Genomic DNA, 72,089 nt, shown 5'->3' on the forward strand with positions numbered 1-72,089 from the left:
AAGTAGTAATAGAAATGGCAGTTCCTCTTTTTTTTTAAATACAGAAGAAAAGAAAGAAAGTAGTAATATAAATGGCAGTTCCTCTTTTTGGGAACTACATATAGAAAGAAAATATAAATAGAAATAGCAGTTCCTCTTTTTTGAACTACACAAACAATGAACGTAGTAATATAAATGGCAGTTCCTCTTTTTGGGAACTAGATATAGAATTAAAGTATTAAATAGAAGTGGCAGTTCCTCTTTTTGGGAACTACTAATAGAATTAAAGTATTAAATAGAAGGGGCAGTTCCTCTTTTTGGGAACTACATATAGAATTAAAGTATTAAATAGAAGTGGCAGTTCCTCTTTTTGGGAACTACTAATAGAATTAAAGTATTAAATAGAAGGGGCAGTTCCTCTTTTTGGGAACTATATATACAATAAAAGTATTAATTATAAGAGGCAGTTCCTCTTTTTGGGAACAACTAATAGAATTAAAGTATTAAAAAGAAGGGCAGTTCCTCTTTTTGGGAACTACTAATAGAACTAAAGTATTAAATAGAAGTGGCAGTTCCTCTTTTTGGGAACTACTAATAGAATTAAAGTATTAAATAGAAGGGGCAGTTCCTCTTTTTGGGAACTACATATAGAATTGAAGTATTAAATAGAAGGGGCAGTTCCTCTTTTTAGGAACTACTAATAGAATTAAAGTATTAAATAGAAGTGGCAGTTCCTCTTTTTGGGAACTACTAATAGAATTAAAGTATTAAATAGAAGGGGCAGTTCCTCTTTTTAGGAACTACATATAGAATTAAAGTATTAAATAGAAGTGGCAGTTCCTCTTTTTGGGAACTACTAATAGAATTAAAGTATTAAATAGAAGAGGCAGTTCCTTTTTTTAGGAACTACATATAGAATTAAAGTATTAAATAGAAGTGGCAGTTCCTCTTTTTGGGAACTACTAATAGAATTAAAGTATTAAATAGAAGGGGCAGTTCCTCTTTTTGGGAACTACATATAGAATTGAAGTATTAAATAGAAGGGGCAGTTCCTCATTTTAGGAACTACATATAGAATTAAAGTATTAAATAGAAGTGGCAGTTCCTTTTTTTAGGAACTACTAATAGAATTAAAGTATTAAAAAGAAATGGCAGTTATTCTTTTTAGGAACTACTAATATAATTAAAGTATTAAATAGAAGGGGCAGTTCCTCTTTTTAGGAACTACATATAGAATTAAAGTATTAAATAGAAGTGGCAGTTCCTCTTTTTGGGAGTTACATATAGAATTGAAGTAATAAATAGAAGGGGCAGTTCCTCTTTTTAGGAACTACATATAGAATTAAAGTATTAAATAGAAGTGGCAGTTCCTCTTTTTGGGAACTACTAATAGAATTAAAGTATTAAATAGAAGTGGCAGTTCCTCTTTTTGGGAACTACTAATAGAATTAAAGTATTAAATAGAAGGGGCAGTTCCTCTTTTTGGGAACTATATATACAATAAAAGTATTAAATATAAGTGGCAGTTAATCTTTTTGGGAACAACTAATAGAATTAAAGTATTAAAAAGAAGGGCAGTTCCTCTTTTTGGGAACTACTAATAGAACTAAAGTATTAAATAGAAGTGGCAGTTCCTCTTTTTGGGAACTACTAATAGAATTAAAGTATTAAATAGAAGGGGCAGTTCCTCTTTTTGGGAACTACATATAGAATTGAAGTATTAAATAGAAGGGGCAGTTCCTCTTTTTAGGAACTACATATAGAATTAAAGTATTAAATAGAAGTGGCAGTTCCTCTTTTTAGGAACTACTAATAGAATTAAAGTATTAAATAGAAGTGGCAGTTCCTCTTTTTGGGAACTACTAATAGAATTAAAGTATTAAATAGAAGGGGCAGTTCCTCTTTTTAGGAACTACATATAGAATTAAAGTATTAAATAGAAGTGGCAGTTCCTCTTTTTGGGAACTACTAATAGAATTAAAGTATTAAATAGAAGGGGCAGTTCCTCTTTTTAGGAACTACATATAGAATTAAAGTATTAAATAGAAGTGGCAGTTCCTCTTTTTGGGAACTACTAATAGAATTAAAGTATTAAATAGAAGGGGCAGTTCCTCTTTTTGGGAACTACATATAGAATTGAAGTATTAAATAGAAGGGGCAGTTCCTCGTTTTAGGAACTACATATAGAATTAAAGTATTAAATAGAAGTGGCAGTTCCTTTTTTTAGGAACTACTAATAGAATTAAAGTATTAAAAAGAAATGGCAGTTATTCTTTTTAGGAACTACTAATATAATTAAAGTATTAAATAGAAGGGGCAGTTCCTCTTTTTAGGAACTACATATAGAATTAAAGTATTAAATAGAAGGGGCAGTTCCTCTTTTTGGGAACTACCTATAGAATTGAAGTATTAAATAGAAGTGGCAGTTCCTCTTTTTAGGAACTACTAATAGAATTAAAGTATTAAAAAGAAGTGGCAGTTATTCTTTTTGGGAACTACTAATATAATTAAAGTATTAAATAGAAGGGGCAGTTCCTCTTTTTGGGAACTACATATAGAATTAAAGTATTAAATAGAAGTGGCAGTTCCTCTTTTTGGGAACTACATATAGAATTGAAGTATTAAATAGAAGGGGCAGTTCCTCTTTTTAGGAACTACATATAGAATTAAAGTATTAAATAGAAGTGGCAGTTCCTCTTTTTGGGAACTACTAATAGAATTAAAGTTTTAAATAGAAGTGGCAGTTCCTCTTTTTGGGAACTACTAATAGAATTAAAGTATTAAATAGAAGTGGCAGTTCCTCTTTTATTGAACTACTAATAGAATTAAAGTATTAAATAGAAGTGGCAGTTCCTCTTTTTAGGAACTACTAATAGAATTAAAGTATTAAATAAAAGGGGCAGTTCCTCTTTTTAGGAACTACATAAAGAATTAAAGTATTAAATAGAAGTGGCAGTTCCTCTTTTTTGGAACTACTAATAGAATTAAACTGGCTCTTCTGAGGCAAGATGTCATCCTCATCCTCATCCTCTAAATCCTGGCCCCCTTCAGTGTGTACTTCCTCATCCTCACACATTATCAATTCAACCCCACTGGACTCCACAACCACAGGTCCCTCTGTATTATCTTGAGGGCACTGCTGTGCTTGATTAAGGACTTGAGAATTCATTTTGATGAACATCATTTTTTCAACGTTCTGAGGAAGCAACCTCCTTCGCCGCTCACTGACCAGGTTCCCCGCTGCACTAAAAACTCTTTCAGAATAAACACTGGAGGGGGGACAACTCAGGTAAAATAGAGCCAGTTTGTACAGGGGCTTCCAAACTGCCTTTTTTTCCTGCCAGTAACAATATGGACTGTCTGACATGTCTATTTTGATGGTGTGAGCAAAGTAATCCTCCACCATTTTTTTAATTGTGACAGCATCAAATGCAGCGAGGGTAGACATGTCTGCAATGGTTGGCAGGTCCTTCAATCCGGACCAGATGTTCTCAGCATCCCCGCCAGGGGGTCTTTGAGGAAAACTGAGCTTTTTCCTCGCAGCCACAGGTGTGGAAGAAACTGATGGAGGAGCTGGTGGCATGTCACGGTCCTCTTCAGAGGACAATTTCCTGACCAGCAGGTCTTTGCACCGCTGTAGACTTGTGTCCGCCGGAAACAGAGACACAACATACGCTTTAAACTGAGGATCGAGCACGGTGGCCAGAATGTATTCCTCTGACTAAAAGAGTGACCACCCTCACATCCTGGCAAAGCGTACGAAGGGCTTCATCCACAAGAGCTACATGCTTGGTGGAATCGCAATGGTTTACCAGCTCCTCCCTTACTTTCTCCAGCTGCTTCTGCAACAGCCTGATCAGGGGAATCACCTGACTCAAGCTGGCAGTGTCCGAACTGACTTCTCGTGTGGCAAGTTCAAACGGCTAGAGAACCTTGCACAACACAGAAATCAGTCTCCAGTGCGCTTGACTCAGGCGCATCCCCACTCCTTTTCCTATGTCGTAGGTGGCTGTATAGGCTTGAATGGCCTTTTGCTGCTCCTCCATCCTCTACAGCATATAGAGGGTGGAGTTCCAGCGTGTCACAACCTCTTGTTTGAGGTGATGGCAGGGCAGGTTCAGACATTTTTAATGTATCTCGAGTCTGCGGCAGGCACTGGCAGAATGCCTAAAGTGTCCAGCAATTTTGAGGGCCACCGCAAGCATCTCCTGCACACCCCTGTCACTCTTCAGGTAATGCTGCACCACCAAATTAACGGTGTGGGCAAAACATGAGACGTGCTGGAAATTGCCCATATGTAATGCCCGCACAATGTTACTGGCGTTGTCTGACACCACAAATCCCCAGGAGAGTCTAAGTGGGGTAAGCCACTGTGAGATGATTTCCCTCAGTTTCTTTACCCCTGCTTATTTGAGCTTTACATAAGCTACATATGGCCAGACATTTGTTATCCGGATTGGGGTAAAAATAACTCCAGACAGAACAGGTGCATTTCTTGGTCTTCTGAATAGGCATGACGATGGGCTTTTTCATCCCATGGACATCCACTTTTTCCCCCCCTGGTGCCTCATTTAAAATAACTACATCAGCATCCTCCTCATCAAGTTCCTTCACAACGCCAGCTACATCAATAGCCTCCTTGACACCTTGATTTTCCAAATCTGGAGCGACACTGTGGGTCATCCTTCCAGCATATGCAGAGGGTGTGCTGCAAATGGTGGATGGAGTCACCTCTTCCCGTACAGTGATGGGAAGGTCAGGCTTCGCAACCACCAACACCCTTGGACTTGCCTTGGGGATTTGTGATGTCATCTGTTTAGAAGGCAGAGTTGTTTGCTGTGTTGTTGCTGACAGCATAACTCTTTTAAATTTTTTGGACGGGGGGGAGGAGGAGGGCTTAGATCCTTGGGTGAAGCTGAACCACTAGTGCTGAACACGGGCCAGGGCCTAAGCCGTTCCTTGCCACTCCGTGTCGTAAAGAGCATATTGGCAAGTTTACGTTTCTCCTCAGATGTTTTCAATTTTCTTTTTTTACTCATTGTAGTGAACTTTTGCTTTTTGGATTTTACATGCCCTCTACAAGGAGATTGGGCATCGGCCTTGGCAGACGACGTTGATGGCATTTCATCGTCTATGTCATGACTAGTGGCAGCAGCTTCAGCATTAGGAGGAAGTGGGTCTTGGTCTTTCCCTACTTTATCCCCCAAATTTTGGTACTCCATTATATGCAGCACACGTTGTATTACAGTGCTATTTTTTAAATAATGCAAGAACAGTGAACAATTTTTAATAGATTGCTGTATTAATGTTAATGGACTGCAATATTTTTTTTTAGACTTTTTAGAATATTTTTTTATATTTTTTTAAAATGATTTATGTCGAATTATAATTTTTTTGGAAGATTTTTTAATACTTTGAAAATAAAGATGCACTTAGCAAAACAAAGCACAGGAGAAAAGCACCGCTGGACTCAGCAAGGACAGAGCACTGGACTGATGCACCACTGGACTCAGCAAGGACAGAGTACTGGACTGATGCACCACTGGACTCAGCAAGGACACAGCACTGGACTGATGCACCACTGGACTCAGCAAGGACACAGCACTGGACTGATGCACCACTGGACTCAGCAAGGACTTTTTTGATTTTTTTTTTTTAATATTAATTTAAAAGGATTTTTGTAGAATTTTTCTTTTTTTTTCTTTTTATGGAAGAATTTTTAATACTTTTGAAAGAAATATGCACTTTGCAGAACAAAGCACAGGACAAAATGCACCACTGGACTCACCAGGACAGAGCACTGGACTGATGCACCACTGGACTCAGCAGGACAGAGCACAGCACAGCACGAGAAATAGCAGGACAGAGGACCACCTAACACACCCTCCCTCTTCCCTGATCAATGCCCGAGTGAAGATGGCGGCGGCAAGCGGAGAATTTAAAGGTTCAGAGTATTGCGAGATCCGACAGCGGGATTATGACTCAGAGCCTCGTTTTAAGTTTCGGAATCTGCAGGAATACCCGGACAGTGCTCGGATCTGACTCGGATCCGCAATGTTCGGGGGGGCTCGGATTCCAGGAATCCGAGTGCGCTCATCCTTAATATATATATATAGTGGTTAGAACTTCTGCCTCACAGCACTTGGGTCATGAGTTCTTATGTTCTCCCTGTGTTTCCATGGGTTTCCTCCGGGTGCTCCAGTTTACTCCCACACTCAAAAAAAACATACTAATTGGTTAAATGGCTGCTATCAAATTGACCCTAGTCGCTCTCTCTCTCTGTCTGTCTGTCTGTGTCTGTATGTTAGAGAATTTAGACTGTAAGCTCCAATGGGGCAGGGACTGATGTGAGTGAGTTCTCTGTACAGCGCTGCGGTATTAGTGGTGTTGTATAAATAGCTGCTGCTGCTGAAGATATATATATATACACACACACACACACACACACACACACATAGTAGTGGAAGTGGGGGGTATACGGGGTATGTCATACCGCCATATCTCCTACTCCCTTCATTGTATCACTATCACATCCCGGTCACTTACATTTTTATTACCTTTTCCATACCGTCACTTCTAAATTTCCACTTCTGTCACTGCATCATACCATAGATAATATATATAGCAGTTTTCTTGGAGGATTACACTCTGATCATTGTTAAAACGAAAATTAAAAACATTGCTGAGATGTCCATTATATCTAGGTGTCTACAGGAGCTGAGGAACCTTTACATATGTTTCATACAACCCATGTGTGTAAACCCTGTGATGTTAGGTGCATATTACCCGACAACAAGTGGCAGCTAATCAGGTTTATTTAGTTATAAAGAGGAATATTTTAAAAATGCCAAACTTACAAGATGGAAAACTTGTAATTACATTTATAAAGTACAGCTAAAGAAGAGCAAAAGTTTTAAACACTCTCAGTGCATTATGGGAGATATTTATGAAAACTGATGCAGTAAGAAAAGGTTGTATAACCCCTAATAATCAGATATCTGCCAGCGTGTATGCGTATTTGTTCTGCTTTCCCAGCAATGTTGGCTGCCGACATTACAGGGAATTCTGGGACATGAAACCCGGTGATCTATCTTCTGGTTGATCGAAATTCATCAATCTAAAGGAGTTGCTGAAAATTTAAAACATATATATTAATATTGTCATATAATTTACATATCCTATACATATATCTCTTATAGAATACAAAGGTTAAAGTTATACATATTCCTCGTAGGGTAAGACTTCAGGTGATGCACACAGGAACACCTTCTTGCTTTATTACTTTGCTTTTTACTTTGTCAGGATGACAAAGTAATACATACATTTGCACACTATTTTCTTGTGACCCTAATGCTAAAGTAGCAGAGGCCAGATCCCTAGACACCGGCCACTGTCTGGCATCAGTCACCCGGCATAATGACAACAGGCATGTTTAAAAACTTTACACTTCTCCCACAGCCCTAGCTTGATGGACAGATGTCACTCCCACCTTGCCTTTAGGATGAGTTCCCTGCAGATGTTCTGTTCTGATTAGCCTCAGTGCAGGCCCATCCTGTTAACCGGCTGCTAGCTGTGGAAAGCGCTACAAACCATTTCCATTAATGTAATTTACTCTACTATTATTTTGTCACACATATGTCCTCCATCTTCATCTCTTTATCCTAAGTACACTGCTGTTCACATGTGTAACTCTGTTTGCAGCCTTCCTCTGCAGAGTGCCATCTAAATACCTGTCTCCTCGTTTAGAAGCCTGTGGCAAACCAATCCCTATGTCACAGTTTATTACAATATACAAAATAGTAGCTGGTAATGTAAGCAACTCTTATTTGTAATCAGGGGGCGGGATGAGCAGGGGGGCAATGATGCATATGCCCCACCCCCCAGCCAGACTGCAAAAGACCATTTTGGCCAGGGCAGGGGTCATTGAGAGGGGGGGTAGTATATTAATATAATCTGTGAGTGAAGAAAGGGGTAATCTTAAAATAATATGGGCTATTAATGTAATGGTGGAAGTGTAGGTGCGGCTAATTATTTAATCACTGCTATTTTATTTGTGGGATGATGGGGCAATTTAAATTACTAGTGGGATTATTTAATTTAATATTGGGGACTATCAATTTAAGATGGGGTGTTTGGGGAAAATGAGGTCTATTTATTAAATATCGGTATGAATTATTAATGGCTGTGAAGGTTACGGGCAATAGGTATATTTATTAAATGTAAATTCTGTCAATTTATTGCCGGGGTGGGCGGGTCTCTATTGTAATTTGGGTGGGAAGTAGGCTATTAATTTAATGGTGCGCTGTGGGTCAGAGCTAATTATTTAATAGTGGGTGCTATTAATGTATTTGTAGTGATGTTGGGGCTTTTTAAGTTAATAGTGGAATCTATTAATTTAAGGTGAAGGGACCATTAATTTAATGCTGGGATGTTTTGGGACTATTAATTAAATGTGGGTCTGAGTTTGAGGAAGAGTGCTATTTATTAAATGTGAATAGGAATTATTCAATGCCGGGGATGGTTGTGGGAAATGGTTATATTTAGTAAACATAAATGCTATTTAATTTATTGCCGAGGCTGTTTGGAGGCAGGGAAATAGGTTTAGTTATTAAATGGGTATACTATTATTTTAATGGCTAGTTGGAGGGAAATAAGTCTATTTATCAATTGTGAATACTGTGATTTAAAAGTTGGGCTGGAGGTAGGCCTAATTATTTGGGTACTATTGATTTAAAGTCAGGGCTGGATGGGGTTTTCTAAATGTCATGTACCCATTTTTTCCAAATAGAGCATCCAACATTCCAGGATCCAGACAAGCAGCAACTAAAGACACCAACAGCCACAGGTGGTGAAAGTGACAAGTATAGTTAGGAGTCTGCCAACTGTCCTGAATTTGATGGAACAGTCCAGAATTTGGGTGACTGTCTCGTTTAATCAGGATTTGGTCTGACTACAAGGACAGTTGGGAGGTATGTCCTGCCTCACACTGTACTGCACGTGAAGGCAGAGCTGAGTGCACCTAACAGTAGTGCTCACAATAATGCCTCTGTGGATGACTTTATTGACTTTTGCAGCATGTTTGTTTCAAAGACCCAACCAGAACATTGTGGTGTCTATTCTTTTCCACTGGATCAGAAGATATTTGATAGTATTCGGTGGCCAGACTGTATGTAATGGCTTCCTTAGTGTGTTGGGGAGGAACCTGTCTGTGCAGGAATTATTGCCTGAAACAAAGTTTATCAGAGGTAAATGTATCAGGCTGTAATTTAGTTAGCGATTTGAAATCATCGCAAATCACTAAAGATCACTGGTGGTTTTATGTGCAAAGTCACCATATGTATTAACCTGCAATTGTGACATTCCAAAATCCAATCTCAGGTGATTTGTATTGATTTTAAAACACCTATCCCGCCTGTGTTTTAGTGAAACTCACCAGATATTAAACAGAAACTTGTCCGAGATTTAACAGAAAAGAAAGTTAGAGTTAGAGTTGTTAGAGCTTTCTGGCCAATGATAACATAACAGGTGCACAATACAAGTTTTATTTATGAAGGTAATCATGGTTTCTTGTTTAGAGGTAAAGTACATAAGTGTGGTAATACAAGTGGCAGCATGCCCATTAGTACACGTATATGCTGCCACTTGTAGTGCCACAAGTATGTACGTTAAATGGTGTCTCCATCTGGAAATATTAAGTGTTGCACAAATGAAAAACATAATTATTGCCCCACTGGTAATGAAATAGCCACTATAATATAATAATAAAAAAAAAAAAACATACATATAATCATTCAAGAAATTTGGTCCTCCAATTTATTTTTGAGATAATGTGGTCGCCATAAGAAAATGAATAAAAAAAAAATCCCCGCTAAAGAAGAAACCATGATTACGTTAAACTTGTACTGTGCCTCCTGTACTAGTAACATTGTCCAGCAGTGTAACAGAAATCTGAGCTTCATACATTTCGCGACTTGTATCGCTACAGTGGCAAAACATAGGGACTGTGATTTGTAGCGAGTTTGGAAACGGAGATTTTGGAAAAAACACTTTACTGGCAATTTTATATCAACTCGAACTTTAATACCTCGGTGAGTTTAAACTCGGCTGAGAAAATCTCTGAAAATGCCAAATCGCAGTTTGATACATTTAACCCAGATGTCAAGAAAATGCATTTCTGGTAAATTGTTATTACAAAGCAAAATATATTCAAAGCCAGGAGACATAAAGAGAGAGAGACAAAAGAAAATAATTTTGTGTTCAGTAGATCATTTAGAGATCCACTTCAATAGGTGTTACCAAAACAGACACAGGTTTTCAAAAAGTATAATATAAATGACAGTGCACCATTTACCCATTCATTTTTCACTCACTTGTCCCCTGCCTCATGTAATCACCTGACCATTCACTCACTTGTCCCCTGCCTCATGTAATCACCTGATCATTCACTCACTTGTCCCCTGCCTCATGTACTCACCTGATCATTCACTCACTTGTCCCCTGCCTCATGTAATCACCTGATCATTCACTCACTTGTCCCCTGCCTCATGTAATCACCTGATCATTCACTCACTTGTCCCCTGCCTCATGTAATCACCTGATCATTCACTCACTTGTCCCCTGCCTAATGTAATCACCTGATCATTCTCTCACTTGTCCCCTGCCTCATGTAATCACCTGATCATTCACTCACTTGTCCCCTGCATCATGTAATCACCTGATCATTCGCTCACTTGTCCCGTGCCTCATGTAATCATCTGATCATTCTCTCACTTGTCCCCTGCCTCATGTAATCACCTGATCATTCGCTCACTTGTCCCCTGCCTCATGTAATCACCTGATCATTCACTCACTTGTCCCCTGCCTCATGTAATCACCTGATCATTCTCTCAAATGATCCCTACCTCATGTAATCACCTGATCCTTCACTCACTTGTCCCCTGCCTCATATAATCATCTGATCATTCACTTACTTGTCCTCTGCCTCATGTATTCACTTGATCATTCACTCACTTGTCCCCTGCCTCATGTAATCACCTGATCATTCACTCACTTGTGCCCTGCCTCATGTAATCATCTGATCATTCTCTCACTTGTCCCCTGCCTCAAGTAATCACCTGATCATTCACTCACTTGTCCCCTGCCTCATATAATCATCTGATCATTCACTCACTTGTCCTCTGCCTCATGTATTCACTTGATCATTCACTCACTTGTCCCCTGCCTCATGTAATCACCTGATCATTCACTCACTTGTCCCCTGCCTCAAGTAATCACCTGATCATTCACTCACTTGTCCCCTGCCTCAAGTAATCACCTGATCATTCACTCACTTGTCCCCTGCCTCAAGTAATCACCTGATCATTCACTCACTTGTCCCCTGCCTCATATAATCACCTGATCATTCACTCACTTGTCCCCTGCCTCATGTAATCACCTGATCATTCTCTCAAATGATCCCTACCTCATGTAATCACCTGATCCTTCACTCACTTGTCCCCTGCCTCATATAATCATCTGATCATTCACTTACTTGTCCTCTGCCTCATGTATTCACTTGATCATTCACTCACTTGTCCCCTGCCTCATGTAATCACCTGACCATTCACTCACTTGTCCCCTGCCTCATGTAATCATCTGATCATTCACTCACTTGTCCTCTGCCTCATGTAATCACTTGATCATTCACTCACTTGTCCCGTTCCTCATGTAATCACCTGATCATTCACTCACTTGTGCCCTGCCTCATGTAATTACCTGATCATCCACTCACTTTTCCCCTTCCTCGTGTAATCACCTGATCATTCACTCACTTGTCTTGTGCCTCAGGTAATCATCTGATCATTCTCTCACTTGTCCCCTGCCTCATGTAATCACCTGATCATTCGCTCACTTGTCCCCTGCCTCATATAATCATCTGATCATTCACTCACTTATCCTCTGCCTCATGTATTCACTTGATCATTCACTCACTTGTCCCCTGCCTCATATAATCACCTGATCATTCACTCACTTGTCCCCTGCCTCAAGTAATCACCTGATCATTCACTCACTTGTGCCCTGCCTCATGTAATCATCTGATCATTCTCTCACTTGTCCCCTGCCTCAAGTAATCACCTGATCATTCACTCACTTGTCCCCTGCCTCATGTAATCACCTGATCATTCACTCACTTGTGTACTAATGTAATGTATACTAATAAAGTTTAAAGTATTCATGTAATTTTGTGTTCATACCTGGAGTGCTTAGTTGGTCATATCTTTTTCTTATGGATCTGAAACTCACCACTTCAGGCAAGATTATAATATTCCTAAACCACAATGTTAACCTCCATTGGTTACCCCATTACCACCCTTTACACAGTTCACACAAGACAACAACCTTCTGACCCCCTGATCATCATTGCTGTGTGACTGGATCATATAGCAAACTAAGCACTTCTTACATTTGCACTCTGGTTGGACCAATATGGAATATGTAGACTTAACCTCAAGTATCATTCTCCCATTATCCCATCGATTGTAAGCTTGTGAGCAGGGCCCTCTTACCTCTCTGTCTGTATTACTCAGTATTGTGTTATTACTGTGCTTGTTCTAACTGTAAAGTGCTACGGAAATTGCTGGCGCTATAGAAATAAATGATGAAGATGATGACGAGACATGAAATTATAGGCAGAGTGATAACAAATTATTTCCTGGTAAAATAAAACCAGGACTTCTGGGGAGTTCCGGGGATATAGAAAAACATGAAATATTAGAATACATCTGACTCCTCCTGAATGTCCAAATACCAAACTATTTATAACTCACCGTTTGACAAGTAATAGAAAAACTGAACCTTTCACATTCATTTCAATAGGACCATTCATTTCACTGGGGTTAATTGAACAGCTGTGGAAACACCACTGAAATATATGGGCCCATCCACAACAGTTTATTTTTTTAACAGCGTTGATTTGGGTTATTATTTTATGAGATTTGTAAAATGAGAGATTTACAGATATATTTGTTTCGATAGATTCTGTGATTTTGAAATCAACCTGTAAATCACTAAAATACCAATTTTACCTCTATTTCTACATATTGACCTTTTGTAGATCTCCTACTTAATCTCCTTTTTTTATACCCTAATTACTGTTCATTACTGTTTATCTAGTACCCTGTAGACACCAGTACAAATACATAATTTACTCCCTCCTTATTAGAGCAGTAATATGATACACAATACTCAGTGTGTGTTATTTTCCATCATAACTGTGTAATATTAGAATATTGATCATTATACACTTACATGGGATGGGGTCTATGCACTCTGGTTCACACACCCGGACACAACACTTCTTGTTCCCCGGACAGCCACTGTCATCATTACAGATAGGAGGGGCCTGGGGGGTTGGGAGGGGCATACACCTTGTTATAGGGACTGGGCAGGATCCAGGTTTCTCTGCAATAGACAAATGATCTTTGAATCCAGTTTTAGAAATGTATAGAATGTAATTACAGACAGAGATGACCCATCATATCCACCACCTCACATATATTCCCAGTGTAATTATATACAACAACCCAATGTCACACTTATTAGGGTATGATACACAAATAACATTAACATTAATGATGGCTCAGTGGTTAGCACTTCTGCCTCTCAGCACTGGGGTCATAAGTTTGATTCCCGACCATGGCCTTATCTGTTTGGGGCTTGTATGTTCTCCCCGTGCATGCGTGGGTTTCCTTCCACACTCCAAAAACATACTGGTAGGTTAATTGGCTGCTATCAATTTGACCCTAGTCTCTCTCCCTGTCTGTGTGTGTTAAAAAAAATTAGATTGTAAGCTCCACTGGGGCAGGGACTGATGTGAGTGAGTTCTCTGTACAGTACTGTGGAATTAGTGGTGTTATATAAATAGATTATGATGATTGTATGACCTGTATAATGTTTGGCTGACATTAAACAGAAATTAAAGCCATTATTTGTTTTTGGTATATGGGTAGCCTCGGACTGGCCTGGCGGCCAGCCGGGCTAACCACCGGTAGGCCCAGCCGTGATTAAGCTCCGCCCCCTCCATTGTTAGGGCGGGGCTTACAGAACAGGTGACAGATGACTCCAGACCAACACTGCGACGGCGGCGGGGAGACTTTTTTGGTTCGCGCAGTGATTCAGTAAGTATGAAAACACTATTTTGAGGTCTGTCTGATCCCTCGTAAAAACAAGTGGCCGAAACATACGTCGGGTGCAATCACCACCACTGCAATCTGGTCTGTGTTTGGGTCTCCTATTTTCTCCCCACTGTTATCTCTCTAGTCAGTGTCAGACAGTTCAGAGCTTATTGTAGTATTCATCCAGCTATATTCAGCGCTATATCACTAGTCTGTTCTTTGACCTCATTCATGTGCATATGAGATTATCTCCCTGCTGTAACCTCCTCTATCAGTGTCTGACAGTTCAGAGCCAGCTGTATGATTTATCCAGCTACACTTAGCAATATACTATTTTTCTGTACTCTGACCTCATTTATGTTCACCTTAGACAGAGCACTCTGGCACAATTCTAATTGCCTTATACCAATTAAGACATAGCAGAAATGCATCTGCAAGAAAGGAAAATGTATCTTTATGATGCTCTTATTATGGTCCAATCTTTCATGCCCTCTATACCACTAATAAAATACTGTATGAAACTACTTGCAGATATATTCACATACTGTTGCAGCACTGGATTATGCTATATCAATATGCTATTTGATTCATAGGCAACCTTATTGGCATTAGTCTGCATAACATGATAATAGAGTTTGATCATTGATGCCTTAATAAGCCTCTGTGACTCATTTATCTACTTTTACTTACAAGCCCTAGGGGCAATAAGCTGCTATAAATTGGCAAAGCATGCTGGGGCTTGTAGTTTCACAACACCTGGAGTGCCACAGGTTAGCCAAGCCTGGTCTAGTGGGACAATCTCGATTTTTGGTGACTGTTCTGCCCAATCTAAGGGGCAGGTCAAGACTGTGTACTCTTTATACACACTACATTCTTTATATACTACTCTATGGTGCGAGCTGTCCTTCGTGGGCTGACCACTCCCCCTCCAGTGTCTGGTCACGCCTCTATGATGGCTGGCCACACCCCCTCTGGTGGGCCCCTAGCATTGCAGTCACCCGGCGGGCCCTTCATGCCCCAGTCCAACACTGTATATGGGACAAAATAGAAGTGTTTCTATATAACTAAATAGGTATATTATGCTTTCTACCACTTCTCTGCAGCATGTTTTTAGGAGGGAGGGGCTTCACTTATTAAGTAGGCAAAGTGTGAGTGACAGTTTGGCAGATATGCTTAGCATAAATGAACTGTGTGGATTGGTTGGACTGCACAGGACCAGTGATGTCACATCAGCTTACATGACGGCAGGATCAGCTTTTTGAAATGTGTCAGTTCCCATTAGAAAACTGTCCATAGTGTGTGGGAGTGAAATGAGTCACTAACTCAGCTCCCCACAGTGATAGTCACTTCCAGCACAATCCTGTTATAAAGTTACAAGTGACTTTAATAAAGGATATATCAGTGTATTATAGATGTTCTGATCTTTTCTGCTTAGTATGTGACATAGTTCAAGATAAAATCTCACTATTATGCATTTAGTGTGAAATGTGATATAGTTGACAATTTCTTTCCATGTAGAACTGAAGAATACAGAATAAAACCTATTTACCTTTCAAGGAGTCCTCACATTTCTGAACATCTCCAGACAGACAGCATTTCTGCTTCTTGGGACAATCGGAGTCCGAGTTGCACAGAGATTTCTTTAGGGTGATACATGCTAGGTCATCCAGGCTGCTTCGGCAGACCCCAGCATGCTCTGTGAGAAGGGAACATATAGACTTGTGTTATATGTATCTAGCAGCATATATTCTGTATTTATTCTGTATCCCAGACCAGTCCTCCTCTATTCCACAAGAAAAATACTATCCGTATACTGGATATACAAATATAAATACAACTAAGTATATGCAAACCCCACAGAAATATAAACATAATATCCAAGAAGAATAAACATTCTAATAATAAAATGAATATTCAAAATAATTTATTCATATATAAATACCAATTTATAACATGTTAAAAATGTAATAAAAAAGAAAAAAAAGGTCTTATAATGGTGATCTGGGAGTTAATGCTGTATTAAAAGAAAAGGATATAAAGATACGGATACATTCATAAAGATCAAAATATAAAACAATATATGATTATATACAGTAATATATATCAAAGGTATTATATGACCACAAAGCCCAGTTCACCACAATAAGACAAAATATACAATTTACTTTGAATGTATTATAATCTAAAACACAGCTAAAAGCATGGCATAGCAACAATATCAATAAATGTGTGATGTAGGTAATTGCAAAATTACAGCACTGTTTTTGTTGAATTTAGTTTAAATAATGGAACATGCTGTGTCTGTGTCTCCCTTCTGGGGAAACTGTTATTGTATATGGAGAAACGCGTCAAGTTGTTTAAAGATTCAAGTTATTTTGAGTCCGGACTGATTTAAATTTCTTTCATCCACACATCTTATACTCTTAAGCTTTATTGCTCTACAGTATAACAGACAGATCTCCCTTGTGAGCCGACAGCTGCTGATTTTGTCTAAGGAGGAACCTGGTACAGACTGAGGGCACGAGCAGGAGTGTCTTGTGGAGCAGATCGTTATTTTGTACAGAGCTGCTTCAGTCTCCAGCAGATCTGATAACTGATCTATACTGCATGACTCTACAGAGGACCACAGTGTGAGCGAGAGTGATCTCCTTTATAGGATGAGACTGTGCCGAGAGCAGGGTGCCAGACACAGCTGGCAATATATGTCATTCCCACCTGGCATATCTCTCAACAACACTGTATTAGTATCTTACCGTTCTTAAATTTTGCCAGGTGGGTGTCATAGATATGAACATATTCCTATTATTGGCAAAACTTACCAGGTGTACATTACTAGAAACGCAAAAAGTGTCAGTTTAAAGCTAGTGCTCTCTTACCTAACTAGGGAGGGGGTGGTATAAATCAGGAGGGAGTCTGTGTGACTGTGTAGGATACATCATTTAAATATCTCTCAATTGTACAGCTCTTTGTTACACTACAGATTACTGTATTTGTAACACTTACTTTTATATATCACTGTTATATATTTATATATTGAAGCCCAAGTATAGATACTTCATTGTTGCCGGTAGCTAAACATTAATAGATGCACTAATCTCTATATTGAAGCTATGGTCTGCTGAGTGTAAGGTAATGAGGTCGGTCTCTGGCCAAGCCAGGGAAGAAAGGTACTGACCCTGCTCATAAAGACCTTGTCCACTGGCTCAGTCACACCTAGTCCTTGTTGGTGGACTCAGTGTGTCCCCTCCCCCCTCTCCTAGATTGACCACCCTACCAAAATATCCACGAACATTGGTGCAGCTTTCAGGTGTTTCTTTGCTAAATTGAATTTATGGCGGGGTGGAGCCTGGTTTTGGATCTATATAAACAGCACATGTTGCTGCATTGCTCTTTCTTACTTCAGGGAAGAACTGACTAGGGCTTATGGTCCTTGTTCGGGTCTTCTAGGCTTCCATGGACTAAACACGTAGAGGTATCATAAGGTTGCCTTCAGGCTGACCGGCTAGTACTCAGCGGTCAAAAGAATTACCTATAAGCTCGGTATCCTCAAAGCGAATACACATATTACTTTCACAGCAGTAAGCCATTCTGAAGTTTGGATGATAAGATAGTCCATTTTTATGGATTATTTTATGTATTAATTAGTCTAAACCAATACATAAACATGTACTTTAAAAATACTGGTGAAGATTAGATTTACTCCCTTCTCAATTCAATTTCTTATTTTCAAAAATAATCTGTACTCCTGACTTCTGTGTACTGTACATACAATATGAACCAACTTATTGTGCTCGGTTTCACTTTTCATGGGTTCTTTTGTAGAGGTACTTTTTGAGCACTTTTTCTAAGCCTAATTGTTTGTCATTTTGGCTGTGATATCACATGGATGGGATTTATTAACTATGACAGAGGGGTATAATACAGGGGAGATAGTCTGGTACTAAGCTTACTCCAGTACTAATCTCACACTATAACGCAGGTGTAGATTTACATAATCTGTTATTAGGTAATAAAACCATTATGTGTCTGTACATTTCTATTACCTATTTGTGGAGCCACACACTTCTTCCCACAACACTTCTCCTTCCCATCGCAGTCATTGTCCGTCTGACAACGTGGTCGAAGCAGCAGTTCTTCACAAACTTCTGTTACTGGACATTGCCCTGGCTTCACTATAACAATAAGATCAGTATTAAATAACAACATAGGTGGATGCAGTAACATGGACTGTATATATTGTGCCACGTAGTATGCTCAAAGTAATTATTACATACATTTTCCCAAATAATCAGTTACATTTGATTTCCCTACATATGAGGTCATATAATTATTGCAGTATCCCTGTGCCTATTGCCGACTAGGGATGGATGAGTCGGTTCATCAGATTCTATAATTTGCTCCTGAGACACCAAATGTGCTGGATAAATAAACATCCACCGGAGAATCAGCCAATCTAAGTGCATGGAACATAAAGAAGCCAATCAGCAAGCATCACGGTGTCACATGTTAACACATCGACTGGTGCAAAATAGACATGTTGTATGTTCTCATCAGCGATAATATAGAAATACACAGACAGCTCATTGTGGCCCCGGGGTATTTGTTAAATGCTACTTGCTGGGCACATTTGCAGCTGTATCTGACAGGCCAATAAATTCCTTCTCAAACTCTTCAGTCATTTATTCAACCAGAAAGGGTCATAAATATGTGTTTGAGTGGATCTTATTTACAAAGTGCATGGGATGAACAGCACAAAGTGGTTGTAATGTAAACTCTGCACCAAAGGTCCAATCCCCCATCTATCCTCCTCCTATCACCCTCTAATTACCCTTCTATCACCCTCTTATCCCCCCTCCATTCACCCTTCTATCATCGACTATCACCCTTCTGTTATTTTCTATTATTATTATTATTATTATTATTATTATTATTATTATTATTATACTTTATTTATAAGGCATCACAAAGTGTCCGCAGTGCAGTACAGATTACCAACAATAGACTGCACAAGGTATAACAGCACAGAACAATAAATGAGTAACACTAGAACTCCAAAAGCCCCAAGCAGATCTAGTACCAGAGTATCCGGAGTAGAAGTAATAAATAGTGAGACATGAGGGAAAAGGGACCTGCTCGCAAGAGCTTACAATTTAAAGGGAGGGCAAACAGACAGCAGCCACAGAGGGAGTTAAAGAAGGAGATCAGAGCAAGAGGAGCGCTGTGAGGAAGGATGATGTAATCAAGCATAGGGAGATGGTTAGGCAGATGGCTGATAGACTTATAAGAATAAGTGAGTTTTTGCAGAGTCCGTGTGAATCTGCACAGACTAGGGAAGAGTCTGATAGAACGAGGGAGGTCGCTCCAGTGGAGGGGGCAGCCTGGGGAAAATATTGTATTTGGGAGCAGGATATGGTGATCAGAGGGGAGGAGAGGCAACAGTCATTGGCCGAGTGCAGAGGACGGGAGGCAGTGTGTATGGAGTGGAGACTGAAGATGTTTGGAGCGAAGAAGAGGGAGAGGGCCTTGTAGGTGAGGGTAAGGAGTTTGAATAGGATTCTGTAGGGGAAGGGGAGCCAGTTTAAGGCAAGGCAGAGAGGGGAGGCAGAAAACAAGTGACATGAAAGAAAGATAAGTCTAGCAGCCGCGTTAAGTATAGAGCAAAGGGGAGCAAGATAGGAGCGAGCTATGCTAGTGCGGAGAAGGTTACAGTAGTCAAAACAGGAAATTATTAGTTCATGGATAATAGTTTTGATGGCATCCTGGAATATGAAGGGACGGATGTTACGTAGTTGGAAACGGCAGGATTGGCCAAAAGATTGAATGCGGGAGGCAAATGATAGGTAGTCAAGAGTGAAACCCAGGCAGCGGAGTTGGGACACATATGAGATGGTAGTATTATTGACAGTGACAGAAAGATCAGGCGGGATGAAGATCTAGAAGAAGGGAGGACAATGAGTTTGGTTTTGGCTATATTAATATTGAGGAAACGTGAGGACATCCAGGGGGAGGTGACAGAGAGGCAATTGGAAACAAGACAGGATTGGATGGCAAAGATCAGGAGAAGAGAAGTAGTGTTGAATGTCATCAATATATAGGTGATACTGGAGGCCGAGGGAAGTGATGAGTTCACCCAAGGAGGCAGTATAAAGAGAAAAGCAGCTGGCTAAGAACAGTACCCTGTGGGATTCAGGATCGTGGAGGGAGTTGTCCAAGAGGTAACTGGTGAGGTGGTTGCAGACAATACTTTTGAATATTTTAGAGGCAAACAGGAGAAACAAAATGGGGCAGTAGTTAAAGAGTGAGGTGTGGTCAAGATTGTTTTTTTCTCTAGAATTGGAAAGATAAGAGCAGGGGCAGGCAGGACTGAGGGGCAGGGGGGCATCTGCCACCTAGGCTGGTTCCATAGTGTGCTAGCTTGGGCTTGGTCACGGGGCCACCTGCATTTTTTTCCATTTAGAATAGGCTGCTGAGTCAAGTCTTGCCCCTCAGGATAAAATTTTCCAGCCCTCCCCTGGATAAGAGCATATTTAAAGGAGAGGGTTATTCTATCCCCCTCCTGTCACCTTCCTATCCCACTTCTATTACCCTCCTATCCCAATTCTAGAATTTTCATATCCCCTCCTATCACCTCCTATGCCCCTCCTATCACAAACTGTCCCCCTCCGATCACCTTCATTCACCATCCAATCCCCCTACAATTACCCTCATATCACCCCTATCACCCTCAAATTACCTCCTTTCACCCTCCAATCCCCCTCCTACTGCCTTCTATCCCCCTCCAATCCCCCTCCTATCCTTCTGGTCACCCTCCTAACACTCTTCTATCTCCCTCCTACCTCTTTAGAACCACTTTTTAAATCAAATAAACTTTGATATATTTTAACCTATAATACTGCTCTGTTCAGGTTCCTTTATGGTTCAGAATAATATTGAGAGTGTGGGGACATTGTGTCTGTTTATATTACATGTGGGACTGTGAAGCTTTTTTTTACTTTGGTTAATGTGAGCCTAGACATGTGTTTCTCCACCATAGTGTAGGTGTAAGTAACAGAATGTGCCTCATTAGACATATGGGATCCAATCTGCTACAGCTGGTTCAAACATCAACTTTTACAGACTTAAATTGTCTGTGTGCCCCTCCAGACATCAAGAGTACTGATAAAAAATGCAATCTCTGCCCCTTATCTGATTTAATTTATTTAACTCTGTGGGGGCCCCTCTCCCAGAGGCTTCCAGGAACTTTGCCCCCCCAGTGGTCCTAGAATAATGGGCAGGGCCTCTTCATTCCCAACATATTACACAAAAATATTTTAGCATACACAGTTTTCAAAGACATCTAATATTATTATCATCATCATCATCATTTATTTATATAGCGCCACTAATTCCGCAGTGCTGTACAGAGAACTCATTCACATCAGTCCCTGCCCCACAGGAGCTTACAGTCTAAATTCCCTAACATAGACACACACACACAAATAATATAACATTGTACTTTCCAAAACCCTTGTTCACTACTTTATTAAATATAAAATATATCTTTTTTCTTGGTCTATTGTAGTACAAAAGGGAAAAAACATCTGAAAAATCCATCTAAAAACCTGTCCTCATTTAGCCAGATTAAGTTGTAGATAAAATATTGTGTCCATCAATATTGACTATGAAGAGTTTACTTTATTTTATCCCTTTTAGAATACAACATATCAAGAAAAAGATTGTATTTTATATTTAAATAATTAATTTTGGAGTCCTCCATTCAATATGAAAATTGTGCATATGTACATTATACATTTCATAGCTCCTAAAACTATATTTCACTGGAGAGAAATACTGGCATTGTATGACTAACCCTTTGCTGATACTTATGCAGTCCATATAGTGACATTATGGCACTATACCTGTTATATGCCTAATACGTTCCTGCTCCTACAATATAAGGTGTGAGGATACAAGTGATGGCTCTTACCAGTCGGTGTACACTGGTGTCCGCAGTTGAAGCAGCAGCACCTTTCGGTTCCTTGGCACTGTTCATCTCTCTGGCAGTTTGGGGGCAAGGGCCGGGCATAAATGCAGATTGAATGATTGAAGTAAGGGCAGGAATTCATTTTAGCTGCAGAAAGATGCAATTATGAAGGATATAGTTAATTAATATCAATTTATATTTTTTCGTTAATATTACCACTTCCACATTACACCTACTCAGAGAATTCTCAACTGAAAAAATGATCTTGTGATAAAGAAAAATGATTAAATTTCCAGAGTCAGATCTTAGTAAGAAGACTGCAGTTTAATATGTGTAACATTACAAGGTGCCACACAGATCCCCGGTGACGGCAGGTGAGGTCACTGGGAATACACTAGAGATGAGGTGTGGGCCTCATTATAGTTAATGCCGGTGCCATAGAATCTGTGGCACCTTTTAAACATATAAATAATAATAATAATAATAATAATATTAATAATAATAATAATTGGCATGGAGCTGGTATGAATTAAGATTCAGTGAAATCTTTCTTTGTTCCTCATTTGGCCTCAAACATTTTGGACTTTTCACCACTGGAATCTTACCTTACCTGAGCCCAGTCCTATCCCAACTGCACCACAAGCACAGTAAATTAACCATCATCATTCCAGCTCTATTCATAAATTACATTTGGAATGGAAAAGCAAAAGCGGAACTCAAAACTGTCTTCTGTGAGGAATTGGTGGCATTGGCCAATGGACTTGGTCTTACTCTTAATATTTGTATTATGAAATTGCTTTAAATTTAAATTTTAAGGAGGTGGGGGCTTAGGGAGATTTCTATGTTTTATCATTAAAATATATTACTAAATGTGATCTAGAAATCATTTTACAAAATGACCAATGTTTTAATGGCTTGAGCACTTCTGAGGGCTAACGCTTGATAGTTGGAAAATATCACTTCTACTGCAAATGAAAGATGTCCTGAAGATCTGGCTTATATACGGTCAGCATTTTCATGGAACAATTACGCCCAAGATACTTTGTCATATGATGATTGTCAGCTTATGATCACTTACGTTCCAAAGGCAGCAGACAACGCAGTTTACATCCCGAGAAGCAACATTTCTTCTTCCCCTTGCAGAATTTGTCTGTCGCACAATCTGCCGTTTTGTTTACCCCAGGAGTGTCACACGTTGGGTAGTCCACATCTGCGGGACATGTCCCGAGTTTTTCAATAGGTAAGATGACACCAGGTCCTAAAAACCAACAATGTATTAATTTAGACTAAGATTTGCTACTGGGATAAACACCAATTATCAATGATCATAGGCTGTTACAGTAAATGAGGCAGATGGGCTTATAAGTGAACTTATATTATATTCATATATTATATCATATTCATGTTTACCAATCATAGACATTTACTCATGCAGTACCTTGATCAAGTTTAAACAATTAGTAAGATAGGGAGGTTGAAAATTTCAGGGTTTTATCAAACCTAACCTTTACACGTTTTGAAATGACAGCTATATCTGTCAGATGCATCTGTAATGAGGGGAGATGAGTCAGACAGCTGGATGGAAGTAAAATATTATCTTTAATTAAATTATTATACTTGTTTCCATATATTAACACAGTGCAGGACACGTACATGCAGATATGTAATATAAAATCCCCTCAGAACGTATGCAAAAAAAATTATATATAATAAATTAACAACTCAATACTATAATCAGTAATAAAACCGTGTTGTTGCTGTTGTATTTTTCCTTATTATTATCACCCTCGCTAACATCATGAATCAGGGGCTGCAATGAGACAGAGGTGGCTTGTGATTCACAATGTCTTTTACATTTATATTTCTTTCTTCATATACATCCATACATACACATATACATACTTACATACATACATACATACATACATACATCCATACATACATCCATCCATACATACATATATACATACATATATACATGCATACATAAATACATATATGCATACAAACACACATACATACAAATATACATGCATGCATACATACTACATGCATACATACATACATATATACATGCAAACATACATACATACATACATACATAAATACATACATACAGTCAAGTCCATAAATATTGGGACATCAACACAATTCTCATATTTTGGGCTCTTTATACCACCACAATGGATTTGAAATGAAACTAACAAGATGTGCTTTAACTGTAGACTTTCAGCTTTAATTTGAGGGTATTTACATCCAAATCAGGTGAACGGTGTAGGAATTACAACAGTTTCTATATGTGCCTCCCACTTTTTAAGGGACCAAAAGTAATGGGACAATCGACTCAAATCCTATTTCATGGACATGTGTGGGCTATTTCCTTATTATTTCATCATCAATTAAGCAGGTGAAAGGTCTGGAGTTGATTCTAGGTGTGACATTTGCATTTGTAATATGTTGTTGTCAACTCTCAATATGAGATCCAAAGAGCTGTCACTATCAGTGAAGCAAGCCATCATTAGGCTGAAAGATCAAAACAAACCCATCAGAGAGATAGCAAAAACATTAGGTGTGGCCAAATCAACTGTTTGGAACATTCTTAAAAAGAAAGAACGCACCGGAGAGCTCAGCAACACCAAAAAACACAGAAGACCATGGAAAACAAATGTAGTGGATGACAGAAATTTTTTTTCCCTGGTGAAGAAAAACCCCTTCACAACAGTTGGCCAAATCAAGAACACTCTCCAGGAGGTAGGTGTATATGTGTCAAAGTCAACAATCAAGAGAAGACTTCACAAGAGTGAATATTGAGGGTCCACCACAAGATTTAAACCATTTGTGAGCCACAAAAACAGGAAGACCAGATTAGAGTTTGGCAAACAACATCTAAAAAAGCCATTACAGTTCTGGAACAACATCCTATGGACAGAGAAGACAAAGATCAACTTGTTCCAGAGTGATGGGAAGAGAAGAGTATGGAGAAGGAAAGGAACTGCTCATGATCCAAAACTTACCACCTCATCAGTGAAGCATGGTGGTGGTAGTGTCATGGCGTGGGCATGTATGGCTGCCAATGGAACTGGTTCCCTTGTATTTATTGATGATGTGACTGCTGACAAAAGCAGCAGGATGAATTCTGAAGTGTTTCGGGCAATATAATCTGCTCATATTTAGTCAAATGCTTCAGAACTCATTGGACGGCGCTTCACAGTGCAGATGGACAATAGCCCGAAGCATACTGCAAAAGCAACCAAAGAGTTTTTTAAGGCAAGTGGAATGTTATGCAATGGCCAAGTCAATCACCTGACCTGAATCCGATTGAGAATGCATTTCACTTGATGAAGACAGAACTGAAAGGAAAATGCCCCAAGAACAAGCAGGAACTGAAGACATTTGCAGTAGAGGCCTGGCAGAGCATCACCAGGGATGAAACCCAGCATCTGGTGATGTCTATGCGTTCCAGACTTCAGGCTGTAATTGACTGCAAAGGACTTGCAACAAAGTATTAAAAAGTGAAAGTTTGATGTAGGATTGTTTAGTTTGTCCCATTACTTTTGGTCCCTTAAAAAGTGTGAGGCACATATAGAAACTGTTGTAATTCCTACACTGTTCACCTGATTTGGATGTAAATACCCTCAAATTAAAGCCATTGTGGTGATGTATAGAGCCCAAAATATGAGAATTGTGTCGATGTCTCAATATTTATGGACCTGACTGTATATACATACATATATAAGGCATGGCTTTTGCAAGGTTTTGCCATACAGATTATGTTCTGAACTGATAGGTACTGTCGTTACTATAATGAATGCTTTTATATATATAAATCGACATGTACACATTATGGCCTGATTCAGAGTTGGATGCAAACCGTATTTTTCGCTCCAAAGAGTCACACACAAAAAGAACATATTTTTGCCACATTCAGAGCAGATCAAGTTGCGTCCAGCTCTGATACATACAGGGGAAGGCTGGTAAATTTTAGACAGGGGGCAAGACTCTACACAGAAGCCTATTTTAAAGAACAAAAAATGCAGATGGACCAGTGACCCAGTCCAAGGTAGCCCAAGTCCCATAGTGAGTACAGTATTAGTGATATGGTATATATATATATATATATATATATATATATATATATATATATATATATATATACTAGCAGAATACCCGGCGTTGCCCGGGATTTAAAGAATGTTTATTTACAAAAATCAATCTAAATATTAAACATACATGTAAATATCATGTTAAAATTGGACCAGTAGAAGGTGAAAAGGGAAAATGTCAAACTGTATTTGAACTGTATATGATGGAACGAACCGATAAACAATTACTTCAAAACAGCTTAATAAACTATATTTCTCGTTTCTTCATTTGGGGCAAATACATACAAATTTCTTGGTGATCCAACTCTTGAGCACACAACGTAAAACTGTCCATGAGAAAAGCAAGGTGATTCCAAGTTGACTCCAGCTACATGTAAAGATTGTCCTTGGGCCTTATTGATAGACATGGCAAAAGCTAAACGAACTGGAAATTGTAGACGCTTAAATTGAAATGTCGGCATAAATCCCCGTTCAGCAACAATGCTCGTTGAGCCAAATGAAGTCATTTGAAAAGCAGAGTTGTACTGTCTGATGTTCTGAAGAAAATGTTTTGATGCATCCGTTTCATTGGCCATAAGTGACTTTAGTGGTTCTGGAGGTGTTTGAAGTACAGGCAACCTTACTTTTCCATTACAGCAACACATTCCTTTACTTTCGCCACTCCACTTCAGAGCACCACAATGAGGGCAGGCATGTTCCATCCTTCCAATGACAAAGCTTTCTGAAATAGCCGCTGCACTTACTGGATTGTAAACAAAAGCTGTACCTTGTAATTCTAAACTGGTAGATCTCATAGCAACTTGTCTTGTTCTTTCAGCTTCTAGCCTTGCATTTCTCTCATGCTCAGATTCTTCATCTCTGGCAACAGCATGAGCTGTACGATTACGTTCCCGCCTTGTAGTTCTCTCATGCTCAGATTCTGCAGCACTGGCAACAGCATGAGCTGTGCGATCAGCTTCCAGCCTAGCAGATCTTTCTTCTGGAGATTCCTTATCTCTGGCAACAGCATGAGATGTGCGATTACGTTTCCGCCTTGTATTTCTCGCTTGCTCAGATTCCTTAGCTCTGGCAACAGCATGAGCTGTGCGATCCGCTTTCAGCCTAGCAAATCGTTCTTCCGGAGATTCCTTAGCTCTGGCAACAGCATGAGCTGTGCGATCAGCTCATGCTGATCGCACAGCTCATGCAGGTCATGCAGGTCTTCTAAATCTTTGTTCTTGAGATTCCACTGTCCGAGAAGATTGTTTATTTTCCACTAACATTTTATTCCTTGTGGAATTGTTTTTATTTCCACCATATCTAGCTCTTTTCTTTCGTGGCATTTTATTATTTCAAGTTCATGCGTACCAGGAAAGAACAATAAAATATTAAAGAAGATAATATGTGCACAACTGCTAACACATTTGTAAAAGAAAAGAAAAATACATAGGAAGACAGAAGGACAGCAGTCTCCAGGCCTCAGCTAGAGCCACTGTTGCCATGGTGATGTGGCATCAACTTCCTGTATGCCATGAGGTTAGATAGTTATATGTGTAATGTGCAGTGATGAGCAGCAGGGGCCTCAGCTTTTGTTGGGGCTGCTGTTCTCATGGTGACGCTGTCACAGCCGCTTCCTCTTATTTTTCCGCCATGGCCCGAATTACCCGAGATCCTCCGCAGTGTTGAAAACTGTGGATTTGTATAGAAAGATAGAAGGACAGCAGTATATAGGCCTTACCTTGTTTTTGGGGCCACCGTTGCCTGGGATTTTAAGAATGAACCTGTAGAGATTTAAGTAATATGCTCCCACAATATTTGTTGTCAGATTAAAAGTCATATGTGTACCAAGTTTGGTGTAAATTGTTCCAGACATTCCAGAGTTATGGTCGTTTTCGATGATTTTTAGGTGTTACCCCCCTCGCCACCCCCACCCTTAGGAGTGCTAGGGGTGTCTTGCCCCCACAATATTTGTTGTCAGACTGTAAGTTATATGTGTACCAGGTTTGGTGTAAATTGTTCCAGACATTCCAGAGTTATGGTAGTTTTCGATGATTTTTAGGTGTTACCCCCCTCGCCACCCCCACCCTTAGGAGTGCTAGGGGTGTCTTGCCCCCACAATATTTGTTGTCAGACTGTAAGTCATATGTGTACCAGGTTTGGTGTAAATTGTTCCAGACATTCCAGAGTTATGGTCATTTTCGATGATTTTTAGGTGTAACCCCCCTTGTCACCCCCACCCCGTAATGAATTTAAATTTTAAATTTTTTTAGTTGCCTCCGTCATGTTTTAATACACTCGTATGCAAAATTTCATGATCTTCGCTTGAAAAATGTGGATTTGTATAGAAAGACAGACAGAAGGACAGAAGGACAAATTTTCTCTTTTATATATTAGATATATACCATATCACTAATACTGTACAGTGCATACCTGGCCTGGGTTATATCCATATTATTCTTCTGTCTCAGACACCCTTAAACCCATCATTCAAATATCTCTAGGACTTATCTTCACTGAGCTCATTTTATACATAATACAACAAATTGTATTTTTGCTCTGTAGTTTTCCTGCCCTCTTATATAATGTTTATTTCCTAATTCTCATGATATTTCTTTGTGTATCATGTTACGAGTCGCGGCGGTGCCCAGCTGCCGTGACTAACTTACCCACGTCCCGGCCGACGCTATGGCGACCGGGACGTCACTTCCGCCCAATACCTGGCCGTTGCCGGGGCAACGGATGGACGCTTCAGCGCTGCGTCTCGGCGGTGAGTAGCCGGGCGCATGCGCTTAATGGATTACTTGCCTGCGGGCTAATTAATTATTAGGTGCAAGGGGGCTGGATTCTGCCAGAGCTAGGCTCTGATTGGCTGGGCTTACTATTTAAGGCAATGAGGTCTGCTACCTTATTGCCGGTTATAGCTTCTGTGCTCCAGTCTGCTGACCTGCTTGTTCCTGTTCCTGTATCCTGATACCACTACTGATTTCCCGTGTATGAACCTTGGCTTTGAATTGGACTTTGCTTGTGTTTCCTGTGACCCTGATCTCTGGCCTGTTTACCATTTCTGCTATCCGCCTGTGACCCCTGACCTCAGCTTGTTCACCGATACTGTTGTCTGCTGCCGGCATTTGACCTCTGCGTGGACCTCACTCCTCTTGCCTGGGTTCTCCCCAGCCGGTACACACTTCACGACCCTCTGTCAGTCTGCGGCCCAGTCTGTTCCCACCATCAGGGGCTCCAGTGAACACCTGATTGGCAGAGTAGATTCCGGGTTGTGTTGTGCCGGCTGGAGGGGATCCTAACATTATAAACGGCCAACTCACGGAGACGAGGTTGGAATTGATGCAAGTGGATCCACACCGTCTTCGGCACAAGCCCTAGCAGCCCATGTTGAGTCCTTGTATCAGATGATCCAGGGATTGGCTGAGCGTCTGTCTGTTCAGGAAGAAGCCGCAAAAACTTCACAACCCTCTCCGAGTTCCACCTGTGAACCTAAGATGAATTTGCCGGATCGCTTCTCTGGAAATAGATCCCTGTTTCGGAATTTCAGTGAGAGCTGCAAGCTCTATTTCCGGTTGAGACCTCTCTCCTACGGGTCAGAGCATCAAAGAGTCGGGATTATCATTTCCCTCCTACAAGGTGACCCCCAGTCCTGGGCCTTTTCTTTGCCACAGACCAGTCCTGCCATGCAGTCCATAGACGCTTTCTTTGAGGCATTGGGTCTACTATATGATGACCCGGATCGAGTGGCCTCCACGGAAGCTCATCTACGGGCCTTGAAACAAGGCCGGCGGTCGGCAGAAGAATACTGCGCTGAATTCCGTAGGTGGTCATCTGATAGTGGATGGAATGATCCCGCCTTAGGTAGTCAGTTCCGTCTCGGCCTATCAGAACAGATCAAAAACTCTTTGGTGCAATACCCATCTCCTACATCTCTGGAGGATCTGATGCACCTCTCCATCAAAATCGACAGGAGGTTTAAAGAGCGGAAAACCGAAAAGGAGACATCATCACCTCCATCCGCCTTCGTTCCTGTTTCCACGGATGGTAAGGAACCGATGCAATTAGGGGCATATCGTCTTTCCCCTGAGGAAAAAGTCAGGAGACAATTACAAGGCCTATGTCTCTATTGTGGCATAAAAGGCCACTTTTCCCGTTCCTGCCCAAATAAGCCAGGAAAAGAGCATGCCTAGGGAACGAGGAGAGAGTTCACCTAGGTCTGCAGATTGTTTCCCCGAAAAATGCGGTTTTGATTCCTGCACAGCTCATGTTCAGTGCTCGTTCTGTAAAACTATCGGCCTTCATTGACAGTGGAGCTGCTGGCAACTTCCTTGACATCGAGTTTGCCCGCTATGCTGGGATTCCGCGGATTAAACTCCAATCTGCCATTACGGTATGTGGCTTAGACGGTAGTCCGTTGCCAGGCGGCAAGATTACTTGGGAGACCCCACCACTACAGTTGAACATTGGCGCTCTCCATTCGGAATCCATAGTCTTCCGTCTTATCGAATGTCCGTTGGTTCCGTTAATTCTGGGCCACCCCTGGCTATCACGCCATAACCCCGTCATGGATTGGGTAAAAGGAGAAATTGTCCAGTGGAGCCCTCATTGTACACAGTCTTGCTTGACACTACCTCTGCGTGTGATTCAGTCTATTCCGGAGCAGCTCCCTTCACAGTATCATGACTACCGGGATGTTTTCTCCAAAAACGCTGCTGACACTCTACCACCGCACCGGGATTTCGACTGCGCTATTGAGCTCATTCCGGTCTCCAAATTACCCAAGGGACGCTTGTACTCTCTCTCCGGTCCAGAGACCAAATCCATGCAAGAGTATATTGACGAAAACTTGGAAAAAGGCTTCATCAGGCCATCCAAGTCCCCAGTAGGAGCCGGGTGCTTCTTTGTATCCAAGAAGGATGGCGGACTCAGACCATGTGTTGATTATCGAGGGCTGAACCTTATTACGGTTAAGAACACCTATCCCCTTCCTCTCATCTCCGTACTTTTTGATCAACTAAGAGGGGCAACTATCTTCACAAAAATTGATCTTCGTGGTGCCTATAATCTCATACGTATTAGAGCAGGTGATGAGTGGAAGACGGCATTCAACACGCTCTCGGGCCACTACGAATATCTGGTCATGCCGTTTGGCCTTAATAATGCTCCTGCTGTATTCCAGGATTTGATTAATGAGGTGTTACGTGAGTTCCTGGGACACTTTGTTGTTGTCTACTTAGATGACATCCTCATATATTCAAAATCATTGTCTGTGCACCAGGGTCATGTCAGACAAGTCCTACAGATATTGCGGGAACATCACCTCTACGCTAAACTCGAAAAATGCGAGTTCGAGGTCCAGAAGGTATCCTTCTTGGGCTATGTAATCTCCTCAGAAGGTTTCTCCATGGACCCAACCAAGGTCCAGGCAATCCTGGATTGGGTACAACCGAATAACCTCAAGGCGGTCCAGAGATTCGCCAATTATTACAGGAGATTTATTGGCGGTTTCGCGGATATCGTGGCTCCTATCGTCACCTTGACCCGCAAAGGAAGTGATCCAGCTGTTTGGTCGCAACAGGCAATAACTGCATTCGAAACCCTGAAGAAAGCTTTTGTGTCTGCTCAGATCCTCAGACATCCGGATCCTAAAGGAACCGTTTATTCTTGAGGTAGATGCCTCTGACGTCGGTGCTGGGGCCATCTTGTCACAAAAAGATCCCCAGACCCACCGCTTACATCCATGTGCCTTTTTTTCCCGTCAGTTCTCCTCAGCGCAAAACAACTATGACGTGGGAAACCGAGAATTGCTGGCAATTAAATGGGCCTTTGAGGAATGGCGACACTGGTTGGAAGGCGCTGCACACCAGATCTCCATCATAACGGATCATAAGAATCTGCAATATATACAGTCAGCCAAACGTCTGAACGCTCGACAGGCTCTTTGGTCGCTGTTCCTTACTCGGTTTAACTTTGTTATCACCTATCGTCCTGGTTCTAAGAATATTCAAGCAGACGCCCTGTCCAGAAGTTTCCTGGCACATCATGCTCCGGTCACTAGCCCAGAACCTATTGTTCCTGTGTCTATGATCCATGCCGGATTAACTCAGGATTTGAGCTGTACCTTACAAAGGTTCCAGAGGTTAGCTCCTTATAATACTCCGGTAGGATGTTTGTTTGTGCCTGTTCATCTAAGAAAGGCAGTCCTTACTGAAGCATACAATAGTCAGTCTGCCGGACACCCTGGAGTCTTCAAAACATTGGAAATCCTTTCCCGCACTGTATGGTGGCCATCACTGTCTGCCGACGTCAAGAGTCACGTCTTGTCTTGTGAAGTTTGTGCCAGGAACAAAGTTCCCAGGACTCGCCCGGTTGGTCAGTTGGTTCCGTTGGCCACTCCTGCAAAGCCTTGGACACATTTGCCCATGGATTTTATCGTTGATTTACCACCTTCTGCAGGTCACAATACCATTTGGGTCGTGGTAGACCGCTTCAGCAAAATGGCACATTTCATTCCATTAACCCGGCTTCCTACTGCTCGAGATCTAGCCATTCTCTTCATACAACATATTTTCCGTCTCCATGGACTTCCTTCTGATATCGTTTCTGATCGTGGATCACAATTCATTGCACAATTCTGGAAATCCTTCTGTACCCTACTCGGAATTAAAATCAGCTTGTCATCTGCATACCACCCTCAGTCAAACGGGCAAACCGAAAGGGTTAACCAGGCCTTAGAGCAATTTTTAAGATGCTACACATCAGAATTCCATGATAACTGGTCCTCCTTGTTACCCTGGGCGGAGTTTGCTTGTAATAACTCGTGCCACTCATCCACCAAAGTCTCTCCATTTTTTTGCAATTATGGCTTTCACCCCAGATCCAACTCCTTATACTCACTCAAATCTGCTGGTATCCAGGAGATCCGCTCCACTGTCAGAGACCTCAGACTTATCTGGACGAAGGTACACTCATCTTTGAGACGAGCTTCCTTTGCTGCCAAAAAAATTTCTGATCGCCACCGTACCATCTGCTCTCTCAAGGTGGGCCAGAAAGTATGGCTCTCTACAAAAAATATCAAGCTCAGACAGCCTTGCAAAAAGTTGGGCCCTAAGTTCATCGGACCATTCTCCATTATCAAGAAGGTTAATTCTGTAGCATTCAGGTTAAAAATTCCGGTTTCGTTAAGGATCCCCAACACATTTCATTGTTCATTGTTGAAGCCGGTACTGTATCCGAGCCAATCTTCAAGTGTGCCTGGGAGAAGTTCGAATGGACCACGGAGATATGTGGTCCAAAGGATCCTAGATTCCAAAAGAGTGCAAGGGCAGGTGCACTTCCTGGTGCAGTGGAGGAACCGCAGGTTAGAAGAGCGGTCTTGGGTTCCGCGGAGACAACTCCATGCCCCTAAGCAATTGAAGGAGTTTTTCAAGAGATTCCCAAGAAAACCGGGATGTCGGGGTCCCTCGACCCCTCCTCAAGGGGGGTACTGTTACGAGCCACGGCGGTGCCCAGTCGCAGCGACTCACTTACACACGTCCCGGCCGTCGCTATGGCGATCAGGACGTCACTTCCGCCCATAACCCGCCCGTTGCCAGGGCAACGGATGGACGCTTCAGCACTGTGTCTCGGCGGTGAGTAGCCAGGCGCATGCGCTTAATGGATTACTTGCCTGTGGGCTAATTAATTATTAGGTGCAAGGGGGCTGGATTCTAACAGGGCTAGGCTCTGATTGGCTGGGCTTACTATTTACCCAGCCGGTACACACTTCACGACCCTCTGTCAGTCTGCGGCCCAGTCTGTCCCCACCATCAGGGGCTCCAGTGAACACCTGATTGGCAGAGTAGATTCCGGGTTGTGTTGTGCCGGCTGGAGGGGTTCCTAACATATCACACATCAGATAACACCGTCCATCCCCACAATGCTACAAATCTCCCTCTCCCCCACCATACATGTCCCTATAATCTTACTACACTAACCCATAGTACCGCACCATGTGTAACTCTCCACCCAGAACACCCAGGTACTGGAAGCAGCACTCCACGTCATGTGTAACTCTCCACCCAGAACACCCAGGTACTGGAGGCAGCACTCCACGTCATGTGTAACTCTCCACCCAGAACACCCAGGTACTGGAAGCAGCACTCCACGTCATGTGTAACTCTCCACCCAGAACACCCAGGTACTGGAGGCAGCACTCCACGTCATGTGTAACTCTCCACCCAGAACACCCAGGTACTGGAAGCAGCACTCCACGCCATGCTGTAACTCTCATTCCAGAACACCCAGGTACTGGAAGCAGCACTCCACGCCATGCTGTAACTCTCCACCCAGAACACCCAGGTACTGGAAGCAGCACTCTACACCATGCTGTAACTCTCCACCCAGGACACCCAGGTACTGGAAGCAGCACTCCACGCCATGCTGTAACTCTCCACCCAGAACACCCAGGTACTGGAAGCAGCACTCCACGGCATGCTGTAACTCTCCACCCAGAACACCCAGGTACTGGAAGCAGCACTCCACGCCATGCTGTAACTCTCCACCCAGAACACCCAGGTACTGGAAGCAGCACTCCACGCCATGCTGTAACTCTCCACCCAGAACACCCAGGTACTGGAAGCAGCGCTCCACGCCATGCTGTAACTCTCCACCCAGAACACCCAGGTACTGGAAGCAGCACTCCACGCCATGTGTAACTCTCCACCCAGAACACCCAGGTACTGGAAGCAGCGCTCCATGGCACTGATGGTCACTTTGTTGTAGAATTACTAGGTGGAGTACATCGTGCTTGTAGCACACACACAAACCCTCTCATACAGAAGCCACAGACATTCTATTCAGTCTTTAGAGCTGACAGTCTTGATGTTGTTCTAATTAATCTTTCTGCCCCCACTCAACAACTCACCTTTATTATAACAGAAAAGATAAAAATGATCCATATCACATCTGTGCATTCCTTACTGTCCACGTCCCTTGTTGGATTTTGGTGAAAACTTTATATAAGTCATTTGTCTTTCAACCACTAACATCCCTTGTGTCTAAAGAGAGACCTCTGCCTCCTACACTTACCCCCTCTTGTCCAGGTTTCGCCGCTTAACATATCTGATAGTGATAATCACCTTCTGACTGACTATGATGTGACATATCCGCCATGGGTGTGGGGTGTTCAGTACATATGGGCCCATGAGTCAGGGGGTGCACAACATTATCTTCACTTATTGTCCACCCCACACCCTCTGTCCTTGTGTTCTCCTTCTACTATTGCTTCAAGCATTGTACCTCTCGGTCTGCTTCCCATGGACATTACCATCACTCTCACACACTGCCCTGTATATAACTTGTTCTGCATTACCAAGTTATCTGTGTGTAACTAGTCGTTATCTGGTCTATGTATAATTATGTTTAGTCTAGTTATATATTATGTGGATTTCAGTCTGTGTATTATATACTACTGTAAATTTAATGTACTGAGGCTACTTGAAAAAGATGAGAGTTTAGAGAACAGAGCTGAGCACTGTGGTATCAGTACCCACACTGGAGGTAATACAGTACATACATTGTAGTCTTACAGTCATCCTTTATACTCTATACATTATTTGATGGGAAACTCATTTACAAACAGTGCAATTAGCCATTAAGTATGAAAAGACAGAATCTCAGCTCAGCAGTAAAGATAATAATCTGCCTTTAGCATAATAACTGTATAAAGAATATTGTCAGACACCAGAACTGGTGACTAATACGTGCAGATAGATACAAGCTGTGCAGTGTAATTGTCACACTAGAGGAATCAATTACAGTATTATCACTGTCCTATAATACTTACCAGGTTTTAGCTCAGACTTAGGTGGTTCTGTAGTTGCTGCATCAATTGCTGAGGAGCCGACATAACACAGGATGAGAACCAGGAGGGAGCCAGTAACTGGAGACATGTCTGAGTACTGGAGATGTGTATGAGACTAAATGCTGGGTGTCTTATAGTAACCAGACAAGGAAGGAGGAAGGGAGAGACAGAGAACACAACGTACAATGTCAATTTTTATTTCACAATATTTATTTCTCATTGACGTCAGAACAAGTGTAAATATCTTTGTGTGTGCGTATATATATATATACAGAAGCACACATGCACACTTGGGTTTGACTAGGTTGCCTCTCCATATAATAGAAACATATCCTGTCACTACTAGTAAACATAACACTATATACTGTTAATAGGGCGGTCTGACATAAAGAAGCTCTACTAGTAAACATAACACTATAAACTGTTAATAGAGCGGTCTGACATAAAGAAGTACTACTAGTAAACATAACACTATATACTGTTAAAAGGGCGCTCTGATATAAAGAAGCACTACTAGTAAACATAACACTATATACTGTTAATAGGGCGGTCTGACATAAAGAAGCTCTACTAGTAAACATAACACTATAAACTGTTAATAGAGCGGTCTGACATAAAGAAGTAGTACTAGTAAACAGTTCACTGTGTATGCTCTTCGTTCCACACAATACCTTAAATCATAACACCAACTTATATAGAATAAAGACAGGGAGACTAGAGTAAAGTGGCACTAAAAACTGTTTTATTATAACCTATTAAACCCTGGTGGCGGAGAAAGGGCACTGGAGATCAGTTCCAGCGATACCTAACCAAGCGTGGACATGGCAATATAGCCTTAAGTCCACCCACTTCTCTCATAACCCCACTGCTTGGCCGACCCTAACCTGGCATCAGAGTAAACTGCACCACACCTTACTACTCACTCCCCCTCCCTCACTGAGCCGGGCGAGGCCCCTCCCCATGGAAGAGACAAGAGTAACCGAATTGCCTTGTAAGGGGACAGATACCTGCGACCAATCACGATAGGGCCGTCTATATCAGCCGCTGATCGCAGTGCCTTCCTCCCACGCTGCTGGCCCTAGAGGCCAAGCAGCCCGCCACCACCAAAACCGAGCACTCTCCTCACCTCCAAATCAATGCTCTCCATAAAAATACGCAACCCCTTGTCCGAGAGGTGCACATTGTCTCTTCTATAAAGATCAACTCTATCGACTGTAATCTCAGGGTGATCTACCACAAAACCGCCAAGGGACCTAATGACCTTCCGCAGCGCACTATTGAGTTTCCGCTCCATTACCAGAATCTTTTTAACCGGGATCTGTGATCTCCATGACAGCCTCGGGATCATATCGGACCAACCCAGAACAATTGTTGGCCATGTCTTGTTAATGTAGTGCAGATCTTCTCTCATTCTTATAATTAGCTCCAGGGACTTACCCTTACCCAGGTCATTCCCCCCAAGGTGGATCACTAAGATGTCAGGGGCTCCCCACCGTTCAATCAACTGTCTTAACCAGGGCAATAAACTACTCCATTCTAAACCCCGTTTTCCTAACCAGTACACCCGGCTATCTCCTATCCTGTTAAACTTCGTCTGAACCCCTGTGTGGTTGGCTGCCCAAAAAATGTAAGAATGCCTGATGATCCAGATATCTCTCGCAGTAACAACAGCATCTAAAAAAGAGATACATGTTAAGCACTGCAAACCATACCGGACCATCACACACAGCACGAAAGGTGCACTTAGAATATCTGACACAGGCAGCTTATCATCTGGGCCTGGAGTATAGCTGGCAAAGGAAAATGAAAAGGGGAGGAACGGATATGGGTAGGGGTAAGTTACTCACACGAAGGTGAAACCCGATCAAACCCCAGAGGCACACCACTAATCAGGCCTCCGGAGAAGCCAAGTAAGCTCCAAAACCCTGTGATCCTGAAGCATCCGTGAATAGTTCAAGGGTAGCGTTGTTTACCGGAGGGGTGGGCCAGATTCTTTTACCGTTAAAATCTTGTAGAAATCTCTGCCATACTTGAAGGTCATCTCTAATTTCCTGCGACAGCCGGACCGCTGCCTGGGGTTTACTCTTTCCCGCTAATGCTCTTTGCAGTTTACGACAGAAAACCCTGCCCATTGGAATCACTCTGCACGCAAAGTTAAAAAGCCCCAGAAGTGACTGAACCTTTTTTAAAGACATGTAGGGGGAGAGAAGCGTGAGCCTAATCGCCTCACCCAATTTCCTCAACTTATCCTCCGGGAGCCTACAACAACCAACTTCCGAGTCAATCTCGATGCCCAGAAAAGCTAAACAATGGGTGGGACCCTCTGTCATGTCGCTTGCAATGGGCACACCCATGACCGTAAAAAGGGCCTTTGTTGATTGTAAAACCTCTAAACAAATGCTGGACTTATCTGGACCGATAATTAGAAAATCATCTAGGTAGTGCGCAATCCCCCTGTGTCCGGTTCCAGCCTGAATGCACCAGTGGAGAAAGCTGCTGAATTTCTCGAAAAGGGCACATGAAATGGAACATCCCATGGGCAGGCAGTGGTCGACGTAAAAATCACCACGGTGTCTAAAACCCATAAACTGGAACGATTCAGGATGGAGCGGCAACAGGCGGAAAGCTGACTCAATGTCAATCTTGGCCATAAGATCCCCCTCCCCACAATCCTGTACGAGAGCAAGGGCATCCTCAAATGACTGATACTGGACAGCACTAACTGCCGGGTCTATGGCGTCATTTATCGATTCGCCTAAAGGGTAGGAGAGGTGTTGGATGAGTCTAAACTTTCCCTCTGCTTTTTTGGGCACCACACCCACCGGGGACACCACCAAATTGGGAATGGGTACTTTCCGGAAAGGGCCTAACATCCGGCCTAAACGAACTTCCTTGTTAATTTTTTGTATGGCCTAATGCCATACAGTAATGCCTCGTTCTCAACTCTCCCAGAATCCCCGGCTCGCGCAGCTATATCAGGACCGAGGGCCAAACGTGGCTTAACAGGTCGCTTCCCCACTAAATGTGTCTGCAAGAGCTTAATTAGTTTGCAAGGCTTCTGACCCGAACCCGAGGACTACTCGCTAGTCGTAGACTTTGGTGGGCTAACATCACGTACTTTGTGTGTATTAGGGGAAATGATCTCACCTTTTTCCCCTGTAGCCTCGACCTCCATTCCGGCTTCTGCCGCCTCCTCCACCCCCAGCCGTTCTTGCGTCCCTGCTGTAGTTGGTCCTCTTGTGGAATCTGCCACGCCTGGCGATACACTCCCGACTGCCGCTCCCGGTTCGTCGTGTAAAGCCCTCTGGTCTCGTCGTGCCGAATCGTGACCCTGTGAAGCTGAGAACAGAACATCGTGAGCTTCTGTCAAATTCAAACTGGTATTCCCTAAAACCCTGGGGTTTGGCGGGGTACCACAACGTGTAACACAAATGGATGAAGCAACTGGTCTGCCCTGAGGGGCCTCGCGAAACTCTGTCTCGCCACTCCCAGACCCTAGGTCCCATCCCCTTCCAGCTAATGGAGTGAAACCCGTACTTGTGCCTACCTCCCTGCCCCTCTGGCCACTCCACTCACCGTAACGTGCCCGAGGGTACCTACACTCTGTTCTCTTCAAGCCATGGTGATATTCAACCACCCGCTCGCTTACCTGGTCAGTTAAGGGGCCATAACCCTCATCATCCAAACCCCTGATCCTTTGCCTTGGGTATATCCGCACCTGGCTCTCCGCATCATGACCGCTATAAGGGAGGGAGGTCAATTGGTGCCGTTGGACTCGGCTTACCCCTTGACCCGTCTGACCTCCGAACAAAATTTCCTCCCCTTCGTTTGCCCCTACAAATCCCCTGGCTCCCCAGTCACCTCGTGCTCCCACCGGGCCTTGGATCCACCTCCCCGTAGTGTTAGCCCTGTTTTGGGCAACAGAAACTCTTCTTTCTGCCCTAAACTCCTCCCCTCCAGACGCCGGCGGATACATTGATCTGCGGGCTGAATTTACGGGCGCTGAACTTGATACCCATGCTGATCCAATTATACTGGTGGATAAAAAGGGGCTGGGGGGAAAATATAATTGGTGTGGGGCAGGATTAAAAACCTCTCTTTCCCTCTGACTGCCAGGCAGCCCGGGAGGGGTTAATGGCAATACTGAACCTGAGCTAAGACGAGAAACCTTCCCTGCTCCCACTAGTGGCCTGCTGCCGGGAACTGCACCTACTTCTCCTAAACGCCCAGGAGTAGGGGGAGTCCATGCCCCCTGCTCCTCTACACTCAGTGCCCCACTTTTGGGAACGTTCTGACCCCCCGCAGCTAGACTGCTGATGTCCACCGCTGACAGCCCGGCTCCAGCAACGGGAGTAGACTCCCGCACTGAGGCACGGGATCTGCGCATGCGCGGCGCACCCGACGGTTAATTGTAAACCGCCGCGCCGCGCCCGCTGGACTGTCTCCTGCCCCGGGTCCCCGGGACAGGAGTGGAAGTGGCCACCCCTCGCCCAGCATCCCGACGGCGGGGAGCACTGGCCATGCCCCCGCCGCCGCTTAAAGCGACGCCAGCACCCGCAGCCCCATCCCCAAGATGGCGACTAACATCGCCGGGGGATGGGGAGCGTAAATGGGCCGGCCGCACAGAAACCCTCCTTGGACAGGGCATTGCTGAAAATTAAATCTAAACTAACGGGGGCACGAAAATAAAGCAATGAAACGAAATTACAGTGGAAAGAAACAGAGAAAGGAGGCGGGGGAGGGGGGGGTTAGAGAAGGGAGATAAAAAGACTGGAAAAATAGAAGTAGAAAATGAAATAAAAACAAGGGGAAAAAAAACAATGTTTATTAGCAAAAGCAAGAAACACAAGAAACAAGCAAAAATAGGGGGAACAAAATGCAAACAGATAAATAAACAATTGCTATAAATCCTTATCTGCTCGACGTCTTCTGTCCCAGGATTCTGCAAGCCGAGTGACTACTCCCAGGAAATGTATCACCTACAAAGCCACCCTTACCTCCCCTCCACATCCTTGTCCAACCCACTTCCCAACCTTAACTCTTTCAGGCAAGTGTAAACACGAATGCAACACTGTCACTATTTAATTTCACTCGTCTAAAAGGGGACTCTCTCTTACGAAACATAACACTATATACTGTTAATAGGGTGGTCTGACATAAAGAAGTACTACTAGTAAACATAACACTATATACTGTTAATAGGGCGCTCTGATATAAAGAAGTAATACTAGTAAACATAACACTATATACTGTTAATAGGGTGGTCTGACATAAAGAAGCACTACTAGTAAACATAACACTATCTACTGTTAATAGGGTGGTCTGTCATAAAGAAGCTCTACTAGTAAACATAACACTATATACTGTTAATAGGACGGTCTGACATAAAGAAGCACTACTAGTAAACATAACACTACTATATACTGTTAATAGGGAGGTCTGACATAAAGAAATACTACTAGTAAACATAAAACTATATACTGTTAATAGGGTGGTCTGACATAAAGAAGCACTACTAGTAAACATAACACTATATACTGTTAATAGGACGGTCTGACATAAAGAAGCACTACTAGTAAACATAACACTATATACTGTTAATAGGGTGTTCAGACATAAAGAAGCACTACTAGTAAACATAACACTATATACTGTTATTAGGACGGTCTGACATAAAGAAGTACTACTAGTAAACATAACACTATATACTGTTTATAGGGCGGTCTGTCATAAAGAAGCACTACTAGTAAACATAACACTATATACTGGCAATAGGGCGGTCTGACATAAAGAAGTACTAATAGTAAACATAACACTATATACTGTTAATAGAGCGGTCTGACATAAAGAAGTAATACTAGTAAACATAACACTATATACTGTTAATAGGACGGTTTGACATAAAGAAGCACTACTAGTAAACATAACACTATATACTGTTAATAGGGTGGTCTGACATAAAGAAGTACTACTAGTAAACATAACACTATAAACTGTTAATAGGGTGGTCTGACATAAAGAAGTAATACTAGTAAACATAACACTATATACTGTTAATAGGGCGGTCTGACATAAAGAAGTACTACTAGTAAACATAACACTATATACTGTTAATAGGGCGGTCTGACATAAAGAAGCTCTACTAGTAAACATATCACTATATACAGTTAATAGGGCGCTCTGATATAAAGAAGTAATACTAGTAAACATAACACTATATACTGTTAATAGGGTGGTCTGACATAAAGAAGCACTACTAGTAAACATAACACTATATACTGTTAATAGGGCGCTCTGATATAAAGAAGTAATACTAGTAAACATAACACTATATACTGTTAATAGGGCGGTCTGTCATAAAGAAGCTCTACTAGTAAACATAACACTATATACTGTTAATAGGGTGGTCTGACATAAAAAAGTACTACTAGTAAACATAACACTATATACTGTTAATAGGGTGGTCTGACATAAAGAAGCACTACTAGTAAACATAACACTATATACTGTTAATAGGACGGTCTGACATAAAGAAGCACTACTAGTAAAAATAACACTATATACTGTTTATAGGGCGGTCTGTCATAAAGAAGCACTACTAGTAAACATAACACTATATACTGTTAATAGGGTGGTCTGACATAAAGAAGTACTACTAGTAAACATAACACTATATACTGTTAATAGGGTGGTCTGACATAAAGAAGTACTACTAGTAAACATAACACTATATACTGTTAATAGGGTGGTCTGACATAAAGAAGCACTACTAGTAAACATAACACTATATACTGTTAATAGGGTGGTCTGACATAAAGAAGTACTACTAGTAAACATAACACTATATACTGTTAATAGGACGGTCTGACATAAAGAAGCACTACTAGTAAACATAACACTATATACTGTTAATAGGGTGGTCAGACATAAAGAAGCACTACTAGTAAACATAACACTATATACTGTTAATAGGGCGGTCTGACATAAAGAAGTACTACTAGTAAACATAACACTATATACTGTTAATAGAGCGGTCTGACATAAAGAAGTAATACTAGTAAACATAACACTATATACTGTTAATAGGGCGGTCTGACATAAAGAAGTACTACTAGTAAACATAACACTATATACTGTTAATAGGACGGTCTGACATAAAGAAGCTCTACTAGTAAACATAACAATATATACTGTTAATAGGGAGGTCTTACATAAAGAAGCACTACTAGTAAACATAACACTATATACTGTTAATAGGGCGAGTCTGACATAAGAAGTACTACTAGTAAACATAACACTATATACTGCTAATAGGGCGGTCTGACATAAAGAAGCACTACTAGTAAACATAACACTATATACTGTTAATAGAGCGGTCTGACATAAAGAAGTAATACTAGTAAACATAACACTATATACTGTTAATAGGGCGGTCTGACATAAAGAAGTACTACTAGTAAACATAACACTATATACTGTTAATCGGGCGGTCTGACATAAAGAAGCACTACTAGTAAACATAACAATATATACTGTTAATAGGGCGGTCTGACATAAAGAAGCTCTACTAGTAAACATAACACTATATACTGTTAATAGGGTGATCTGAAATAAAGAAGTACTACTAGTAACCACATACTTGCCAACTCTCCCGGATTGTCCGGGAGACTCCCGCATTTTGCGAGAGTCTCCCGGACGAGTGTGGCAATCTCCCTGATACGAAGGGGGAAAAAATTAGTTTAAACGCCGCGATTCACCCGGAATCGCGGCGTTTAGCCCCGCCCCCACTGTAAAATGACGCGATTTGCGTCATTCCGTCACGGGGGCGGGGCCAAAATGACGCGATTTCGCAGCCCCGCCCCCTGCACGCCCACGTCCCAGCCGGCATCTCCCGGAAAAAATAAATAAAATGTTGGCAAGTATGAGTAACCATAACACTATATACTGTTAATAGGGCGAGTCTGACATAAGAAGTACTACTAGTAAACATAACACTATATACTGTTAATAGGGCGGTCTGACATAAAGAAGCACTACTAGTAAACATAACACTATATACTGCTAATAGGGCGGTCTGACATAAGAAGTACTACTAGTAAACATAACACTATATACTGTTAATAGAGCGGTCTGACATAAAGAAGCTCTACTAGTAAACATATCACTATATACAGTTAATAGGGCGCTCTGATATAAAGAAGTAATACTAGTAAACATAACACTATATACTGTTAATAGGGTGGTCTGACATAAAGAAGCACTACTAGTAAACATAACACTATATACTGTTAATAGGGCGCTCTGATATAAAGAAGTACTACTAGTAAACATAACACTATATACTGTTAGTAGGGTGGTCTGACATAAAGAAGCACTACTAGTAAACATAACACTATATAATGTTAATAGGGTGGTCTGACATAAAGAAGCACTACTAGTAAACATAACACTATATACTGTTAATAGGGCGGTCTGACATAAAGAAGCACTACTAGTAAACATAACACTATATAATGTTAATAGGGTGGTCTGACATAAAGAAGCACTACTAGTAAACCTAACACTATATACTGTTAATAGGGCGCTCTGATATAAAGAAGTAATACTAGTAAACATAACACTATATAATGTTAATAGGACGGTCTGACACAAAGAAGTACTACTAGTAAACATAACACTATATACTGTTTATAGGGCGGTCTGTCATAAAGAAGCACTACTAGTAAACATAACACTATACTGTTAATAGGACGGTCTGACATAAAGAAGTAATACTAGTAAACATAACACTATATACTGTTAATAGGGCGGTCTGACATAAAGAAGTAATACTAGTAAACATAACACTATATACTGTTAATAGGGTGGTCTGACATAAAGAAGTACTACTAGTAAACATAACACTATATACTGTTAATAGGGCGGTCTGACATAAAGAAGCTCTACTAGTAAACATAACAATATATACTGTTAATAGGGCGGTCTGACATAAAGAAGCACTACTAGTAAACATAACACTATATACTGGTAATAGGGCGAGTCTGACATAAGAAGTACTACTAGTAAACATAACACTATATACTGCTAATAGGGCGGTCTGACATAAAGAAGCACTACTAGTAAACATAACACTATATACTGTTAATAGAGCGGTCTGACATAAAGAAGTAATACTAGTAAACATAACACTATATACTGTTAATAGGGCGGTCTGACATAAAGAAGTACTACTAGTAAACATAACACTATATACTGTTAATAGGGCGGTCTGACATAAAGAAGCACTACTAGTAAACATAACACTATATACTGCTAATAGGGCGGTCTGACATAAGAAGTACTACTAGTAAACATAACACTATATACTGTTAATAGGGCGGTCTGACATAAAGAAGTACTACTAGTAAACATAACACTATATACTGTTAATAGGGAGGTCTGACATAAAGAAGCACTACTAGTAAACATAACACTATATACTGTTAATAGGGCGGTCTGACGTAAAGAAGCACTACTAGTAAACATAACACTATATACTGTTAATAGGGCGTCTGACATAAGAAGTACTACTAGTAAACATAACACTATATACTGTTAATAGGGCGTCTGACATAAGAAGTACTACTAGTAAACATAACACTATATACTGTTAATAGGGCGGTCTGACATAAAGAAGCACTACTAGTAAACATAACACTATATACTGTTAATAGGGCGCTCTGATATAAAGAAGCACTACTAGTAACCATAACACTATATACTGTTAATAGGGCGGTCTGACATAAAGAAGTAATACTAGTAAACATAACACTATATACTGTTAATAGGGCGGTCTGACATAAAGAAGTAATACTAGTAAACATAACACTATATACTGTTAATAGGGCGGTCTGACATAAAGAAGCACTACTAGTAAACATAACACTATATACTGTTAATAGGGCGGTCTGACATAAAGAAGCACTACTAGTAAACATAACACTATATACTGCTAATAGGGCGGTCTGACATAAGAAGTACTACTAGTAAACATAACACTATATACTGTTAATAGGGCGGTCTGACATAAAGAAGTACTACTAGTAAACATAACACTATATACTGTTAATAGGGAGGTCTGACATAAAGAAGCACTACTAGTAAACATAACACTATATACTGTTAATAGGGCGGTCTGACGTAAAGAAGCACTACTAGTAAACATAACACTATATACTGTTAATAGGGCGTCTGACATAAGAAGTACTACTAGTAAACATAACACTATATACTGTTAATAGGGCGTCTGACATAAGAAGTACTACTAGTAAACATAACACTATATACTGTTAATAGGGCGGTCTGACATAAAGAAGCACTACTAGTAAACATAACACTATATACTGCTAATAGGGCGGTCTGACATAAGAAGCACTACTAGTAAACATAACACTATATACTGTTAATAGGGCGCTCTGATATAAAGAAGTAATACTAGTAAACATAACACTATATAATGTTAATAGGGTGGTCTGACATAAAGAAGCACTACTAGTAAACCTAACACTATATACTGTTAATAGGGCGCTCTGACATAAAGAAGCACTACTAGTAAACATAACACTATATACTGCTAATAGGGCGGTCTGACATAAGAAGTACTACTAGTAAACATAACACTATATACTGTTAATAGAACAGTCTGACATAAAGAAGCTCTACTAGTAAACATAACCCTACATACTGTTAATAGAGCGGTCTGACATAAAGAAGCTCTACTAGTAAACATATCACTATATACAGTTAATAGGGCGTTCTGATATAAAGAAGTAATACTAGTAAACATAACACTATATACTGTTAATAGGGTGGTCTGACATAAAGAAGCACTACTAGTAAACCTAACACTATATACTGTTAATAGGGCGCTCTGATATAAAGAAGTAATACTAGTAAACATAACACTATATACTGTTAATAGGACGGTCTGACACAAAGAAGTACTACTAGTAAACATAACACTATATAATGTTTATAGGGCGGTCTGTCATAAAGAAGCACTACTAGTAAACATAACACTATATACTGTTAATAGGACGGTCTGACATAAAGAAGCACTACTAGTAAACATAACACTATATACTGTTAATAGGGTGGTCTGACATAAAGAAGTACTACTAGTAAACATAACACTATATACTGTTAATAGGGTGGTCTGACATAAAGAAGCACTACTAGTAAACATAACACTATATACTGTTAATAGGACGGTCTGACATAAAGAAGCACTACTAGTAAACATAACACTATATACTGTTAATAGGGTGGTCAGACATAAAGAAGCACTACTGGTAAACATAACACTATATACTGTTAATAGGGCGGTCTGACATAAAGAAGTACTACTAGTAAACATAACACTATATACTGTTAATAGGGCGGTCTGACATAAAGAAGTACTACTAGTAAACATAACACTATATACTGTTAATAGGACGGTCTGACATAAAGAAGTACTACTAGTAAACATTAGGGATGTGCACCGGCGACTTTTGAGGTCTCGTGTTTTGTGTTTTGGATCCGGATTTTCGTTATTTTTGAGGTTCGGATTTGTCTCGCAAAACACTTGACGAAAGGTCTCGGTTCGGATTTAAGGTATTGGATTCAGATTTTTTTGGAAAAAAACATAAAAAGTTTAAAAATCAAGTTTTTGGGCTTATTTTCACTCCTAGGCTATTATTAACCTCAATAACATTCAATAACAAGCATTTCCACTAATTTACAGTGTATTGTGAACACCTCACAATATAGTTATTAGTCCAAAACGTTGCAACAAGGTATCTTTCTGGACTGCGTAGAGGAGTGGGTCACCACAATATATATTAAAAACCCTGAACTTTTATGATTCGCACCAATAATTGTACCTGGACTGCGTAGAGGAGTGGGTCACCACAATATCTTAAAAACCCTGAACTTTTATGATTCGCACCAATAATTGTACCTGGACTGCGTAGAGGAGTGGGTCACCACAATATCTTAAAAACCCTGAACTTTTATGATTCGCACCAATAATTGTACCTGGACTGCGTAGAGGAGTGGGTCACCACAATATATTAAAAACCCTGAACTTTTATGATTCGCACCAATAATTGTACCTGGACTGCGTAGAGGAGTGGGTCACCACAATATCTTAAAAACCCTGAACTTTTATGATTCGCACCAATAATTGTACCTGGACTGCGTAGAGGAGTGGGTCACCACAATATATTAAAAACCCTGAACTTTTATGATTCGCACCAATAATTGTACCTGGACTGCGTAGAGGAGTGGGTCACCACAATATCTTAAAAACCCTGAACTTTTATGATTCGCACCAATAATTGTACCTGGACTGCGTAGAGGAGTGGGTCACCACAATATCTTAAAAACCCTGAACTTTTATGATTCGCACCAATAATTGTACCTGGACTGCGTAGAGGAGTGGGTCACCACAATATCTTAAAAACCCTGAACTTTTATGATTCGCACCAATAATTGTACCTGGACTGCGTAGAGGAGTAGGTCACCACAATATATTAAAAACCCTGAACTTTTATGATTCGCACCAATAATTGTACCTGGACTGCGTAGAGGAGTGGGTCACCACAATATCTTAAAAACCCTGAACTTTTATGATTCGCACCAATAATTGTACCTGGACTGCGTAGAGGAGTGGGTCACCACAATATCTTAAAAACTCGGAACTTTTATGATTCGCACCAATAATTGTACCTGGACTGCGTAGAGGAGTGGGTCACCACAATATCTTAAAAACCCTGAACTTTTATGATTCGCACCAATAATTGTACCTGGACTGCGTAGAGGAGTGGGTCACCACAATATCTTAAAAACCCTGAACTTTTATGATTCGCACCAATAATTGTACCTGGACTGCGTAGAGGAGTGGGTCACCACAATATCTTAAAAACTCGGAACTTTTATGATTCGCACCAATAATTGTACCTGGACTGCGTAGAGGAGTGGGTCACCACAATATCTTAAAAACCCTGAACTTTTATGATTCGCACCAATAATTGTACCTGGACTGCGTAGAGGAGTGGGTCACCACAATATCTTAAAAACCCTGAACTTTTATGATTCGCACCAATAATTGTACCTGGACTGCGTAGAGGAGTGGGTCACCACAATATATTAAAAACCCTGAACTTTTATGATTCGCACCAATAATTGTACCTGGACTGCGTAGAGGAGTGGGTCACCACAATATCTTAAAAACCCTGAACTTTTATGATTCGCACCAATAATTGTACCTGGACTGCGTAGAGGAGTGGGTCACCACAATATATTAAAAACCCTGAACTTTTATGATTCGCACCAATAATTGTACCTGGACTGCGTAGAGGAGTGGGTCACCACAATATCTTAAAAACCCTGAACTTTTATGATTCGCACCAATAATTGTACCTGGACTGCGTAGAGGAGTGGGCACTGGGCACCACAATAAAATATATAAAAAACCTTCAACAGATCTGCATTACACTACACATACGGCTGCTCCTCCATCCTCTCCATCATATACATGTTGGAGTTTTAGCGTGTGACAACCTCTTGTTTTTGATAATGTCAGTGCATTTGGAATATTTTTCAATTTGCCCCACACCACTGAATGTACTTTATCTATGATACGCAATACGCATCTATCTATCTTGACTGCGTAGTGTGGTGGCCCCGGTACACAATTTGGTACCGAGGCCACAATATAATTAAAAAACCCTCCACGTGTCTGAATTCCACCAAACAAGTATCTGGACTGCATAGTGGGGTGGCCCCGGTACCCAATTTGATACCGGGGCCACAATACCTCCTCCAAACATGCTACAGACAATTCGTCATTGAGAGACCCCAGACAGACAGGGTCGAAGTGTTATTGTTTGACTTTGTAAACCCAAAAAAATGTCCCTGTTGCACTTGCACATAGTCGTGCAATGAAGACTGACTTTTTCATTTAAAGGCACGATCTTTAAAGTGTCAGAAAGAGAGAGAAGACACAGGAGAGGAGAGTTGTAGCTGGGGACCTGGGGTGGAAGCTCCCAGGCTCCCCCAGCATTGCCTGGAAGTCTGAGCGTGGTGACTGAGCCAGGGCAAGGAATGTGTGCCCTGGATGAGGGGGAGAACTCCATGCCACTATAGTGAACCCAAGAGAGAGGGGGACACTGCACATGGAAGAGGCCCTGGAGTGAGGGCTGCTACAAGAGGCATGGTAGCTGTAGTGTCAGATCCTGAGGCTGAGAGTACACAGAGTGACGTGTCAGAGCACAGGAGACATTATCCCCGCAGAGGAGGGATGAGCTGCAGTTGAGAGGTATGTTGTTGAAATAGGACATGCACACTTTAACAAACCAATCATTTCAGCGACAGGGCCTACCAAACAACTTTGACTGAAATGATTGGTTTGTTTGGGCCCCCACACCAAAAAAGCTATTCATCTCTCCCTGTACAGACTAAACAGGCTCTACTGAGGCAAGATGTCGTCCTCATCCTCAACCTCTGATTCCTCTCCCCCTACAGTGTGTACTTCCTCCTCATCACACATTATCAATTCGTCCCCGCTGGACTCCACAACCACAGGTCCCTCTGTAGTATCTGGAGGGCAGTGCTGTACTTCATTGAGGAATTGATTATTCATTTTTATAAACATCATTTTTTCAACGTTGTGAGGAAGCAACCTCCTTCGCCGCTCACTGACCAGGTTCCCCGCTGCACTAAAAACTCTTTCCGAGTACACACTGGAGGGGGGACAACTCAGGTAAAATAGAGCCAGTTTGTACAGGGGCTTCCAAACTGCCTTTTTTTCCTGCCAGTAACAATATGGACTGTCTGACATGTCTACTTGGATGGTGTCAGCAAAGTAATCATCCACAATTTTTTCTATTGTGACAGCATCCAATGCAGCGACAGTAGACATGTCTGCAATGGTTGGCAGGTCCTTCAGTCCGGACCAGATGTTATCAGCATCCCCGCCAGTGCCTCTTTTGGGAAAACTGAGCTTTTTCCTCGCAGCCATAGATGTGGAAGAAAATGAGGGTGGAGCTGTTGGCATGTCACGGTCCTCTTCAGAGGACAATCTCCTGACCAGCAGGTCTTTGCAGACCTGTGTCCGCCGGAAACAGAGACACAACATACGCTTTAAACCGAGGATCGAGCACGGTGGCCAGAATGTATTCCTCTGACTTTAAAAGAGTGACCACCCTCGGATCCTGGCAAAGCGTACGAAGGGCTACATCCACAAGAGCTACATGCTTGGTGTAATCGCAATGGCTTACCAGCTCCTCCCTCACTTTCTCCAGCTGCTTCTGCAACAGCCTGATCAGGGGAATGACCTGACTCAAGCTGGCAGTGTCGGAACTGACTTCTCGTGTGGCAAGTTCAAATGGCTGCAGAACCTTGCACAACACGGAAATCAGTCTCCACTGCGCTTGACTGAGGCGCATCCCCACTCCTTTGCCTATGTCGTAGGTGGCTGTGTAGGCCTGAATGGCCTTTTGCTGCTCCTCCATCCTCTGCAGCATATAGAGGGTGGAGTTCCAGCGCGTCACAACCTCTTGTTTGAGGTGATGGCAGGGCAGGTTCAAGCTTTTTTGATGTGCCTCTAGTCTGCGGTAGGCACTGGCTGAATGCCGAAAGTGTCCAGCAATTTTGCAGGCCACCGCAAGCATCTCCTGCACACCCCTGTCACTCTTGAGGTAATGCTGCACCACCAAATTAATGGTGTGGGCAAAACATGGGACGTGCTGGAAATTGCCCATATTTAATGCCCGCACAATGTTACTGGCATTGTCTGACACCACAAATCCCCATGAGAGTCTAAGTGGGGTAAGCCACTGGGAGATAATTTCCCTCATTTTCTCTAATATGTTGTCAGCGTTGTGCCTCTTATTAAAGCCTGTAATGCACAATGTTGCCTGCCTTTGCATGAGCAGCCATTTTGTAGATGCTGCTACTGATGCAGCTGTTGCTGTTGCTGCGGAAGGGGATGCATCTACCCAGTGGGCTGTCACAGTCATATAGTCCTTCGTTTGCCCAGAACCACTTGTCCACATGTCCGTGGTTAAGTGGACAGTGGGTACAACCGCATTTTTAAGAGCACTGAGGACACTTGATCGTACTTCTCTGTACATTTTTGGTATCGCCTGCCTAGTGAAGTGGAATCTCGAGGGGATTTGGTACCGGGGACACAATACCTCTATCAACCCTCTAAATCCCACTCCACTGATGGCGGACACCGGGCGCACGTCTAACACCAACATTGCAGTTACAGCCGCAGTTATACGCTTTGCAATAGGGTGACTACTATCGTATTTGGTGGTCATGGCAAACGACTGTTGGACGGTCAATTGTTTGGTGAAAGACTTAGCGGTCTTACGACTTCCCCTCTGGGAAGATGACCGACTAACAGCAGCAACAGCAGCAGTGGCAGTAGTAGGCGTACCGCTGCAGGATTCCTCGGATGAATCCCGTATTGAGGAGGACTCAGTCTGGCTGCTGACTTGGGCTGCAGGACTGAATCTGATGGAGATTGTGGAGGAAGTTGACGAGGAGGGTGTTGCTGGTGTGTATCCAACTGGACCACGGGATTTAGGTGTCCCTGTACCGATGAGGGTCCTAGCCCCAGTTCCTGAACTAACCACTGAACTATGAAGGTTATTCAGGTGACGTATAAGGGAGGATGTTCCTAGGTGGGCAAGATCCTTACCCCTGCTTATTTGAGCTTTACATAAGCTACATATTGCCATACATTGGTTGTCTGGATTTGGATAAAAATAACTCCAGACCGAAGAGGTGCATTTTTTGGTCTTCTGACCAGGCATGACGATGGGCTTTTTCATCCCATGGACATCAGCTGTTTCCCCCCCTGGTGCCTCATTTACAATAACCACATCACCATCCTCATCATCAAGTTCCTCCACAGCGCCAGCTACATCATCAATAGCCTCCTCCCGAGCCACCTCTTCCCGTACAGTGATGGGAAGGTCAGGCTTGACAACCACCAACACCCTTGGACTCGCCTTGGGGATTTGTGATAATTTCTCTTTAGAAGGCAGAGTTGTTTGCTGTTTTGTTGCTGACAGCATAACTCTCTTCAATTTTTTGTAGGGGGGGGGGAGGAGGAGGAGGGCTAAGATCCGTGGGTGAAGCTGAACCACTAGTCATGAACACGGGCCAGGGCCAAAGCCGTTCCTTGCCACTCCGTGTCGTAAATGGCATATTGGCAACTTTACGTTTCTCCTCAGATGATTTTAAGTTTCTCTTTTTGCTACTTTTTCTTAACTTGGGCTTTTTGGATTTAACATGCCCGGTACTACGAGATTGGGCATCGGGCTTGGAAGACGACGTTGATGGCATTTCATCGTCTATGTCATGACTAGTGGCAGCAGCTTCAGCATTAGGAGGAAGTGGGTCTTGATCTTTCCCTACTTTATCCTCCAAATTTTTGGTCTCCATTATATGTAGCACAAGATACTGCAGAATGTGTGAACTTGGTAATATTGCAGTACCAATGGACTTATACTGCTGGATTGGTTTTGCAAATTTGGTTATAATTATTATATTTATTTATTTTTTTAAATTTTTTATTTTTTTTTACCTTTTTCTTATTTTTAAAAAACTTGGGAATAGTGGGGAAATAACTATGCCCTTAGAAGCACAGAGCACAGGACACAGCACCACTGGACTGAACAGGACACAGCACAGGACCCAGCAGCACCACTGACCTCAGAAGGACAGAGCACAGCACACAGCACCACTGGACTGATACTGCAGAACACAGCACAGCACAGCACAGCACAGCACAGCACTAAACAGCACAGAACTAAACAGCACAGAACTAAACAGCACAGAACTAAACAGCACAGAACTAAACAGCACAGAACTAAACAGCACAGAACTAAACAGCACAGAGGACCACCTAACACACCCTCCCTCTACCCTGATCAATGCCCGAGTGAAGATGGCGGCGACTAGCGGGGAATTTATAGGATCCGAGTATCGCGAGATCCGACAACGGGATTATGAGTCAGAGCCTCAGTTTCACTTTTGAATTTGGCGCCAATACCCGGATCTGTCTCGGATCCGACTCGGATCCGCAACGTTCGGGTGGGCTCGGATTTCAGAAATCCGAGTGCGCTCATCCCTAGTAAACATAACACTATATACTGTTTATAGGGCGGTCTGTCATAAAGAAGCACTACTAGTAAACATAACACTATATACTGTTAATAGGACGGTCTGACATAAAGAAGTACTACTAGTAAACATAACACTATATACTGTTAATAGAGCAGTCTGACATAAAGAAGTAATACTAGTAAACATAACACTATATACTGTTAATAGGGCGGTCTGACATAAAGAAGTACTACTAGTAAACATAACACTATATACTGTTAATAGGGCGGTCTGACATAAAGAAGCACTACTAGTAAACATAACACTATATACTGTTAATAGGGCGAGTCTGACATAAAGAAGCACTACTAGTAAACATAACACTATATACTGCTAATAGGGCGGTCTGACATAAAGAAGCACTACTAGTAAACATAACACTATATACTGTTAATAGAGCGGTCTGACATAAAGAAGTAATACTAGTAAACATAACACTATATACTGTTAATAGGGCGGTCTGTCATAAAGAAGTACTACTAGTAAACATAACACTATATACTGTTAATAGGGCGGTCTGACATAAAGAAGCACTACTAGTAAACATAACACTATATACTGCTAATAGGGCGGTCTGACATAAGAAGTACTACTAGTAAACATAACACTATATACTGTTAATAGGGCGGTCTGACATAAAGAAGTACTACTAGTAAACATAACACTATATACTGTTAATAGGGAGGTCTGACATAAAGAAGTACTACTAGTAAACATAACACTATATACTGTTAATAGGGCGTCTGACATAAGAAGTACTACTAGTAAACATAACACCATACTTGCCAACTCTCCCGCATTGTCCGGGAGACTCCCGCATTTTGCGAGAGTCTCCCGGACGAGTGTGGCAATCTCCCTGATAGGAAGGGGGAAAAATGTAGTTTAAACGCCGCGATTCACCCGGAATCGCGGCGTTTAGCCCCGCCCCCACTGTAAAATGACGCGATTTGCGTCATTCCGTCACGGGGGCGGGGCCAAAATGACGCGATTTCGCAGCCCCGCCCCCTGTACGCCCACGTCCCAGCCGGCATCTCCCGGAAGAAAAAAAAAAATGTTGGCAAGTATGCATAACACTATATACTGTTAATAGGGCGGTCTGACATAAAGAAGCACTACTAGTAAACATAACACTATATACTGTTAATAGGGCGGTCTGACATAAAGAAGCACTACTAGTAAACATAACACTGTATACTGTTAATAGGGTGGTCTGACATAAAGAAGTACTACTAGTAAACATAACACTATATACTGTTAATAGGGCACTCTGATATAAAGAAGCACTACTAGTAAACATAACACTATATATTGTTAATAGGGCGGTCTGACATAAGAAGTACTACTAGTAAACATAACACTATATACTGTTAATAGGGCGGTCTGACATAAAGAAGCACTACTAGTAAACATAACACTATATACTGCTAATAGGGCGGTCTGACATAAGAAGTACTACTAGTAAACATAACACTATATACTGTTAATAGAGCAGTCTGACATAAAGAAGCTCTACTAGTAAACATAACCCTACATACTGTTAATAGAGCGGTCTGACATAAAGAAGCTCTACTAGTAAACATATCACTATATACAGTTAATAGGGCGCTCTGATATAAAGAAGTAATACTAGTAAACATAACACTATATACTGTTAATAGGGTGGTCTGACATAAAGAAGCACTACTAGTAACCATAACACTATATACTGTTAATAGGGCGGTCTGACATAAAGAAGCACTACTAGTAAACATAACACTATATACTGCTAATAGGGCGGTCTGACATAAGAAGCACTACTAGTAAACATAACACTATATACTGTTAATAGGGTGGTCTGACATAAAGAAGCTCTACTAGTAAACATAACCCTACATACTGTTAATAGAGCGGTCTGACATAAAGAAGCTCTACTAGTAAACATATCACTATATACAGTTAATAGGGCGCTCTGATATAAAGAAGTAATACTAGTAAACATAACACTATATACTGTTAATAGAGCAGTCTGACATAAAGAAGCTCTACTAGTAAACATAACCCTACATACTGTTAATAGAGCGGTCTGACATAAAGAAGCTCTACTAGTAAACATAACACTATATACTGTTAATAGGGCGCTCTGATATAAAGAAGTAATACTAGTAAACATAACACTATATACTGTTAATAGGGTGGTCTGACATAAAGAAGCACTACTAGTAAACCTAACACTATATACTGTTAATAGGGCGCTCTGATATAAAGAAGTAATACTAGTAAACATAACACTATATACTGTTAATAGGGCGCTCTGACATAAAGAAGCACTACTAGTAAACATAACACTATATACTGCTAATAGGGCGGTCTGACATAAGAAGTACTACTAGTAAACATAACACTATATACTGTTAATAGAGCAGTCTGCCATAAAGAAGCTCTACTAGTAAACATAACCCTACATACTGTTAATAGAGCGGTCTGACATAAAGAAGCTCTACTAGTAAACATATCACTATATACAGTTAATAGGGCGTTCTGATATAAAGAAGTAATACTAGTAAACATAACACTATATACTGTTAGTAGGGTGGTCTGACATAAAGAAGTACTACTAGTAAACATAACACTATATACTGTTAATAGAGCGGTCTGACATAAAGAAGCTCTACTAGTAAACATATCACTATATACAGTTAATAGGGCGTTCTGATATAAAGAAGTAATACTAGTAAACATAACACTATATACTGTTAGTAGGGTGGTCTGACATAAAGAAGCACTACTAGTAAACCTAACACTATATACTGTTAATAGGGCGCTCTGATATAAAGAAGTAATACTAGTAAACATAACACTATATACTGTTAATAGGGCGCTCTGACATAAAGAAGCACTACTAGTAAACATAACACTATATACTGCTAATAGGGCGGTCTGACATAAGAAGTACTACTAGTAAACATAACACTATATACTGTTAATAGAGCAGTCTGCCATAAAGAAGCTCTACTAGTAAACATAACCCTACATACTGTTAATAGAGCGGTCTGACATAAAGAAGCTCTACTAGTAAACATATCACTATATACAGTTAATAGGGCGTTCTGATATAAAGAAGTAATACTAGTAAACATAACACTATATACTGTTAATAGGGTGGTCTGACATAAAGAAGCACTACTAGTAAACCTAACACTATATACTGTTAATAGGGTGCTCTGATATAAAGAAGTAATACTAGTAAACATAACACTATATACTGTTAATAGGACGGTCTGACACAAAGAAGTACTACTAGTAAACATAACACTATATAATGTTTATAGGGCGGTCTGTCATAAAGAAGCACTACTAGTAAACATAACACTATATACTGTTAATAGGGTGGTCTGACATAAAGAAGTACTACTAGTAAACATAACACTATATACTGTTAATAGGGTGGTCTGACATAAAGAAGCACTACTAGTAAACATAACACTATATACTGTTAATAGGACGGTCTGACATAAAGAAGCACTACTAGTAAACATAACACTATATACTGTTAATAGGGTGGTCAGACATAAAGAAGCACTACTGGTAAACATAACACTATATACTGTTAATAGGGCGGTCTGACATAAAGAAGTACTACTAGTAAACATAACACTATATACTGTTAATAGGGCGGTCTGACATAAAGAAGTACTACTAGTAAACATAACACTATATACTGTTAATAGGACGGTCTGACATAAAGAAGTACTACTAGTAAACATAACACTATATACTGTTTATAGGGCGGTCTGTCATAAAGAAGCACTACTAGTAAACATAACACTATATACTGTTAATAGGGCGGTCTGACATAAAGAAGTACTACTAGTAAACATAACACTATATACTGTTAATAGAGCAGTCTGACATAAAGAAGTAATACTAGTAAACATAACACTATATACTGTTAATAGGGCGGTCTGACATAAAGAAGTACTACTAGTAAACATAACACTATATACTGTTAATAGGGCGGTCTGACATAAAGAAGCTCTACTAGTAAACATAACAATATATACTGTTAATAGGGCGGTCTGACATAAAGAAGCACTACTAGTAAACATAACACTATATACTGTTAATAGGGCGAGTCTGACATAAGAAGTACTACTAGTAAACATAACACTATATACTGCTAATAGGGCGGTCTGACATAAAGAAGCACTACTAGTAAACATAACACTATATACTGTTAATAGAGCGGTCTGACATAAAGAAGTAATACTAGTAAACATAACACTATATACTGTTAATAGGGCGGTCTGACATAAAGAAGTACTACTAGTAAACATAACACTATATACTGTTAATCGGGCGGTCTGACATAAAGAAGCACTACTAGTAAACATAACACTATATACTGTTAATAGGGCGGTCTGACATAAAGAAGCAGTGTCGGACTGGGACATAAAGGGCCCACCGGGGGAATGCGGTGATAGGGGCCCACTACATTGGGGTGTGGCCAGTCATTAAGAGGGTGTGGTCTGCCCACGGAGGGCAGTGTATAGCGCCAAGTGTAGTCTTTAAAGAAAAAGCGGACCTTGCAAATAAGGTCAATTTCACATGTATCATGTAAAGAAAATAGAGATGAAATGTGTATCAATCAATAAATAACCTTTATTTATACCGATAAACACATGTATGATTAAATACAAAAATATACATTAGAAATAAAAATTAAACGGCAGCTTTTAAATGAAAGAATATAAATTAACCATTATAATGTTTGTAACATACAGTTATAGACATTTTTTTATTTAGTTTAACAGCCTCCCCATTAACAGTATAATTTTATGTTTACAAGTAGTGCTTTTTTATTGTCAGAAACTAACCCTCCTACCCTCTCCTCCCCCTGTTACAATGAGAGGCTGAGCGCTGCCGCTGAACGAGTTCTGTTTAGTTAAAAACAATTCTACCAAAGCACCGTTAATAGCAAGTAAAGGAGTTTAAGCTGCATCAGAACAAAGGACAAAATGAGTAGTTGCTCACACATACCTGAAAGCATTTACTATATTATTTTATCTGTTCTCTCTTGCAAAACTATCTTCTTGCTGACAATCAAGTAAAATCTTCAAATGCAAACGTAGCTTACATAAATGGGGGCACAACGATGAGGTATAACATGAACTGAGTTCACAACTAAGAGATGTAACATGAACTGGGGGCACAACTATGAGGTATAATATGAAATGGGAGCACAACTATGAGGGTTAATGTGAGTTGGGGGCACAACTATGATGGATAAAACTGGGGGGCACAGTTTTGAGATATAATATGATCTAGGACACAACTGTGTGGCATAATATGAACTGGGGGTACTATTGTGTGAAATAACATGAACGTTTATTTGTTGGTCCCATTATTTTTAATATTAACAGGATATTAGCATTATAAAATAAGAAATAATTCAATTTAAATAATATATAATTTAGGTGTTCTGGTATACAGTGGTATATAGATAGCTAGCTATATCAGGGGATTCCAAACTTTTTCAGTTCAAGGCAACCTCAGGGCCTCCATAATTTTTTCAAGGCACCCCTAAGCCAAAATAATTAGCAAGTAGTCCCCCGCCTTGCTTACCACTGGCCCTGGTCGAGGCACCCCTGTCAGATTGCCATGGCACACGGTTTGGGAACCACTGAGCTATATATATATATATATATATATATATATCTATAATATAAATGTCTAGTGGCGTGTGTTAGTCTGTCTGTGTGTGGAAAAAATAAAACCAAGCTGCAGCGCCACCTGCTGGGCGGAGTTATACACTGACCTACTAAATTCTTAGTGTGTGTGGAAAAAAAAAATCAGAAAGGGCTGAAATTTGGTATACTAAGATGTTTTTAATTCGTTAATTTAATTTGTTAATTGTTAAAAGTGTTTATAAAGATTTAAAAAAAATATATATATATTTCTTGAAGGAGAAGTGACAGTGGGGAGTGGTTGGTGGTTGCCGGGGGTGACAGTGGGGAGTGGTTGATGGTTGAGGCCTTGGCTATGGCCCAAATGCATGACAAGAACCTTTTTAACACCTTAAGTAGCTTGATTTGACTAGAATGCATGAGTATCATGCACGGGTTAACTTGTGTATATATATATATATATATATATATATATAGATATATATATATATATATATATATACACATACACATACACACACAACTAGCTATCTATATACCACTGTATACCAGAAAACTTTGAGATTATGTATATCTGTGTGTGTGTATATATATATATATATATATATATATATATATATGCGGATAGATAAACAAGTATGGCGCTCCAATGTGTAGTATTGATAGTAATATGGGAAGATGTAATAAAATGCGTACCATATAGATGAAATCAATGATCGTATGGTAGAAACGGAGTTCCTCTTCTGAGGTAATGTCTCCCCCTCTCCAGCAATAGCGATAATGTGGGTCAAAAAATAGAGAAACACAAATAGTGTAATAGAGTTTATGTACTGTATCACCACATGTGATAGACCTCCACCAGGATCAAATGTTAGCCCGGCACCAAATGGGTTAATCTAGCCTTTGCTAGATGTAAACCTCTATACCTGGGAGAGTTCACTCTGCAGCATCTGGTACGCAGTATAAGCTGTTGGTGTTTTTTGGAGGTGTACTCATAAGATTAACCCATTTGGTGCCGGGCTAACATTTGATCCTGGTGGAGGTCTATCACATGTGGTGATACAGTACATAAACTCTATTACACTATTTGTGTTTCTCTATTTTTTGACCCACATTATCGCTATTGCTGGAGAGGGGGAGACATTACCTCAGAAGAGGAACTCCGTTTCTACCATACGATCATTGATTTCATCTATATGGTACGCATTTTATTACATCTTCCCATATTACTATCAATACTACACATTGGAGCGCCATACTTGTTTATCTATCCGCAGTTACTACATCTCTCCGGATTAACCATCTGGACCCAAGTGATTCAAGGCTGCCGCTCTCAAACGAGCTATGTGCTTTTATCGGGACTGATTGTGTATATCTTGGTATATCCATCTACCAGTTATCTATACTGGTTGTTACGTTGAGGTTATTAGCGCTGTTTATATATCTGCTGTGTGTTAAATATATATATATATATATATATATATATATATATATATATATATATATACACACATCTATACAAATACATGTTAGCAGATGCTTTATCAGGGCAGTTTGCTTGGATATGAAAGCTTAAGATACTTGTGAGAAACAACAATATGGAGTGACTGCTCTCCACACCTCCATTATTCTGTCAGCAATACAACAAAACAACCTGTCCTTGGTGACATGTTAGTATTAGATTAGTTCTTAAAGAATCACTAGTTAACATATACTCATATATATCTGATAGTGTTTTATCCATTTTCCCCTACTGGAATAACTGGCATTCTCTAAAACAATTATGTCATCAATATGTAGGTGAGCACTGCAGTGCATACACACTGAATAATATTCAGGTGCCAGTATTTTCATAAGATACCCTCTGCTTCCACTTCCATAAAGTAGGACAAATAATTGGAAGGTGAGAGAAATAGAAATACTTACACAGCATCTCTTAATAGTAGAGCCTTCTTCTTTTTGCAGCAGCAGTAGGACGTTGATGAACTAAGAAGCAGAGACACGATCACATGATCATATGATCACATGAGTCATTCCCATGCAGTGCACCTCCGATCTCATTTGACAGCTGTTGCCTGTCACTGAGAGGCTCACAGCAGCAGCTGGGAGGCTGGGGAGCGGACAGCAGCGGTGGACAGCTATCATAGTAGTCAGTCTGAGCTCTCTGTTTTAATGAAAATCGATCAGGACTATCTTTACTTTGCTCCGCCCCACCAAGGAAGTGGGTGGGGCTATCAGGTGTTGGGGGCCTACCGGTGGATAGTCCGGCTCCCTGGCAGGCCAGTCCGAGGCTGTAAAGAAGTACTACTAGTAAACATAACACTATATACTGTTAATAGGGCGGTCTGACATAAAGAAGCACTACTAGTAAACATAACACTATATACTGCTAATAGGGCGGTCTGACATAAGAAGTACTACTAGTAAACATAACACTATATACTGTTAATAGGGCGGTCTGACATAAAGAAGTACTACTAGTAAACATAACACTATATACTGTTAATAGGGCGGTCTGACATAAAGAAGCACTACTAGTAAACATAACACTATATACTGTTAATAGGGCGGTCTGACATAAAGAAGCACTACTAGTAAACATAACACTATATACTGCTAATAGGGCGGTCTGATATAAAGAAGTAATACTAGTAAACATAACACTATATAATGTTAATAGGGTGGTCTGACATAAAGAAGCACTACTAGTAAACCTAACACTATATACTGTTAATAGGGAGGTCTGACATAAAGAAGCACTACTAGTAAACATAACACTATATACTGTTAATAGGGCGGTCTGACATAAAGAAGCTCTACTAGTAAACATAACACTATATACTGTTAATAGGGCGGTCTGACATAAAGAAGCACTACTAGTAAACATAACACTATATACTGTTAATAGGGCGGTCTGACATAAAGAAGTACTACTAGTAAACATAACACTATATACTGTTAATAGGGAGGTCTGACATAAAGAAGCACTACTAGTAAACATAACACTATATACTGTTAATAGGGAGGTCTGATATAAAGAAGCACTACTAGTAAACATGACACTATATACTGTTAATAGGGCGGTCTGACATAAAGAAGTACTACTAGTAAACATAACACTATGTACTGTTAATAGGGAGGTCTGACATAAAGAAGCACTACTAGTAAACATAACACTATATACTGTTAATAGGGCGGTCTGACGTAAAGAAGCACTACTAGTAAACATAACACTATATACTGTTAATAGGGCGTCTGACATAAGAAGTACTACTAGTAAACATAACACTATATACTGTTAATAGGGCGTCTGACATAAGAAGTACTACTAGTAAACATAACACTATATACTGTTAATAGGGCGGTCTGACATAAAGAAGCACTACTAGTAAACATAACACTATATACTGTTAATAGGGCGCTCTGACATAAAGAAGTACTACTAGTAAACATAACACTATATACTGTTAATAGGGCGGTCTGACATAAAGAAGCACTACTAGTAAACATAACACTATATACTGTTAATAGGGCGCTCTGACATAAAGAAGCACTACTGGTAAACATAACACTATATACTGTTAATAGGGCGGTCTGACATAAAGAAGTACTACTAGTAAACATAACACTATATACTGTTAATAGGGCGGTCTGACATAAAGAAGTACTACTAGTAAACATAACACTATATACTGTTAATAGGACGGTCTGACATAAAGAAGTACTACTAGTAAACATTAGGGATGTGCACCGGCGACTTTTGAGGTCTCGTGTTTTGTGTTTTGGATCCGGATTTTCGTTATTTTTGAGGTTCGGATTTGTCTCGCAAAACACTTGACGAAAGGTCTCGGTTCGGATTTAAGGTATTGGATTCGGATTTTTTTTGAAAAAAACATAAAAAGTTTAAAAATCAAGTTTTTGGGCTTATTTTCACTCCTAGGCTATTATTAACCTCAATAACATTCAATAACAAGCATTTCCACTAATTTACAGTGTATTGTGAACACCTCACAATATAGTTATTAGTCCAAAACGTTGCAACAAGGTATCTTTCTGGACTGCGTAGAGGAGTGGGTCACCACAATATATATTAAAAACCCTGAACTTTTATGATTCGCACCAATAATTGTACCTGGACTGCGTAGAGGAGTGGGTCACCACAATATCTTAAAAACCCTGAACTTTTATGATTCGCACCAATAATTGTACCTGGACTGCGTAGAGGAGTGGGTCACCACAATATCTTAAAAACCCTGAACTTTTATGATTCGCACCAATAAATGTACCTGGACTGCGTAGAGGAGTGGGTCACCACAATATCTTAAAAACCCTGAACTTTTATGATTCGCACCAATAAATGTACCTGGACTGCGTAGAGGAGTGGGTCACCACAATATCTATTAAAAACCCTGAACTTTTATGAATCGCACCAATAAATGTACCTGGACTGCGTATAGGAGTGGGTCACCACAAGATATCTTAAAAACCCTGAACTTTTATGAATCGCACCAATAAATGTACCTGGACTGCGTAGAGGAGTGGGTCACCACAATATATATTAAAAACCCTGAACTTTTATGATTCGCACCAATAAATGTACCTGGACTGCGTAGAGGAGTGGGTCACCACAAGATATATTAAAAACCCTGAACTTTTATGATTCGCACCAATAAATGTACCTGGACTGCGTAGAGGAGTGGGTCACCACAATATCTATTAAAAACCCTGAACTTTTATGATTCGCACCAATAAATGTACCTGGACTGCGTAGAGGAGTGGGTCACCACAATATATATTAAAAACCCTGAACTTTTATGATTCGCACCAATAAATGTACCTGGACTGCGTAGAGGAGTGGGTCACCACAATATATATTAAAAACCCTGAACTTTTATGATTCGCACCAATAAATGTATCTGGACTGCGTAGAGGAGTGGGCACTGGGCACCACAATAAAATATATAAAAAACCTTCAACAGATCTGCATTACACTACACATACGGCTGCTCCTCCATCCTCTCCATCATATACATGTTGGAGTTTTAGCGTGTGACAACCTCTTGTTTTTGATAATGTCAGTGCATTTGGAATATTTTTCAACTTGCCCCACACCACTGAATGTACTTTATCTATGATACGCAATACGCATCTATCTATCTTGACTGTGTAGTGTGGTGGCCCCGGTACACAATTTGGTACCGAGGCCACAATATAATTTAAAAACCCTCCACGTGTCGGAATTCCACCAAACAAGTATCTGGACTGCATAGTGGGGTGGCCCCGGTACCCAATTTGATACCGGGGCCACAATACCTCCTCCAAACATGCTCCAGACAATTCGTCATTGACAGACCCCAGACAGACAGGGTCGTAGTGTTATTGTTTGACTTTGTAAACCCAAAAAAATGTCCCTGTTGCACATAGTCGTGCAATGAAGACTGACTTTTTCATTTAAAGGCACGATCTTTAAAGTGTAGTGTTTGTAAGTCTAAGTCATATTATACTTTTGGTAAAATTGGTTTTTTTTGTTCCTCTTTATGGTAATTAATTAGTAATAGAATTAAAGTAGGAAATAGAATTAAATAGAATTAAAGTAGGAAATAGAGTGATATAGAGTTGTAGTGTGGTATAGATAGAGTGGTCCACACAATATAATAATAAAACCCTCAACTGGTCTGAATTCCACCAAACAAGTATCTTGACTGCGTAGTGTGGTGGCCCCGGTACACAATTTGGTACCGAGGCCACAATATAATTAAAAAACCCTCCACGTGTCGGAATTCCACCAAACAAGTATCTGGACTGCATAGTGGGGTGGCCCCGGTACCCAATTTGATACCGGGGCCACAATACCTCCTCCAAACATGCTACAGACAATTCGTCATTGAGAGACCCCAGACAGACAGGGTCGAAGTGTTATTGTTTGACTTTGTAAACCCAAAAAAATGTCCCTGTTGCACTTGCACATAGTCGTGCAATGAAGACTGACTTTTTCATTTAAAGGCACGATCTTTAAAGTGTCAGAAAGAGAGAGAAGACACAGGAGAGGAGAGTTGTAGCTGGGGACCTGGGGTGGAAGCTCCCAGGCTCCCCCAGCATTGCCTGGAAGTCTGAGCGTGGTGACTGAGCCAGGGCAAGGAATGTGTGCCCTGGATGAGGGGGAGAACTCCATGCCACTATAGTGAACCCAAGAGAGAGGGGGACACTGCACATGGAAGAGGCCCTGGAGTGAGGGCTGCTACAAGAGGCATGGTAGCTGAGTACACAGAGTGACGTGTCAGAGCACAGGAGACATTATCCCCGCAGAGGAGGGATGAGCTGCAGTTGAGAGGTATGTTGTTGAAATAGGACATGCACACTTTAACAAACCAATCATTTCAGCGACAGGGCCTACCAAACAACTTTGACTGAAATGATTGGTTTGTTTGGGCCCCCACACCAAAAAAGCTATTCATCTCTCCCTGTACAGACTAAACAGGCTCTACTGAGGCAAGATGTCGTCCTCATCCTCAACCTCTGATTCCTCTCCCCCTACAGTGTCTACTTCCTCCTCATCACACATTATCAATTCGTCCCCGCTGGACTCCACAACCACAGGTCCCTCTGTAGTATCTGGAGGGCAGTGCTGTACTTCATTGAGGAATTGATTATTCATTTTTATAAACATCATTTTTTCAACGTTGTGAGGAAGCAACCTCCTTCGCCGCTCACTGACCAGGTTCCCCGCTGCACTAAAAACTCTTTCCGAGTACACACTGGAGGGGGGACAACTCAGGTAAAATAGAGCCAGTTTGTACAGGGGCTTCCAAACTGCCTTTTTTTCCTGCCAGTAACAATATGGACTGTCTGACATGTCTACTTGGATGGTGTCAGCAAAGTAATCATCCACAATTTTTTCTATTGTCACAGCATCCAATGCAGCGAGAGTAGACATGTCTGCAATGGTTGGCAGGTCCTTCAGTCCGGACCAGATGTTATCAGCATCCCCGCCAGTGCCTCTTTTGGGAAAACTGAGCTTTTTCCTCGCAGCCATAGATGTGGAAGAAAATGAGGGTGGAGCTGTTGGCATGTCACGGTCCTCTTCAGAGGACAATCTCCTGACCAGCAGGTCTTTGCACCGCTGTAGACTTGTGTCCGCCGGAAACAGAGACACAACATACGCTTTAAACCGAGGATCGAGCACGGTGGCCAGAATGTATTCCTCTGACTTTAAAAGAGTGACCACCCTCGGATCCTGGCAAAGCGTACGAAGGGCTACATCCACAAGAGCTACATGCTTGCTGTAATCGCAATGGCTTACCAGCTCCTCCCTCACTTTCTCCAGCTGCTTCTGCAACAGCCTGATCAGGGGAATGACCTGACTCAAGCTGGCAGTGTCGGAACTGACTTCTCGTGTGGCAAGTTCAAATGGCTGTAGAACCTTGCACAACACGGAAATCAGTCTCCACTGCGCTTGACTCAGGCGCATCCCCACTCCTTTGCCTATGTCGTAGGTGGCTGTGTAGGCCTGAATGGCCTTTTGCTGCTCCTCCATCCTCTGCAGCATATAGAGGGTGGAGTTCCAGCGCGTCACAACCTCTTGTTTGAGGTGATGGCAGGGCAGGTTCAAGCTTTTTTGATGTGCCTCTAGTCTGCGGTAGGCACTGGCTGAATGCCGAAAGTGTCCAGCAATTTTGCGGGCCACCGCAAGCATCTCCTGCACACCCCTGTCACTCTTGAGGTAATGCTGCACCACCAAATTAATGGTGTGGGCAAAACATGGGACGTGCTGGAAATTGCCCATATTTAATGCCCGCACAATGTTACTGGCATTGTCTGACACCACAAATCCCCATGAGAGTCTAAGTGGGGTAAGCCACTGGGAGATAATTTCCCTCATTTTCTCTAATATGTTGTCAGCGTTGTGCCTCTTATTAAAGCCTGTAATGCACAATGTTGCCTGCCTTTGCATGAGCAGCCATTTTGTAGATGCTGCTACTGATGCAGCTGTTGCTGTTGCTGCGGAAGGGGATGCATCTACCCAGTGGGCTGTCACAGTCATATAGTCCTTCGTTTGCCCAGAACCACTTGTCCACATGTCCGTGGTTAAGTGGACAGTGGGTACAACCGCATTTTTAAGAGCACTGAGGACACTTGATCGTACTTCTCTGTACATTTTTGGTATCGCCTGCCTAGTGAAGTGGAATCTCGAGGGGATTTGGTACCGGGGACACAATACCTCCATCAACCCTCTAAATCCCACTCCACTGATGGCGGACACCGGGCGCACGTCTAACACCAACATTGCAGTTACAGCCGCAGTTATACGCTTTGCAATAGGGTGACTACTATCGTATTTGGTGGTCATGGCAAACGACTGTTGGACGGTCAATTGTTTGGTGAAAGACTTAGCGGTCTTACGACTTCCCCTCTGGGAAGATGACCGACTAACAGCAGCAACAGCAGCAGTGGCAGTAGTAGGCGTACCGCTGCAGGATTCCTCGGATGAATCCCGTATTGAGGAGGACTCAGTCTGGCTGCTGACTTGGGCTGCAGGACTGAATCTGATGGAGATTGTGGAGGAAGTTGACGAGGAGGGTGTTGCTGGTGTGTATCCAACTGGACCACGGGATTTAGGTGTCCCTGTACCGATGAGGGTCCTAGCCCCAGTTCCTGAACTAACCACTGAACTATGAAGGTTATTCAGGTGACGTATAAGGGAGGATGTTCCTAGGTGGGCAAGATCCTTACCCCTGCTTATTTGAGCTTTACATAAGCTACATATTGCCATACATTGGTTGTCTGGATTTGGATAAAAATAACTCCAGACCGAAGAGGTGCATTTTTTGGTCTTCTGACCAGGCATGACGATGGGCTTTTTCATCCCATGGACATCAGCTGTTTCCCCCCCTGGTGCCTCATTTACAATAACCACATCACCATCCTCATCATCAAGTTCCTCCACAGCGCCAGCTACATCATCAATAGCCTCCTCCCGAGCCACCTCTTCCCGTACAGTGATGGGAAGGTCAGGCTTGACAACCACCAACACCCTTGGACTCGCCTTGGGATTTGTGATAATTTCTCTTTAGAAGGCAGAGTTGTTTGCTGTTTTGTTGCTGACAGCATAACTCTCTTCAATTTTTTGTAGGGGGGGGAGGAGGAGGAGGGTTAAGATCCGTGGGTGAAGCTGAACCACTAGTCATGAACACGGGCCAGGGCCTAAGCCGTTCCTTGCCACTCCGTGTCGTAAATGGCATATTGGCAACTTTACGTTTCTCCTCAGATGATTTTAAGTTTCTCTTTTTGCTACTTTTCTTAACTTGGGCTTTTTGGATTTTACATGCCCGGTACTACGAGATTGGGCATCGGGCTTGGAAGACGACGTTGATGGCATTTCATCGTCTATGTCATGACTAGTGGCAGCAGCTTCAGCATTAGGAGGAAGTGGGTCTTGATCTTTCCCTACTTTATCCTCCAAATTTTTGGTCTCCATTATATGTAGCACAAGATACTGCAGAATGTGTGAACTTGGTAATATTGCAGTACCAATGGACTTATACTGCTGGATTGGTTTTGCAAATTTGGTTATAATTATTATATATTTTTTTTTATTTTATTTTTTATTTTTTTTTACTTTTTTTTTATTTTTAAAAAACTTGGGAATAGTGGGGAAATAACTATGCCCTTAGAAGCACAGAGCACAGGACACAGCACCACTGGACTGAACAGGACACGGCACAGGACCCAGCAGCACTACGGAACTCAGCAGGAAAGAGCACAGGACACAGCACCACTGGACTGATACTGCAGAATGTGTGAACTTGGTAATATTGCAGTACCAATGGACTTATACTGCTGGATTGGTTTTGCAAATTTGGTTATAATTATTATATATTTTTTTTTTTTTAAAATTTTTATTTTTTTTTACTTTTTTTTTATTTTTAAAAAACTTGGGAATAGTGGGGAAATAACTATGCCCTTAGAAGCACAGAGCACAGGACACAGCACCACTGGACTGAACAGGACACGGCACAGGACCCAGCAGCACTACGGAACTCAGCAGGACAGAGCACAGGACACAGCACCACTGGACTGATACTGCAGAATGTGTGAACTTGGTAATATTGCAGTACCAATGGACTTATAATGCTGGATTGGTTTTGCAAATTTGGTTATAATTATTATATATTTTTTTTTTTTTTAATTTTTTATTTTTTTTTTACTTTTTTTTTATTTTTAAAAAACTTGGGAATAGTGGGGAAATAACTATGCCCTTAGAAGCACAGAGCACAGGACACAGCACCACTGGACTGAACAGGACACGGCACAGGACCCAGCAGCACTACGGAACTCAGCAGGACAGAGCACAGGACACAGCACCACTGGACTGATACTGCAGAATGTGTGAACTTGGTAATATTGCAGTACCAATGGACTTATAATGCTGGATTGGTTTTGCAAATTTGGTTATAATTATTATATATTTTTTTTTTTTTAAATTTTTTATTTTTTTTTACTTTTTTTTTATTTTTTAAAAACTTGGGAATAATGGGGAAATAACTATGCCCTTAGAAGCACAGAGCACAGGACACAGCACCACTGGACTGAACAGGACACGGCACAGGACCCAGCAGCACTACGGAACTCAGCAGGACAGAGCACAGGACACAGCACCACTGGACTGATACTGCAGAATGTGTAAACTTTGTAATATTGCAGTACCACTGGACTTTTACTGCTGAATGTGTGAACTTGGTAATATTGCAGTACCAATGGGCTTATACTGCAGGATTGGTTGTGAAAATTTTGTGGTAATTAAAAAATATTAAAGTAGTTTTTGGTATTTTTAAAAAACTTTTTTTATTTTTTTAAACACAGGGGAATATTGGGGAAATAACTATGCCCTTAGAAGCACAGAGCACAGGACACAGCACCACTGGACTGAACAGGACACAGCACAGGACCCAGCAGCACCACTGACCTCAGAAGGACAGAGCACAGCACACAGCACCACTGGACTGATACTGCAGAACACAGCACAGCACAGCACAGCACAGCACAGCACAGCACTAAACAGCACAGCACTAAACAGCACAGCACTAAACAGCACTAAACAGCACAGAACTAAACAGCACAGAACTAAACAGCACAGAACTAAACAGCACAGAACTAAACAGCACAGAACTAAACAGCACAGAGGACCACCTAACACACCCTCCCTCTACCCTGATCAATGCCCGAGTGAAGATGGCGGCGACTAGCGGGGAATTTATAGGATCCGAGTATCGCGAGATCCGACAACGGGATTATGAGTCAGAGCCTCAGTTTCACTTTTGAATTTGGCGCCAATACCCGGATCTGTCTCGGATCCGACTCGGATCCGCAACGTTCGGGTGGGCTCGGATTTCAGAAATCCGAGTGCGCTCATCCCTAGTAAACATAACACTATATACTGTTAATAGGGCGGTCTGACATAAAGAAGCACTACTAGTAAACATAACACTATATACTGTTAATTAGGGATGAGCGCACTCGGATTTCTGAAATCCGAGCCCACCCGAACGTTGCGGATCCGAGTCGGATCCGAGACAGATCCGGGTATTGGCGCCAAATTCAAAAGTGAAACTGAGGCTCTGACTCATAATCCCGTTGTCGGATCTCGCGATACTCGGATCCTATAAATTCCCCGCTAGTCGCCGCCATCTTCACTCGGGCATTGATCAGGGTAGAGGGAGGGTGTGTTAGGTGGTCCTCTGTGCTGTTTAGTTCTGTGCTGTTTAGTTCTGTGCTGTTTAGTTCTGTGCTGTTTAGTTCTGTGCTGTTTAGTGCTGTGCTGTGCTGTGCTGTTTAGTGCTGTGCTGTGCTGTGCTGTGCTGTGTTCTGCAGTATCAGTCCAGTGGTGCTGTGTGCTGTGCTCTGTCCTTCTGAGGTCAGTGGTGCTGCTGGGTCCTGTGCTGTGTCCTGTTCAGTCCAGTGGTGCTGTGTCCTGTGCTCTGTGCTTCTAAGGGCATAGTTATTTCCCCAATATTCCCCTGTGTTTAAAAAAATAAAAAAAAGTTTTTTTTAAAAAATACCAAAAACTACTTTAATATTTTTTAATTACCACAAAATTTTCACAACCAATCCTGCAGTATAAGCCCATTGGTACTGCAATATTACCAAGTTCACACATTCAGCAGTAAAAGTCCAGTGGTACTGCAATATTACAAAGTTTAC

The 72,089-nt window shown here is 41.3% G+C and overlaps 2 protein-coding genes and 1 long non-coding RNA gene across 4 annotated transcripts in view; 1 reads left to right on the plus strand and 2 right to left on the minus strand.

The window, feature by feature from the left end:
* Window positions 1-6,776: 6,776 nt before the first annotated feature.
* LOC142143309 (uncharacterized) lies at window positions 6,777-36,145 on the minus strand. Its single transcript, XM_075201036.1, has 7 exons — window positions 36,007-36,145; window positions 23,174-23,353; window positions 22,099-22,242; window positions 18,176-18,304; window positions 15,682-15,828; window positions 13,267-13,419; window positions 6,777-7,108 (listed from the first exon to the last, which is right to left on the minus strand). The coding sequence occupies exons 1-7, from the start codon at window positions 36,110-36,112 to the stop codon at window positions 7,092-7,094; spliced, it is 876 nt and encodes a 291-aa protein (XP_075057137.1). The 5' UTR covers window positions 36,113-36,145; the 3' UTR covers window positions 6,777-7,091.
* On the minus strand, window positions 9,236-13,260 carry LOC142143312 (uncharacterized). 2 transcript variants are annotated; one of them, XR_012689501.1, is made up of 3 exons: window positions 11,974-13,260; window positions 11,734-11,773; window positions 9,236-11,613 (listed from the first exon to the last, which is right to left on the minus strand). It is a non-coding gene; the product is annotated as an uncharacterized LOC142143312 (long non-coding RNA). The 2 variants fall into 2 exon arrangements; XR_012689502.1 differs by having other exon boundaries at window positions 9,236-11,108; window positions 11,390-11,773.
* Window positions 36,146-66,207: 30,062 nt separating the features above from the next.
* LOC142143311 (uncharacterized) overlaps window positions 66,208-72,089 on the plus strand; it is a 1,060,202-nt gene continuing 1,054,320 nt past the window's right edge. The window contains exon 1 of the mRNA XM_075201038.1: window positions 66,208-66,222. The gene's annotated coding sequence lies outside the window, so the exon portion shown is untranslated. The remainder of the gene's footprint in view (window positions 66,223-72,089) is intronic.

This window comes from Mixophyes fleayi, chromosome 3 (genome assembly GCF_038048845.1).
Source record: "Mixophyes fleayi isolate aMixFle1 chromosome 3, aMixFle1.hap1, whole genome shotgun sequence".
Lineage (NCBI taxonomy): Eukaryota > Metazoa > Chordata > Amphibia > Anura > Limnodynastidae > Mixophyes > Mixophyes fleayi.

Excerpts from the sequence above, each read along its gene's own strand:
- LOC142143309 (XM_075201036.1), bottom strand. The coding sequence starts at position 36,112 with ATGTCTCCAGTTACTGGCTCCCTCCTGGTTCTCATCCTGTGTTATGTC. Across the intron at positions 18,305-22,098 it reads ACACCAGTGTACACCGACTG|TGAAGCCAGGGCAATGTCCA; the intron begins GTAAGAGCCATC and ends TTATTGTTATAG. Across the intron at positions 15,829-18,175 it reads GTGTGTGGCTCCACAAATAG|AGCATGCTGGGGTCTGCCGA; the intron begins GTAATAGAAATG and ends CCCTTCTCACAG.